At 37.2% G+C, this 72,089-nt stretch overlaps 1 long non-coding RNA gene across 9 annotated transcripts; it reads right to left on the reverse strand.

Annotated features, from left to right (window-relative positions):
* Positions 1-5,539: 5,539 nt before the first annotated feature.
* LOC118651323 lies at positions 5,540-37,550 on the reverse strand. 9 transcript variants are annotated; one of them, XR_004966192.1, is made up of 5 exons: positions 32,122-32,133; positions 27,347-27,348; positions 23,249-23,359; positions 11,358-11,360; positions 5,540-5,553 (listed from the first exon to the last, which is right to left on the reverse strand). It is a non-coding gene; the product is annotated as an uncharacterized LOC118651323 (long non-coding RNA). The 9 variants fall into 9 exon arrangements; XR_004966188.1 differs by lacking the exon at positions 11,358-11,360 and adding an exon at positions 19,299-19,303 and having other exon boundaries at positions 5,541-5,553; XR_004966191.1 differs by lacking the exon at positions 11,358-11,360 and adding an exon at positions 7,577-7,580 and having other exon boundaries at positions 5,543-5,555.
* Positions 37,551-72,089: the final 34,539 nt, after the last annotated feature.

Below are 72,089 nucleotides of genomic sequence, written 5' to 3' on the forward strand. Positions count from 1 at the left end.
CAGAAATAAAAAAATTTAAAATAATAATTTTTAACTTTTCTTGTTTTCCGTAATATTTCTGTCATTGTTATAAGTGTCATGCAAATCAACCACATTGACATGGGAGAATAGGTAGTGTCATATGTACCGAACAGAAATTAATAACTATTATAGATCACAGGCATTAGGATGATATTTCCTATCTAGGTGAATTCAAGACTTCACAGTTATGATACTACAGAGCTTGGTGTCTAAATCACTGATATCAAATTGATACTTTTGGGAAAGTAAGTCTTTCAGGTTGTTAAAGCATAATTTAGCAAGTTGCTGCTCTTCTAAAGCAACAATGTGTACATTAACTAATAGAGTTCATTAGATGTTAATGTAATCACAAAACAGGGAGCCAATCTTTAGTAATATTATTAGTAATAAATATGGATAACTTGAAACCTCTCTATCTTTGTATTTTCCTCTTGCTCTTATTTTGAGTCAGTCTCTCTCTCACTTTCAGCTTGTGGTTCAGCTTTTCATAGTAAATGTTACTGCTCATATCTCTACATCATTGACATTCTATGCTTTGTAGGGTAGAAAGTTTCACTTAAAACCCTGCCTGGAGGAAACCAGCCCTCACAACTGATCACCACTAGCACCCTGAGTGGGCCTTCTCTATACTTTACACAAAGGATGGGTTCAGACAATGATTTTTTGGATACAAAGATTAACAAACACTTCAAAATTTATGTATAACAATATCTTTTTTTTAAAATATATTTTATTGATTTTTTACAGAGAGGAAGGGAGAGAGATAGAGAGTTAGAAACATCGATGAGCGAGAAACATCGATCAGCTGCCTCCTGCACATCTCCTACTGGGGATGTGCCCGCAGCCAAGGTACATGCCCTTGACCGGAATCGAACCTGGGACCCTTCAGTCCGCAGGCCGACGCTCCATCCACTGAGCCAAACCGGTTTCGGCGTATAACAATATCTTATATCAGAATGTAAAGCACAGTGGCAGGCTTTAACAACAACTTTATAAAAGTGACTGAATATATTTAGAGAGTTTTTAATTATATTCATATTCACTATACCTGAATTTCAAAACTGTCCTGGGATTAGGAAAAGGACTGAAAGACAGAAAAAACACACCTGTATTTTGGTTATTATGGAAATCTATTAAATACTGAAGTGCATTTTATATGAAAAGATATAAATAAATGTTACATATTTATTAACATTGAAGATAAATATGTTATTTCTTTAATATTTTCCTCAACAGGCAAATAAATTGATGACTATTATAAATATCAAATAAATAGTGATTATTCACAGGATTTACATTACATTGTATGAGTAGATGATAAAACCTACTGAAGCATGGTGAACAAGAGGGATATTCATTTTACAGAAATGGAGGAGAAGGAAAGGGGAAAGGGAGTTATTCTCACACTGGAAGATCAGTTTGGGTGCTGTTTATTTTGATGAGGACCTAAACGTAGGCAAACAGCTAGTGAGAAAGAGAGACAGATGTAAGAGATGAAAAAAAGGGGGGAAATAAACCAACATAGGAACAGTTTGGACTATATAATAGAGTAAGAATTTTAGGGTGATTCTCAGGTTTTTAGCTTTGATAACTGGAATTACTGGGGAAACAGGTTAGATTACATATTTCCAGGTAATGTGGAAAGGTTGGAATGTTTAGATCCCTCTTCACTAGCAAAAGTTTATGTCTTGCAGTAATTAGTACTTTGTGAGGCTAAAAAAAAAAACAACCAAAGAGCAACAACAAAATTCTAAAAACCTGTTTTAATGTATGAACAGGCTTGAATGAGGATATCAACTGTCAGTAAATAAGAAGTTGATTAGGTTGTGAACATATTGGCCAATCTACTAATTTGCTGATCATCATCAGTCATTAGCTGGTTGCCAGACAACTGCATGTTCCAACTGGGAAGATTCTCTCATGCTAAGCAAGGATTAGATTATTTGACATCTTTAGGGAGCTTCTTATATTATCAAAGATCCTAGTAAAGACTGCAATAATTTTACATGAGGTTATTTAAAAAAACTAAATTAGATTGGTTGATTACTTTTTAAATTGCCATGATATTCTTGGATTTAAAGGACAGTATACTCCAATTTGTTGTATGGTTGGATATAAATAATTGTTAATTTTTTACATGGATAATTGTAAGATTTTTTATGAATGAGAGATGAGAAGAAGCATTTTATAACTTTTAGAAGGAAATAAGATAATAAGCTTTAGGACTTCAGTTTAAGAAACTATTCTGTATTTGAAATCTCAAAATATATACCATGAAGGAAATTATTAATACATTTACTAAATTAAAATTAAGCCTTGTTTTTCATGAAAAGAGTTCATAAAGACAATTAAATGATGAGGTTGGATCTGGGAGAAACTACTAGCAATTAATATAACCATAAAATCACTAGTATGTATGCCATAAATGTTTCCCCAAATCAAATCAACAAGATAAACACCCCCATTGAAAGTGGAAAAAGACATTTGGACAAATTGGCAGTGGGCATTTCATGAAAGTGGAAATAAGAATAACCAATCATGCCCTAGCCAGTTTGGCTCAGTGGATAGAAGGTCAACCCTCAAACTGAAGGGTCCCAGGTTCAATTCTGGTCAAGGGCACATACCTCGGTTGCAGGCTCTATCGCTCTGGTTGGTGTGTGTGAGGCAACCAATCCCAATCAATGTGTCTCTCTCACATTGATGCTTCTCTTTCTCTGTCTCTTCCTCTCCCTCCCATTGTCTCTAAAAATCAATGGAAATATATTCTCAGGTGAGGATTAATGAAAACAAACAAGTAAAAAAAAGACTAACCAATCATCAAGTGAAAACATCAGTATTAGAGAAATGTCAATTAAGACCACAGCAATATTTCTGAAAGACTGACAAATATTTAGAAACCTGCTGATTTTGTTGTTAGTAAGAATATGGAGCAATGATAACTTTTAAGTAGTGGTGGTAGAAATGAATAATAGTATTGACAAAACTAGTTACAGAACTATTTCTGTAATCCAGGTCAGACATATTGAATTAGACAAATAAGAGGTACAGATTCAACAAATAGTTGAGTCAAAAATGTGAATTTAATAATTTCTAGTTTTAAAATTCTATTATAGTTATGATCAATCAATAATCAATCTTAATTTTCTGTTTCTGTTATTTAAAATAAATAATCTTTATTTTTTTAATTACTTAGGTAGTTGAGTTGTCTATAAGAAGAATCTTTATTTCTTAAATGTCAAATGCTTGGTCCTTGAAAACAAGGCTCAAAACTTAGAATTGGATTCTGTCCAACTCTTTAGTCTACATGAGGAATAGAGACTTTGGGTGGTCTCACTGCATACCTTGTAATTAAAACACAAGTCTACGTGGTATTTAAAGCAGGCGTGAGCTCAAATTGTTAATTGCACTATAATTCATGCTCTTGCACCTGAGGAGGATTCATTTGCATGCACATTTTCAAACATATTACGAAAGAATTACCAACATATGCTGTATATTCTATGCCATTAAGTCACAGAACAGACAACCGCAATTCACCAATATAAGTGCGGTGCAGGTGTTAAGTGGCATCACAGATGTGATATGACTGAGGAAATACTGTAAGTCAGTGTAGCAGGTAGAGTTATTTCCTAGAAAGTTTCTTCCAAACTGTTTCAAAGCATAAGATCATGCAATTGAAGATATAATAAAGATTGCATTAAAGGGAGAGAAATTAAAAGATAGTCCTAGAACAGGAAATCCAACTCCATAAGGTTGGAAGTTACAATTTTCTTTTGAGGTCTTGAACTGTACCTTGAACTTTGATAAAAGTTTGATAAACCTGTTTATCACCAGGAAAGCAATCATTTCTCTAGGAGATCTTGATATTAGATGTTTAGATGTTTATACCTATCTGTTACATCAAAGCTCTCCTGTAGTAAAAGGTAATCAACACAGAAAATTATTACATGGAAAATGTTCAATTCACTGTAGTTATTTTTAATACAGTCTTTAAAGTAGGTTGAAATGTAGTGAAACTAGACTTGTGAAAAAGTTAAAAATTTAAATGCTTGTGAGTTCTTTAAGATGTGTAAACTTAAAAAAAATAAGATATACTTTCAACATAAGATTTTGCCCTTTTAAAATTTCAACAAGTATTAGCCTATTAAGACCACAAACTCTTTGTTTGGAAATTTTAGGGCAGACTCCTGTGGTGTTAATCTCTGTGATGTTACTTCAGGAATTACTTTGGGAAAGAAAAACAGATATTGTGTACTAAACCCAGAGTTGATTTGATAAAAAAACTTTGAAATTTGCTAAAGAAGACAGTTTGTTGACCAGGGTCAACAGCAAACTGAATTATGAAATAACTAAAAATGTAAGTAAATGTAAGTAGATAATAAAAATATAAAAAAGAAGTCACCACTAATATGAAATAAGCTACGTTAAGTAAATTTTATGCTAAAGTTTTCATGATCTTACTATCAAATCCGTGATGGTTAATTTTATGTGTCAGTTTGTTTGGGTCATAATGCCAAATATTTGGTCAGATATTATTCTGTGTGTGGGCGTTTTCTCAATGAGATTAACATTTAAATCAGTGAGCTTTGAATACAGCATATTACTTTCCATAATGTGGGTGGGCCTCATCCAATCAACTGATGGCTTCAATAGAACTAAACTAACTTTCCCTGAGCAAGAGAGAATGCCACAAACAGATGGCCTTCATATTTGAACTGCAGTTTTGGCACTACCTTGGGTTTCTAGCCTGTTGGCTGACACTACACATTTTCACTTGCCAGCTTCAATACTCCATAATTGCATTAGTATATATATATATATATATATATATATATATATATATATATATATATATACACACACACACACACACACACACACACGCGCAGGGTGTAGCAAAAATAGGTTTATAGTTGTAGGAGAAACACAGAATTTATTTTTATTGTATTATTTTCCACATGAAAAATTATAAAACTACCTTTGGATATATATCCTATTTGTTCTGTTTCTTTGGAAAGCACTGACTAATAGGCAATGCCTATCTGAAGTAATCCATCTGATATAACATGGGTATTATGACCTCCTGCAAGGTAAATGTTGATTTTATTATTGGTAAGAATATGGAGCAATGGTCATTTTTAAATACTGGTGTTATACATAAGAATAGAATGAATTGGTGCTGAGGGTATGAAAGATTTCAATACACTGTAATGATCCAGTGCTCTCATCTCCACTAAAAGCCAAGTCACGATTTCCAATTGTAAAGTGATCTTAGGCATCCCTAGGTCTATCTTGCATCAAAGTCACATGTCTATTTCTAGAGTTAAGATTAATTAGTGTTGCCCTAGCTGGTTTGGCTCAGTGGATAGCATGTCAGCCTATGGACCAAAGGGTCCCAGGTTCGATTCCGGTCAAGGGCACATGTCAGGGGTTGTGGGCTCAATCCTCAGTAGGGGGCGTGCAGGAGGCAGCCAATCAGTGATTCTCTCTCATCATTGATGTTTCTGTCTCTCTCTTTCCCTCTCTCTTCCGCTCTGAAATCAATAAAAAATATATTTAAAAAAAGATTAAGTAGTGAGATATTGATGTAGAATGGAAATGCCTTTAATGCTTACTAAGCATTTGAAGCTGTCAATAGGTTTTTAAAAAGTGACTAGAGCCAGAGCCTACCAGCAATAAGTAAGTATTTTATAGATTGGGACAGATAGAAAAAAGGCTCACAGGTGTATAACTAGACCTATTTAGCCAACAGACTTTGTCAAAGATAGTCAAAGCCCAAAACCACTAAAACGCTGTGGAAAAAATACCTAAGACCACAAAACCAAAAATAATAATAATAATATTGCAATTATTTAACCATTTGTATATAGTAAACATGCTGCCACATTGAGCAGTAGGAAAATTTGGTTTTTGATTTCTGTAGGAGACATGAACCACACACAGGTTCAAATGATGAAATAACCTGGTTTCTTTGTATCTTTTGGCTCAATTCTCTGTTTCTAAGACAGGCATTTTTTCTTATTGCTGTAATGATATTGGAATAAATTCACCTTGCATTCTTCCACTTTAAATGTCATAAGAGAAAAACAGGGATGTTTTTCTAGACATATTTTGTTTCTTATTGGTTTTGAAAGTATGCTGCATAATCACTGTCACTTCAATGAATGACTCCATGATGACCTCATTGGCTGGAGCCTGGGAACCTTTCTCTCTCAGCCAGGAGTGGAGGTCATTCTGAAACACAAGGACTAAGAAATGAAGAAGGATGCTTCCCCAACAGAATCCAGGGTAGGTTTATCTGAAGAAGGATAAAGAGATATTGAATTATCACAATTACCCAATATTGTAGCCAAGTTGAAAATAATTTAATATATCCTTGATGATTCAGAGAGCATTTTTAGCTGGAATAATGCCTTAATATCATTTTGAAAAACACTGTGTAGTAAAGTATGGCTGATGGCTGTAGAAATATGCTATTACCAAAAAACAAACAAACAAAAAAACCCAAACAAACAAAAAAATGTGTGCTGTAAAAGGGATTAATTATGCAACCGTAGCAGCAATTTAGGTAAAGTCACTTAAATGTACAAAGGAACTAGCATATATGTGCTTATAAAGGACATACACATATCTCTAAATTTAGGATAAAATCTTGAGTAAGGCAAGGGTATTTCATTTCAATAAACATTTATGGAAACCTGACATAGTGTAATCACTGTGTTAGGTGTGAGATGTTCAATTGCCATCTCTAAGAATTGGCATTCTAGGTGGGAGGATGAAATGTTACCCCCCAAAATATAAAGGGGGTAACATACGTAGAAGATGATATCTGTATAGTGGTATAGACAGCAGTGAAGTAGGATTTGGATTATGAAAAAATCATCTTCTGTTGAGATGCTCAACTTACATGAAAAGGTGATATTTCAACATTTACAGGTAAAGATTTATAACAAAGGGGAATTCATATTCAAGGTAATCTTAGACAAGGTAGGTGAATGTCAATTATGCAAAGACTATCAATTTATTTTTAATTTTATGTGAACGAATGGGTTCAGTTTTCAGGAAACATTTGAAACTTGATTATATTTTAAAGCAACAACTACAGTTTTCATCATTTTTTTCTCATTGTTCAAAATAATTTTAAAGTATGTTTTCATTAATGATGAAAATATAAGAAGATTTTAGAACAAATTTAACTTTTGCAACTATCATGAGGAAAGTACATTTAGTTCTCTAACACCTTTTATGATCATCTCTTCTGTCTTAATTAAATCTCTTCAATTTTCTCTTTAATAAGTGCACAATTAAAATTGAAAATTTTATATAATAAAAGGGTAATATGCAAATAGACTGAACGACAGGACCACCTGACCACCCGCACCTATCCCCTGGCCGGCCCTGCCCTAACCCCACCCCAGCCAGCCTGCCCCCGATGGCCCCCATCAGGGTGAGCCTGCTGGACTCCACCAGTGTACTAATTCATGCACCAGGTCTCTAGTTTAGAATAAAATTGGAAGGAATATAAATTAATCTATTTACTCTTTCCTTTGTTCACCTTCCTTTATTCTTATAATTTCTTTAGTCAAACATTTTAAAAATGAAATTATAAGGACATTTTATTAATTCAACTAGTAAAATATATAAAACTGAAAGGAAAATAGCTAAAATAATTTGACCTATTGCTCTTACCCTTGTCACTACTTTATATGAAACACAATGAAAATCACTTTATAAATTTGAGTATATCAAACAATTAATAGGAGATGTGTGATAGCAAGTCCTTAATATTTTCACATTGTATAATTCTTTCTCACATTAAATTAGAGTTAATATATAATGGGCAAATAGAATATGGCAGAAGTAATGCTGTATACATTTTTAGACTAGGTTATAAAAGATACAGCAACTTCTGCCTTGCTCTCTCTTACTCTGGTTTAAATTAATTTCTATGCAATGAGAATATTGAAGCAGCCCTGTGGAGAGATGGCAAGGTGCTAGGATCTCTTGCCAATAGCCAGCAAGAAACTCAGGCTTCACATGACACCATTTCAGTGAACCATCAATTGAGCAGATCCATCAACCCCAGTCAAACCTTCAGATGACTAAAGCCCCAGTCAATACATTGACTAGAATCTTATGTGAAACCCTAGGCCTGAACCACCCAGCTAAGCCATGTTCAGATTCCTGACATTTAGAATGTATGTGAAATAATAAATATTTGTGGGTTTAGTTGCTAAATTATTTTACTCAGAATAGATAACTAATAAACTAATATAATTGTAAAATAAGTAACAATGATACTTATACTTAGAGTCAGAGAATAGACATAAGTAGACTCCTAGGATCCTAACAGCAATAGCAAGCATTTAACAAATATCCATTCTGTGTCAAATTATACTATAGGTGCTTTGGTGGCTACAAGAGCAATATGAGATTTGGTTCTGACTTCAGATTGAGACGGGAGGATGGTTACATCAGAAACAACTGATTTTGACTTGGAGAGGCAGATTCTTGAAGCAGATAACGTTTTACAGAAGAAAGTACAGCTTGATGGGGTGAGTCAGTGAAGGCTTTAATAAAACAGATTGAAGTTGAACTGGTTTTTGACAAATGTATAAGATTTGTATAGAAGGCAGAAAAAAGTGAAGGTATTTTTCTTTAGTAGAATTTTATACTCAGTTGTAATGGTGGAAACAATATGTAAACAAACATATAAATATTAGTTTTTCTGCAGTAGAGACCTGACTTGGGGAATAGCCATAAATACAAATTGATAGAGCAAAGCCCTCCAGAAAGGGTCTGCGTGCCAGGCAGAATATTCTGATTTTAATAGCATTCAGGGGACCTACAAATGATCTTAAACAGTGAATATGCCTTGACATTTCCTCTAGTATGGAATAAGGCTTACTATTGAGAGAACATATTCTATCATTGTGCAACCATAATTCTTAGCAAGTTGCTACTTTCCTTAAGCTGAAATTTATCTTCCTTTCATTTTCACACTTTCTCTTACTTATGTAGCAAATGAGAATTATCTGGGGATCAGAGAACTTTTGTGTTGAAAAGAAATCTTAAATCTGATCTGCTCCCATCACCCAGTTGATTCTTATAAATTCACATAACACATGGCCATACATCCAACATTTCAATAGCTCCTGTGAAATGGTTTGAAACAATTTTTGCAAAAGGCAGATGTGACAATTAAAAAGCTTGCATAAAACTATGCTTATCTATAAGCAAAGACCCCGGATTTAGACCTTTGAGTCACACAGTCAATAAGTCTAATTCCACTGCTAAGGACACCTTCTAGGTAAAGATGGCATCCTCTCCTTGAAACAGAGGATGGGGAGTTTCAGTTCTTTCTGTTTTCCCTGTATATTATGGCTTGGAGTCCTTTGACTCCTATGCCCTATCCCCTCTGAATGTCTCATGGTGCATTCTAACAGTGTGATTCTGAGTGAGGTTAAAACTCCAGCATGGTCATTAGGAGAGTATAAGGCACTATTATTGTATTTTTTATTGTTTGGAATTTATATTTATTTTATTTCTCCTTAAAATTCTTTAAGCTGTTTGGGTAACACTGCCATAGTTGAGTTTATTGTTTGCAAGATTCTCCAGATCTTTTTTAAATGTGCTGTATCCATGCCGTATCTCATCTTCTCTATTTGTATGCTGTAAGACCTAATATGTCATTCCACTATATTTCAGGTTGCAATGACACATCCTGGCATCTTACATTTTAGGATCTGAATTTAACTTCCTGTGTTGAGCTGGTAGAAAATGTAAGCATTATTACTCTATCTCTTTTGTTATTCCAATAGAAAAAATTGAAGCTTCAGAAAAAAATGTAATTAACTAAGCTAATATAGTCAGTGTTTCACAGAGCTAGAAGAGTAACTCCAGCCTCATATTATTTCTTTATAATCATTTTTACTCTCTCCATTTAATGGGCATTGTATATATGAGAAATATGTGGTTTTCCCCTTATCAAACCAGTATCCCATGGTCTAGATTTTGTCATCCCTTCCCCTTTACTCTATCACTGCTTTTTAAAAAAAAAATATATATATATATATGTATATATATTATTGATTTTTTACAGAGAGGAAGGAAGAGGGATAGAGAGTTAGAAACATCAATGAGAGAGAAACATCGATTAGCTGCCTCCTGCACACCCCCCACTGGGGATGTGCCCGCAACCAAGGCACATGCCCCTGACCGGAATCGAACCTGGGACCCTTCAGTCTGCAGGCCAACGCTCTATCCACTGAGCCAAACCGATCAGGGTTATCACTGCTTTTAGTTCAGTTGTGAATTTATTAATTTAATCTCTTCTATAAACTAGTCACTGCAGCATTGGATGGTGGATACTCAAGGTTTAGAAAAGACAAAAGCAGGTGCTTTTTTTTCAGCAGAAAATTGGCCACTTTAGCTCCTGTTGTTGCTTATCTTAGAACAACAACCCTCCTTCTACATCGCACCCTTGATTCTTCATCTGTTATATTTCTTTTTTTTTTTGTTAGAGTAAATTATTGAAATTTCTTTAGAGATTCTTGCATATTTTACCTTCTAGAGTAACTTTAAAATGAGCTTATGAATTCCCATAAAATTCTGTTGGAATTTTTTTTTAATTTTTTTTTTATTTTATTGCTTAAAGTATTACAAAGGGTATTACATATGTGTCCATTTTATCCCCCCGCCCTAGACAGTCCCCTAGCCTCCCCTATCCCCCAGTGTCTTATGTCCATTGGTTATGCTTACATGAATGCATACAAGTCCTTTAGTTGATCTCTTACCCCCCTACCTCCTGCCCCCCAACCCTCCCCGGCCTTCCCGCTGCAGTTTGACAATCTGTTTGAAGCAGCTCTGCCTCTGTATCTATTATTGTTCAAAAGTTTATAATGGTCTCTATTATCCATGAATGAGTGAGATCATGTGGTATTTTTCCTTCATTGGCTGGCTTATTTCACTTAGCATAATGCTCTCCAGTTCCATCCATGCCGTTGCAAATGGTAAGAGTTCCTTCCTTTTTAGAGCAGCATAGTATTCCATCGTGTAGATGTACCACAGTTTTCTAATCCATTCATCTACTGATGGGCACTTAGGCTGTTTCCAGATCTTAGCTATGGTGAATTGTGCTGCTATGAACATAGGGGTGCATATATCCTTTCTGATTGGTGTTTCTGGTTTCTTGGGATATATTCCTAGAAGTGGGATCACAGGGTCAAATGGGAGTTCCATTTTCAGTTTTTTAAGGAAACTCCATACTGTCTTCCATAGTGGCTGCACCAGTCTGCATTCCCACCAGCAGTGCACAAGTGTTCCTTTTTCTCCACATCCTCTCCAGCACTTGTCGTTTGTTGATTTGTTGATGATAGCCAGTCTGACAGGTGTGAGATGGTACCTCATTGTTGTTTTGATTTGCATCTCTCGGATGATTAGTGACTTTGAGCATGTTTTCATATGTCTCTTGGCTTTCTGAATGTCCTCTTTTGAAAGGTGTCTATTTAGGTCCTTTGCCCATTTTTTGATTGGATTGTTTATCTTCCTTTTGTTAAGTTGTATGAGTTCCCTATAAATTTTGGAGATTAGGCCCTTATCAGATATGACATTGGCAAATATGTTTTCCCACACAGTGGGTTTTCTTGTTGTTTTGTTGATGGTTTCTTTTGCTGTGCAGAAGCTTTTTATTTTGATGTAGTCCCATTTGCTCATTTTCTCTTTAGTTTCAAGTGCCCTAGGAGCTGTATCAGTGAAGAAATTGCTTCGGCATATGTCTGAGATTTTGTTGCCTTTGGATTCTTCTAGAATTTTTATGGTTTCCTGTCGTACGTTTAAGTCCTTTATCCATTTTGAGTTTATTTTTGTGTATGGTGCAAGTTGCTGGTCTAGTTTCATTTTCTTGCATATATCTGTCCAATTTTCCCAACACCATTTATTGAAGAGACTATCTTGGCTCCATTGTATGTTCTTGCCTCCTTTGTCAAATATTAATTGAGCATATTGGTTCGGGCCGATTTCTGGGCTCTCTATTCTATTCCATTGATCTATATGCCTATTCTTGTGCCGGTACCAGGCAGTTTTGAGAACAGTGGCTTTGTAATACAACTTGATATCTGGTATTGAGATCCCACCTACTTTGGTCTTTTTCAGGATTGCTGCAGCTATTCGGGGTCTTTTTTTATTCCAGATGAATTTTTGGAGAGTTCGTTCTAGATCTCTGAAGTATGCCGTTGGTATTTTAATGGGAAGTGCGTAGAATTCATAGATTGCTTTGGGTAGTATGGACATTTTAATGATGTTGATTCTACCAATCCATGAACACGGTATGTTCTTCCATCTGTTTATGTCTTCCTCTATCTCTTTTTTCAATGTCCTGTAGTTTTCTGAGTAGAGGTCTTTTACCTCTTTAGTTAAGTTTATTCCTAGGTAGCTTAATTTTTTTGGTGCGATGGTAAACGGGGTTGTTTTTATAATCTCTCTTTCTGAAAGTTCACTATTGGTGTATAGAAATGCCTCAGATTTCTTGGGGTTAATTTTGTATCCTGCTACATTTCCAAATTCATGTATTAAGTCCAGTAGCTTTTTGATGGAGTCTCTAGGGTTTTGTATGTATAATATCATGTCGTCTGCAAATAAGGACAGTTTTACTTCCTCTTTTCCAATTTGGATGCCTTTTATTTCTCCTTCTTGCCGAATTGCAATGGCTAACACTTCCAGTACTATGTTGAACAGGAGTGGTGAGAGGGGGCATCCCTGTCTTGTTCCTGTTCTTAGGGGAAATGGTGTTAGTTTTTGTCCATTGAGTATGATGTTGGCTGTGGGCCTGTCATATATGGCTTTTATTATGTTGAGTTATGATCCTTCTACTCCCACCTTGCTGAGAGTTTTTATCAAAAATGGGTGTTGAATTTTGTCAAATGCTTTTTCTGCATCAATTGATATGACCATGTGGTTTTTTTCTTTCAATTTGTTTATGTGATGTATCACGTTTATTGATTTGCGGATATTGTACCATCCTTGCATCCCTGGGATAAATCCTACTTGGTCATGGTGTATGATCTTTCTGATGTACTGCTGGATCCGATTTGCTAAGATTTTGTTGAGGATTTTGGCATCTATGTTCATGAGGGATATTGGCCTATAATTCTCTTTCATTGTGTTGTCTTTACCTGGTTTTGGTATTAGGGTGATGCTGGCTTCATAGAATGAGCTTGGAAGTGTTCCTTCCTCTTGAATTTTTTGTAGTAGTCTGAGGAGGATTGGTTTTAGTTCTTCCTTGAATGTTTGGTAAAACTCCCCTGTGAAGCTGTCTGGTCCTGGGCTTTTGTTTGCTGGAAGCTTTTTGATGACTGCTTTAATTTCTTCCATAGTTATTGGCCTGTTGAGATTTTTAGATTCTTCCTGATTGAGTTTTGGAATGTTGTATTTTTCTAGGAATTTGTCCATTTCCTCCAGGTTGTCTAGTTTGTTGGAGTAGAGCTGTCCATAGTATTTTTTAACAATCATTTGTATTTCTGTGGGGTCTGTTGTTATTTCGCCTCTATCGTTTCTGATTTTGTTTATTTGGGTCCTCTCTCTTTGCTTCTTGGTGAGTCTGGCTAGAGGTTTGTCAATCTTGTTTATCCTTTCAAAGAACCAGCTCTTGGTTTCATTGATTTTCTGTATTGTTTTTTTGGTCTCTATGTCATTTATTTCTGCTCTAATCTTTATTATCTCCTTCCTTCTGCTCACTCTGGGGTTTTCTTGTTGCTCTCTTTCTAATTCTTTGAGTTGTAGAGTTAGCTGATTTACTACCATTTTTTCTTGTTTTTTGAGATAGGCCTGTAGAGCTATAAACTTCCCTCTCAGGACTGCTTTCATTGTGTCCCATAGGTTTTGGATTGTTGTGTTTTCATTGTCATTAGTTTCCAGGATGTTTTGAATTTCTTCTTTGATTTCATTGATAACCCAATCAATATTTAATAGCATGCTATTCAGCTTCCAGGTGTTTGAGTATTTTGGGTTGTTTTTATTGTAGTTTATTTCTAATATTATGCCATCGTGATCTGCGAAGACGCTTTTTATGATTTCAATCTTCTTGAATTTTGGGATACTTTGCTTGTGACCCAATATATGGCCTATTTTTGAATATGTGTCATGAGCACTTGAGTAGAATGTATATTCCGTGGCACTGGGGTGAAGTGTTCTGAAGATGTCTGTTAAGTCCATCTGATCTAGTGAGTCATTTAGGATTGCTGTATCTTTGCTGATTGTTTGTCTAGAGGACTTATCCAGTGCTGTCAGTGATGTATTAAAGTCCCCTACTATGATTTTATTGTTGTTGATCTCTCCATTGATATCTTCAAGGAGTTTTTTTATGAATTTGGGTGCTCCTGCATTGGGTGCATATATGTTTACCAGGGTTATATCTTCTTGTTGTATTGATCCCTTTAGTATTATGAAGTGGCCTTCCTTATCTCTTGTTATGGCCTTCACTTTGAGGTCTATTTTGTCCGATATAAGTATTGCTACCCCAGCTTTCTTTTCCTTTCCATTTGCCTGAAAGATATTTTTCCATCCTTTCACTTTCAGTCTGTGTGAGTCCCTTCTAATGAGGTGGGTTTCTTGTAGACAGCAGATGTATGGGTCATGTTTTTTTATCCATTCAGCCACTCGATGTCTTTTGTTTGGAGCATTTAGTCCGTTTACGTTTAAAGTTATTATTGAAAGGTACTTGTTTGTAGCCATTTCTTTTTTTGTGTGGCTGTTTTCTTTCTGAGCTTTTAATTATTTTTATACCAGTCCCTTTAGCATTCCTTGCATTGCTGGCTTGGTGGTGATAAACTCCCTTAGCCTTTTTTTGTCTGTGAAGCTTCTTATTTCCCCTTCAAGTTTGAATGATAGCCTTGCTGGATAGAGTATTCTTGGATTCAGTCCTTTGCTTTGCATCACTTTGTAAATTTCTGTCCATTCTTTTCTGGCCTGATGTGTTTCTGTTGAGAAATCTTTTGACAATCTAATGGGAGATCCCTTGTATGTAACTTTCCATCTCTCTCTTGCAGCCTGTAAGATTCTCTCTTTGTCCTAAACATTTGCCATGGTAATTATGATTTGTCTTGGTGTGGGTCTTTTCGGGTTCACCTTGTTTGGGACTCTCTGGGCTTGTGTGACTTTTTTCTTCCCCACCTCAGGGAAGTTTTCTGACATTATTTCTTCTAATAGGTTTTCTAAACCTTGTTCATCCTTCTGTTGTTCTGGTACCCCTATTATTCGTATGTTGTTTCTTTTCATGTTGTTCCAAAGCTCCCTTAGGCTCTCCTCCTGTCTTTTAATTTTTTTCTCCATTTGCAGTACATTTTGGGTGTGTTTTGCTTCCTTGTCTTCTAATTCACTAATTCGGTCCTCTGCTTCTCCTAGTCTACTGTTGATACTTTCAATGGAGTTTTTCATTGCAGCTATATCACTCTTCATTTCTTCTTGGGTCTTACTTAAGTTGTTGATTTTTTCATCTATTTCTTCTAGCTTCTTCCATATGTTATCGATTTTTTCATCTGTTTCTTCTTGCTTCTTGCAGAGGTTGTCGATTTTTTCTTCCATCCGGTTTATGCACTCTAGGACCCTTATTCTGAATTCTTTTTCTGTCATGTTGCATGCCTCTGTATTACTTAGCTGCTTTTCTGGAGAGTCCTCCTTCTCTTTCCTTTGGGGGTTTCTTTGTCTACCCATGTTTGATCTCACTGACATATCTAAACGTTGAGTCGTTCAGTGGTTGCTCCCTTGGTGGTAGTGACTCCTTGGTCTGTGGTTGCTCTTCGGGCGGTTGCGGTAGCAGCTGCTCTTCAGTTGGCAGGAGCTCCTCTGGTGGGTGCTGTTCACAGCTGTGGTGGCTCTTCTGGCTGGTGGGATGAGGTTTCACGTACAGCTGCTGTTCCTCAGCAGAGGGTGTGGTGCTCAGGAGGTTGCTGTTGCTTGGATCTGCTGCGTTGATTTAAAGGCACAAAATACAACACAACAAGGCACCACGTACCAGGCAGTACACACAAATATATTCACGATATTAATAACCCCAAATAAATGTGACCACCCGAATTAAGAGAATTAGGGGATAAGGAGGAAGGAAGGGAAAAAGATGAAAGAGAAAAAAGAAAAGAAAAGTAGGGACCAAAAAAAGGAGTAAAAAAATGAAATTGGGAAAAAGGAGGGGGGAAAATAAAAGTGAGAAAAGAAAAGAAAAGAAAAAAAAAGAAAAAGAAAAAAGAAAAAAAAACAAAAAAGAGCGAAAAGAGAGAATGAAGTGGAAGAGGGGAAGAGACTTTTTATATGAGGAGAATACTCCTATAGAACAGCCATTAACCCCAACAAATTCCAGCAACAGCTCCCTGGAGATGAATGCAAACTAGAAACAACCAATAATATAACGATGAAAATAGAATGAAGAACACTAATCCCAAAATAAAATAAAGAGAAAATAAAATGGCACTTTAAAAAATGGTAAAATGGTAGCAGTAATAATACTGGTTAAAAATAAGAATGTAGTAATTAAAAGAGTAAAATCATGTGATGGAAAAAGAAGAAAAAAAAGAAAAGAAAAAAAAGAAGAAGAAGAAAAAAAATTGGTTTCTTAGTTAAAAGGTGAAAAAAGAAAAAAAAAAATTGCAGTAGTGAAGGTCCTTCGGTTCTTCTATTCTTCAGTGTGGCTCGCCTTAGACCTGCCAGGTATTCAGGAGAGTGTTGGGTTTCCCTGCGATACACTGTTCCTCTGTGTTGTAAACCACAGTCCTTATTTTAAAGCAGGCCGCATTTGTTCCCCAGACTGCCTTATTTTGTGTTTAGCAAAGAGTCAGTTTGTGGGTCAGCCTCTGGGTGGCAGTGTTCTGGGGTTGGCCTCTGAGGCTGTAGGGCCTCTCTGTCCAGTGGAAGTTCACCGCCCAGAGCTGGCTGCGTAATAGTTAGTTACCGGCGCTGTGTTGTTGCTGGGATTGAAAATCCCTCTATAGGCCAGACCCTGTTAACTCCCAGAAACTGATCAGGTTATTTTAATCCTTGATCTCCTACAGGGTGGAATCTGGGTGTGGCTGTGCTCCTTGCCTGGGGGCTGGGGGGAGGAGTCTCACTCTCCGGAGAGAATGGCTGCCTCAGCCCTGGGCTCAGGGGTGTCTCAGCACTCAACTCGCTGCCACCTCTCCCGGCCCCCCCTCTCTTCTCAGTCTCTCCCCAGATTCCTCTCCTCCGCACACTCTCCCTCTCTTCAGCACAGGTGAGTGTCTGTATCCAAAATGTCCCATGAACAGGGTTCAGTGAAAACAAACAAACAAACGCCGGCCGCGGAAATGGGGAAGGCTTGGTTTCTGTAAGTTTCTTCTCTTACCAGGACTGCATGGTCTGGTCAGCTCTTCAGGCTGCCCCCTTTAGGCTCAGTCCTCTGTGATCACAGAACCCAGCTCTCAATTCCCCTGGCGGCGCCAGGAATCCCGCGGTTCTCCTTTTCCCCCTCAGGGGCTGTGCCTGTCCCAAGGGACTCGGCTGTCTGCCACGCGGTCTCCCTCCGACTCTCTGGGCTCAGAGGTCTGGCAAACTTTCCTGCCCAAATCCCTGGTTTTTTTTTTTTACCTTTCCAGGGGAGTTCTGCTCTTCCCAGCTGCAAACCGTCTCACCAGCTGAGCAATTTCGCCAATTCGGTGTGGGTGCTATTAGTTTCAGCTGCTCACTCCATTTGCTCCGGGACACAACCTGGGACATGTCTGCCTATATCGCCGCCATCTTCCCTTCTCCATCTGTTATATTTCACACTGCTTCTTCAGATTAGTTATTGACCAGGGGCACTGTTTACATTTTATCCAATACTCATTTATTAAAAAATTACTCTGACTATACTGGTAATTGCTATTTTATATATTTAATACTTTCAGAAGTAATCAAAGTAGACTGTCTTTCAGAGAACTTGTGATTTCATTGAAGAACAAGCCATTCATATATTAAGTAGTATTTATTTTGGTGCCAAATTCATACTAGCTCATATAGATAATATATTTAACATTTTTAGTAGGAGAGAAACTATGATGGACAGAGTTATCTTAAGGATATTTTGAAGGAGTAGAGGATTTGAACTGATCTGGAAATATAAGGTAAAATAGACGAAAAGCATTGAGCAGCAACCTAGGCATGGGGAATGTTATTATTTATTTGCTTCTTGATTTGGTCATGTGCTATTATAGATCATATAGATATTAAACATTAGGTCCTGCGGTGTCTATGAAATGCACTGCTCAGATCTCTTGTTATAGAAAACATAGCTGACTCTGACCCTAGCTGCTGGGTTTACCATTACATTTGCTTCTAATCCACACCTCCCACCATTACTGTGTACACTGAGCTTATAATGCAGGCCCACTGCTGGGACATAAGAGGCTATTTTAAATGACTATGTTGGCCAAGGACTCCCTATCAGTCTGGCTGGATCTTTCGTGCCACTATACTGCCATCTATGACTCTTCTTCTCCCATTCTTCTTTCTTCTATTCTCCTTTACAGAAATCAGACCTGCACTGCAGCCCAAAAGCTCTTCATATCCTCTCTGGTTCACTCCTTATCCTTCATAGGCATTCTTCAGAATAAAGCCTTTGCACTTCTATTTTGGCATGTGCTTTTTGGATTATCCAAATTAAAGTATGCCATATCCTCAAGAATCCCAAGGTCTTGTGGTTATTTTTGTATGCAAACAAATAACTGGAATATACTAAAGTGATTTCATTGGTGGAGGTGTTCATTCATTTAACAAATATTACATTAAGTAAGGGTCCACTGTGGGTCAAGCACAAGTCTAGGTACTGAGGGTATAGCAATAAACTAAAATTCCTAGCATCAGGAAACTTACCTCAAAGTGGAGACAAAAAAAAATAAACAAATAAATAATGTGTAGGATGAGGATAGATTCTAAGAATTCACATCTGATGACTGAGGGAGCAGTTATGCCCATATATGAAAGAAGAGGTTTCCAAGCAAAAATAGTAACAATGGCAAGGCTTTGAGAAGTTTGTGTGACGTGATTGACAAACAGCAAGAAAAACAGTGATAATGGAATGAAAGAGTGTGAGGAAGAAGGAGTATGTGAAAAGTAGAGGTTAACATCAGAAAACTAGTGTGGATAGACATGTGTAGGATCCATTGGTCATAGATAGGACTTTGGATTTTATTCTAAGTAAACTAAAATTCATTGGTAGGTCTGAGCAGAAAAGAACATGATCTGAATTATATATATCCTATCTAATAAAAGAGAAACATGGTAATTAGCCACACATCTGCTACCCTTCCCATTGGCTAACCAGGGCGATATGCAAATTAACTGCCGGCCAAGATGGCGGCCGGCAGCCAGGCAGCTTGAAGCGAACAGGAGGCTTGCTTGCTTCAGTGACGGAGGCTTGCAACGTTCTCTGCCTGCCTTGCTGGAGGCTTGCAGTGTTCCCTGCCTGCCTTGCCGGCCTCTGAGCTTGCAGTTTAAGAAATATTGTTACAAATATAGATGCTAAACAAAACCCCAGAAACCTGCTTTCAGCCAGCTGGGCTTCAGCCAGCAGGACCGCAACATTGTTTCAATTATAGAACAAACGCAGATCCCTGCTTTCAGCCAGCTGGGATCTCAGAGCTGGAATGAGCAGGACCGCAACAGTGTTACAATTATAGAACACAAACAAACCAGATACCTGCTTTCAGCAGCTGAGGCCTCAGAGCTGGAGCCAAGCCTCAGAGCTAAAGCTGGCCTAGAATAAAAAAAAAGAAAGAAAGGACAGGTTGGGAGCTTCAGTCACCTGCCAGCCTGAAAACAGCCCTCAGCCCCTCACCCAGACTGGCCAGGCACCCCAGTGGGGACCCCCACCCTGAAGGGTGTGTGACCAGCTGCAAACAACCATCATCCCCTCAACCAGGCTGGCCAGGCACCCCAGTGGGGACCCCCACCCTGATTCAGGACACCCTTCAGGGCAAACCAGCTGACCCCCACACATGCACCAGGCCTCTATCCTATATAGTAAAAGGGTAATATGCCTCCCAGCACCGGAATCAGCAGAGCAGCGAGGCCTACCAGCACCGGGATCAGCAGAGCTGCAAGGCCTCCTGGCACTGGGATCAGCGTGACGGGGGGAGCTCCCCAACCCCCTGATGAGCCCTGCACTGTGCATGACAGAGGGGAGTCTTCAACCCCCTGATTGGCCCTGCTCTGTGCATGACGGGGTACGGAGCCCCAACCGTTCTGATGGGCCCTGCTCTGTGCATGACACGGGGCGGTGCCCCAACTCCCCAATCGGCCCTGCTCTGAGCCCGACCAGGGGCTGCACCTAGGGATTGGGCCTACCTTCTGCCACTCGGTCTTTAAGCCAGCAGGTCGTTATCTCCCGAGGTGTCCCAGACTGCGAGAGGGCACAGGCCGGGCTGAGGGACCCCCTCTCCCCCCCCCCCCAGTGCACAAATTTTGTGCACCAGGCCTCTAGTATATATATATTTTAAATATATTTTTATTGATTTCAGAGAGGAAGGGAGAGGGAGAGAGAGATAGAAACATCAATGATGACCAAGAATCATTGATTGCCTGCCTCCTGCACGCCCCACACTAGGGATTGAGCCCACAACCCTAACATGTGTCCTGACAGGGAATTCAACCATGACCTCCTGGTTCATAGGTCGACACTCAACCACTGAGCCAAGCTGGCTGGGATGAATTATATTTTAAAAGAATTCCTGACAACTGAGTCAGGTCGAAGCCAAAAGGAAGAGAATTATGTAAAATAACCATGACAGTGTTCCAGAGAGTTGTGCTGATGTATGGGTAACAGGAAACGGTTAAATTCTGGGTGTATTAGAAAAATAGAGCACATAGGACTTGAGGAATTCAATGTGGAAATTGAGAAAAAGAGAGGACTTACGAATGATTTCAAGTATTTTGGTCTGAGTGACTGGTAAAAAGAATTGTTATTACCTGAGACAGTTAAAACAGGAAAAGAAAAAGGCTGGTGGAAGAAATCGAGAATTTGGTTCTAGACTTGTGAAGTTTCAGATGCTAATTAGTTACCCAGAGGGACAAGGAAATGATGGTGTTGGCTGTGAATACTCCTAAGGTGTTAAAATGTGCATATATTTTCCCAGTGACTCCTGGTCCTTATCCCTATTTGATCACTGCTGTCCCTTTTGGATTTACTTATTGTTCGATTGCTTCCCACCATTTTCTCTCTGTCCACTCATGTGTCTACTTCCTCCTGACTGATACTTTCATCTCCATCTCTTTAGTTTGTTCTACAATGGCAGACTTAGAGAAGGCTGACATTTAAATAGGCTCAAGGTCCCAACCATGAATTAATTTAAAACAATTGAAAACATTTACTCTCATGTCTCAAAAGCATTGAAAGGGATCTGTTCATATCCTACGGCAATGTCACTCAGAAACTTCACTGCCCAATTCTCTAGTAACACCAGCCTGAGAATCATCACAAACCAAACCCCAAACCTCTGCCTCCCGACCCAACCTTGAGGAGTTATTATTTCCTCTCCTCCCCATCTGTCAGAAAAGTTTGTGATTTTTTTCAACATAGTCTTTTTAGTTAAATTCCCTTACAAATTGTGTAATACTTACCAAAAAGTAGTGGCTCTGTAAATTCTTTCCTCAGTGAGTAGTAAGAGGGAAAGGGGTGATGTGTTTATGAAAAGGCTTTGGGGTAGGAGAAAGAGAGAAAAAAAATAGGTCAGGTCTTGCTATATATGTGATAATGAAAATAAACTGTTTTCAATGCAGCACTGCTGACTAGTCACGTGTGTGATCAGGCAAGTCAACTGGTCCAAGTCCCACATTTTATGTTGCAGGGTCAGAGGCACTGACTGATTTAACCTGTTTATACTCAGACTTTAACAATAACTACCTGAAGGTAGTATTGTGATGATTTTTTAGTGAACATCTTATTTATTATACAAAGATTATCTGTAATGTATATAATGTTTCTAAAAATGTGGAAGCAATTGTATGTACAACATTTTTATTCTCAATCTCTTTTCTATCTCATTTCTTCATTTGAATATACTTCTGTTGACTGAAGTGCGTAATATTAGCCAGATCAAACTTATTCTACTTCTTTTCTGATAGTGTGTTGTATTAGAATGGAGGGAAAATTGCTACATGATGCAGTCCATACAAAATCAATGAGTTACATCCATAGTAACTATTACCCACCTCAAATATGAGCTTTTTGTGTCAAAAAATGTATTTTTCAAGCTTTCAGTGCACTATCATTGAATTAGAGTAGGATGTAATGCTGTATGATATCTTAAAACATAATCTTTTATTTTTATTGAAATCTAAGTTTGTTTTATAATCAGAAAGTCCTGCTCTTCTGGTCTGTCACATGTGTACTACTATTTTAAGGAAATGTATGAGCTTTTGTCACTACAACATAAAGTGTTTTACCCTATTCTTTACAACAAACAGAACTTTTTGTCAGTTATCTTCATTTTCACCATAAGATTGATAAGGGCGTTTCTAATTCATTGGGCACAGCATTTCACTACATAAAATCTGCAGTTTAATATAAGTATTAGGTATAGGTTCCATTATATTTTTGCAGAGTTGTAAATGTCTGAAGCATTTGTTAAATTTTATAGCTGATCTTATTCAAAGTAGTCCCTTTGGTTGGGGATTTTGTATCTAGATATTACCACCATTCATATCCAATTTCACACAGACATGCATATTAGTTTCTAGGCAAAGACAGAACAGGCCCCATTTTTCCATCCCTTTTTAAAATGATATAACTAACTTTGCAATTATTTTAACTACTATTTTTGTAGATGGAGGTGTTTATATAAATGTGAATTATAAATTTCATATTTCCTTAGATGATTCAGAAATTATCACAGATAAAACATAGACCCACAGGTTATAGTCACATATATATGCTCATGTATATTTCATTTTAGTAAAATTATATACTCTACTAATCTCACGTCCCTTTACAATACCAAGCATGCTGTTCTCCAGAAACTTGGAGAGAATTGGATCATTTCCTTACTTCCTGCTATAGATGAAGTCCATAATTAACAGATAACCATGTTCATTCTCTAATCTTTCCTCAATGCACTTGACTGCTTTTTTTTTTTGTCATGAAAACTTTTAAGATATACTCTCATAGCAACTTTCAAATATCCAATACAGTATTATTGATCAGCACGGGAGCTTTGACCTGCTCTGTCTCTGACCTGGGCCGGTTCACCCCTCCTTAGGCAACCTGGTGGCCCCCCGCTCCCGGGAGGTCACCATATTGATGCCAAACTTAGTGCGGACACCCGATCGGCATAGTGCACTACAGCCCAGAACTCCTGGGCTCAAGCGATCCTCCAGCCTCAGCCTCCCAAGTAGCTGGGACTACAGGAGCACGCCACCATGCCCGGCAATACAGTATTATTAATTATAATCACCATGTTGTACATTATATACTTATGACTTATCCCATATAATAAAAAGCTAATATGCAAATAGACCGAACGGTGGAACATCTGGACCAACTGGTTGCTATGATGTGCCCGCCCCTCCCACCCCTGAGGGCTTCTCCACCTCCCCCTGCTCCTGAGGGGCAATTGGGGGAGCAGCCGCCACTTGCACTCGCTGCTGGCACCGTCAGTGCGTGTGAGTAGCAGTGGGAGCAGGGCTGCCAGCAGACAGGGACCTGGGGCCAGGCAGGGGCCCAGAGGATGGGCCGAGACCTGCCCCTGTGCCTACCGCAACCTCGCAGCCCACAGTTCCTTTCAAGGTGCATGAATTCATGCACTGGGGCACTAGTTTATTTTATAACTGAATGCCTATACCCTTTGACTGCCTTTACCCATTGAGTTATTTTGTATGTTGCTCACCCCATATTACCACATTGAAAAAGAGGTTAGAGCTAATTCTAATATTAACCTGTTTATTTTTCTGTTTTTGGATAATCAGTAATCACTATCTATTAATATACCTCCATGAATAATACAATATTGAATACTAAGAAATTATAAAATTAAATTTAGTTTCCCAGTAATGATAAAACAATAAATATGTCCATAATTTTATATCATTTCCATTTTTTATTTTACTTAAACTCTAAAACAACCTTGTGAACTAAAGGATTATAAAATTTAATATTCTTAATATTTAATTTGATTTATGTTTTCAAATTGCCTTTTTAGCAGCTTTTCTAAGACTTGTACTTAAGCATATGATGGAGTAGCTTGTGGGAGAACAACACTGAATAAAAGACATTTGGAGAACAGTTGAAGCAACTAGGATTTTAGGGGCTAGTATTACAGAATGGGGGTAAGAGCGAATCCATAGTTGAGGTCAGTTAACTGTTTGAGCCACTGTTCCCTGAGAATGTTTGACATCACTAGGTTAGGGCATGGGCCTAAGAACCAAGATCTTTCCTTGGCAGAAGGCCACCACTAGTAGATAAAAAATCCAGGTTCATGTGGCTGAAAAATCAGAACTGCAAGCTTGAGATGAAAACATCCTGGTGATAAGGGAATGTTGAAAAACTGAACCTCATGAATTCTGCTATATACTTAAGACATTTGCCAAATTTAGAAGATATTTGAGTTGAGTCCTAAAATGCTTCTTGGAAGACACAATTTATGGCAGTCTCTCCATGCTAAGAAATCAAGAGTTAGAATTTGGGGACTTACAGGGAAAGATGCCATCATGAACACACCAGGCTTTAGGTTCTCAAATGAAAAAATGAAAAGCTATGTTCTGGGAGTAAGGCAAACATAGCCCCTTCTCAAATATGTCCCTTATTCAAGTAAAGTGATAAATCCAACTTAATTAGCCTTGCAAAAGAAAGGATAAGTGTTCATTGGAGGAAGGTTGCTTCACCTTTTTTATACAAAATTTTCTGCATTAAATAAAACATATATAGTCAATTCATGAGACTGGGCAATAAGACCAAAAGCTAAAGGAAAAACACATACAACATAGCTGAAACAGATATTATGGTGAACAAGCAAGACCTCTCAAAGGACTATAATAATATGTTAAAAGTGAAGATTAAGAACATAGACAAAAAGATAAAGGTATTCATCAGAGATTTAGCATATAATATAAAAAATGAAATGGAACTTAATAAGTGAAAATAATAATCGACAATTAATAAATGGGAGCCTGGGCCTGGTGGCTCAGTTGTTTGGAGCGTCTTCCTGTAAATCAAAAGGTTGCGGGTTTGATTGCCAGTCAGGACGCATATGGGAGGCAACAGATTTATATTTTTCTCTTCTCTCTCTCTCTCTCTCTCTCTTTCCTTCCTTTCTAAATTCTATTTAAAAAAAATCCTTGGGTAAGGATTTTAAAAATAAACAAATAAATTGGATTAAACAAAGATTAGATAGGACAGGATTAATGAACTGGAAATAGGGTAATAGAAAACATAAACTGAAATGCATAGCAAAAATAAAAAAAAAATACAAAACATTATAAAAGGCACATAAAGCAAATGAAAATATCTAACATAATAATAATTGGAGTCATAGGAGATAAGAAAGAAAGTAGGAAAGAAGCAATATTTAATATAATAATGACTGGAATTTCAAAATTGGGAAAGACATTAACCCCTAGATCGAGGAAGTTCTAAGAACCCTAATAATAATTATAAAAACAACAGATTAGCATATCCAAGTTAAATTTGAAAATGAAAGACTTAGAGAAAAATCCTAAAAGGAAAATTATACGTAATATTTGCAAATGAGCAGCAAGAAGTCAGCAAGCAAACATAATAAGGGCTAGGACACAGTGGAGTGATATACTTAAATAGCTAGTCAAAAATAGAAGCCAAACTAGAATTATATATCCAATGGGGGTAAAAATCCTTCAAGGATGAAGGTAAAAATAAGGAGGTTTAGTCCTAGCCGTTTTTACTCAGTTGATATAGTGTCAACCTGCGGACTGAAGGGTTCTGGGTTCGATACCGGTCAAGGGCATGTGCCCAGGTTGTGGGCTCGGTTCCCAAAAGGGGGTGTGCAGGAGGCAACAGATCAATGATTCTCTCTCATCATTGATGTTTCTGTCTCTTTCTCCCTCTCCCTTCCTCTCTGAAATCAATTAAAATATTTTCAAAAAATAAGGAGGTATATATAGCATAAAAACAGAGTTCATCACTAGGGAACGTGATAAAATATCATGCTTATTTTACAATATTGAAAAATTGGGTTAAAAAAATGAAGAAAACTACCACCAGCAGGTTACAGTTGGAACACTATAACCTACCAATTTCCCCCTTAAAAGAGAATTAGTTTTTAGCCATTCAGCAATAAGTAACATTATTTTTATATATGTGTGTGCATATGTGTGTGTAAAGGTTTATGTGTCTGTTCCTGCTTATGATTTTTAGCATATTTGAAAGATAATATAATCTATTCATTCTTTTACCTTTGGTATTTCCAATATTTGTCTCCCTTCTCTATTTATGGAATTTATATTCAGTTTCCAATGGCAAGCTCAAAGATTATGTTTCTTACTAAATTTTATTCAATAAAAGAGATCAACCATAATTTCAGTTACCACATCTTTTCTAATAACTACCAAATCTTATTTCAACTACAGACTCATTTTCAGTTGCCTTCTGAAGATTTCTACTGAATGTCTGGAACATTAGAAATTTTGGTGAGTGAACAGCAACTATTTTAACCTCCATAAACTCCAAACTACTAGTAAATACTATACTTCCAACCAAATTTTCCATAACCACCTTGGGTCATGGAAGTCAGTTCACCCAATTACAACCACAAGAAGTTTCAGTAACAGTTGATTCTTCCCTTTACTCACATTTTTTGAGGCATAGGATATTGTCAATCTCACTATTAAAATATCTCCTAAAATACTTGGCTTTGTCTATTGCTACTGCCTTAGTGCTTCCAATTACTGAATTAATTTATAGCATTTGTAAGTTGTTTGTACTATGTTCCCTTTGCCATCACTAATTTGATTTCAAATTTCTTGAGGATAGTGACTATGCTTTTTGTCTTTTCATCTGCTCTTTGCTTATAGTAAATATTTTTATTAACTTTATTAGTAGGATCATTGAGATAATGATTGAATTATAATGCTTAAATATACAGTATGACCTATATTATGTGTAAGATATAAATCACAAATATTATATTTTGAGCTAAAGATATTTACATGTAGTCCCATAGATATTACTGTCTGTCTTCAGTTGTTCCTGTATCTTAAACACATCTTCCACCCCTAGAAGACAAAAGTTGTAAACATTGCCTACAAATGTTTGACAGGAAATTGGCTTAGTTTTGTAAGCTATTTTCTTTTTCAAAAATGGTTCAGATAATATGACATCTTTTAACCTATTTTACACACATAAATCTTAGACTGCTTTATGTGACTTGAGCCATTTTCTTTTAACTCAGTTTTTTTAAAGAACATCCCATCCAAGATATTGATCTACATTAAGTTGCTAAGTCAATATTAAGATGAATAATTTTTGGTATTATTAAGCTTAAATGAATTATATTAGACCATTAGCAACAACAGGGTTAAATATAAATTACATAAGCAATGAGCTGGAGGAATATTTCTATCTCTTTTCTGTTTTCTATTTTATAAATACAACAGCTTAGCATATATATTGGATTTCCAAAGAATGGTGAACATTCTAAATACTTGCTCACTTTCAACTCAGGTTCTTAGAAGAATATTGTGAGTTTAAGTGCGTAACGTGGAGTGCATAACTCAAGTTAGCTTTAACAGAGGAAAGTGACAACATAGAGTCAACTTTATTGATGTGTACACTGTGTAGGAAATCACAGAGGAGATTTCATCTTTGAAGTTTGTTTTAAAAACCTACTGTGTTTACAGCTTGGATAATAGACTTGTCAGTTTATTAATGATGAGTGACCCATGTCACCACACATGGAAAAACAAAATTGACATATATGTTAGTGGTAAACAATCATGAAACAAAACAAATGTCAATACTTAAATTTTTAAGAGATAATTAAAGCTCTTGAGATACTAATTATGAAAAGTGAGCATGGCAAGGTGAATGTATGTTGACAGAAAATATTAATATTGATAAAGATATGTATAAAGTCTTTTTTGTACAATATATACGCCTGTCACTTTTTGGAGATCATATGTAGTTATGAACTGTGCATAAATGTGAGACTTGTCTACTCATCTTATTGCAAGCAACATATGGTTAATACTTTTAACTTAATCTTTAAGTATTTTTAATTTGAGTGCATCCTATTTAGGATTTTTTTAGATTAAAAACACACACACATAAAAACCTCATGGGATATTTTTTCTGTTTGGCTTCAACAAGGCATCAGAAAGGTGTTAATACCTGGAGAACATAAAGGAGAGAAAGTTAGCTAAAATAACTTAAAAGATTCCTTAATTTTTGCTTGTAAATTATCTGCTAATAAATAATAAGCTTCAGAATTGTAACGTTAGGAAATCATAGGAAAGATGGAAACTGCCAGAAATATCTAAGTAACTGGAATGAGCCACTTAGCAGCATGGATTACAAAAGTGACATTTAGGATGAATTTCTGAGGCATGACCTCAGCTAACCCTAGAGAAAAATATAAACATTATTTTGGTATCTACTCACATTCTGGCATTTCTATCTAAGAGTTCTTAACTGTAGATATTTTATCCGTATCCTATTATGCCATACTTATGATTTCCCATCTATTGCTGCTCAGATTTTAATTCAAATACAAGGTAACAACTTACAAACACATAGAATAAAAGTACAATAGTGAAATGACAGGAATTGAGGTTAACAATTAAAAAAACAAACAAAACAAAAAACATTGACAACCTAGGCAATTTGCACAGTCACTGTTGTAAGCAGAAGGTGTGCAACAGATATAGTCAAAAAAGTTATATATTTATGGTTGAAGAAAATCAAATGCATTTACTTGTTTTTCCTTCATGATTTATTCTTTCTGTTCCTTGGAATAAAAGGGTACATTCCACTGTATCCTGGTATCATCACTTTATCCCTACTGACTAGTAATGCAAGATAATTTTTTTAATATATCTTTATTGATTTCAGAGAGGAAGGATGAGGGAGAGAGAGATAGAAACATCAAAGATGAGAGAGAATCATTGATAGGCTGCCTCCTGCATGCCCCCTGCTGGGGATTGAGCCCACAACCCAGGCATATGCCCTTGACCAGAATAGAACCCACGACCCTTCAGTCCGCAGGCCGACATTCTATCCACTGAGCCAAGCCAGTTAGGGCAATGAAAGATAATTTTTACCTCATTTATTTTGCAGGATGAAATCAGAAGTGATTACATAAACAAACAAACAAAAACATAATTACATATAAATGGATGACTAGATAGACATACACACAGGCAGAAAGAGTAGTCAGTCATTTTTACATTTATTTATTCATCTGACTATTCTATGTCTGTCTGTCTGTCTCTCTGAAATACACACACACACACACACACACACACACCTCATATGTATACATAGAAGAAATAAATATTGAAGACCAGAAGTTCATTGCAATGGCAAGACAACATGTGCAACTTTTTAAGACATATATATTCCCTCTCAGGACTCACCCCATAAAAAAAAAAAATCAGTATTTTGGGGATCTGGGACAGGTCTTGATTATCTTTGATTATCTAGGACTAGAGGTCCAGTGCACAAATTCATGCACTGGAGTCCTTTGGCCTGGCCTGCGGGATCAAGCTAAAACCGGCTCTCTGACATCCGCCAAGGGGTCAGATTGCGAGAGGGTGGAGGCCAGGCCAAGGGACCCCACCAGTGCACAATCGGGGCCAGGGAAGGATGCAGGAGTTTGGCCATCCAGGGAGGGACTGCAGGAGAGCTCCAGGGCATGTCCAGCCCATCTTGCTCAGTCCCTATCGGCCAGACCTCAGCAGCAAGCTAACCTACCAGTCAGAGCATCTACTCCCTGGTGGTCAGTGCATATCATAGCAACTGATCAACCAGTCGACTGTCTGCCGCCTGGTGGTCAGTGCATGTCATAGCAAGTGGTTGACCGGCCTTAGCATATCATTAGCATATTATGCTTTGATTGGTTGAACGGATGACCAGACAACTGGACACTTAGCATATTAGGCTTTTATTATATAGGATTTCTTTTTTTACTAACTTTTATTTTATTAGTAATGGCACTGTACATGGTTTGAGTATAAACTACAATAAGATTATTTGCAGATAAATGAAGAAGCCTATACTTAACAAAAGTTTGACTATGAAATTCCTTTATAGGCATATACTCAGGTAAATTCTAATTGGTTAAATTGGGTAAAAACTTTGATTCATAAAGTTTTTTTTTAATCTGGGAAAGATGCAATACCTTTTTTTGTATGATATAGTTTTCCATTTTCACTTTTTTTCTAATGGAATACATATATAATTTGTTGGAGAGATTTGAATATGGCAGCATAGGTAAATGCCTGTACACTTTGTCTCTCACAACCACATCAAAATTACAACTAAAATACAGAAAAACCATTATCCAGAACCCCTGGAAAGCTGTCTGAATGAAAGTGCTACAACTAGAGAAGTAAAGAAGAAAGCACACTGAGACAGGTAGGAAGTGTGGAGGTGCAGAATGGGCTGGTCTGGCACCCACATGTGCTGCTTTTTTAATCGGGAGAGAGAACACCACTGTGGAGGCTGCCTGGAGGAGCAAGGGGGCCCAACCCCACACCAGAAGCCAATCCCAGGGTCTTAGAGCTGGGAAAATAAGTCCATAGAGGCAGTAAGAACTATGGGCTATAAAAACCAGTGCGGATTGGGGCTCAGTGACACAGAAACTGCTGGAGACCCAGGGGTTCCTCTTAAAAGGCTAGAACCATGAACTGAACTTTCAAAGTACTGCTTTCTCTGAGCTCCAGCACCAAGATGAGGGTCTAGGAAAAACAGACATATATGAGGAGGAACTGGATTGTCAGGCATTGGAGCAGGAACTCATAGGAGGCTTTCTCCCACATGGAGATGCTCACAAGGGATCATTGTTTTTATGCTGGGACCTCTCTGATCACAGGCCTGACTGGCAGCCATTTCTCTTTGCTCTGCCCTGGTGATTCCCTAATACCCCACCTCATTCAATTTACAACCCCACTCAAGCTGGGTGTAGTGGCTTTTGCATTTGAATGGCCTGTCCTTGCTTGGCTAAAATTTCTCAAACAAGCTGCAGCTGGATCAGGGAGCTCCAAACCTTTCAAAAAAAGGCCCAAGACCTGGCATCAGCACCAGCCTGTCTTGCTTCATAACTGGGCCTCATATGGGCACTTCGAAACCCGATACAAAGAGGAGGATTCTGCATATCTCTCTGTAGCTCCTGCTGGGTGGCCCCAGGCAGTGGCTGACTTTGCACCTCCCTAGAGACTCAAGAGCCAGTGTAGCCAGTGGTCACTGTCAGACCATACCAAATTACAACTCTACACACCCATAAGCAACACACTCAAGGGGCAGACTCAGTGAGCACCAAAGCCACACTGAAGCAAGTCCTGCTCCATAGGGGTGTCTCCTGCACAGTAGATCTCCCATTGTAGTCATAGCTGGTCCTCAAAGCCAATTGGTCTGGAGGTCAATTCCTCCCAGTGACACCAACAATAATAAAGTCTCAATTACAATAAGACTATGCTCACAGCCCACAAAGGATGCACCTAGAGCTCCCAGCTCAGGTGACTGGGGAGGCTGAGCCACTGGACCCTATAGAACACCTTCTACACAGGCCACTCTACCCACTAAGTAGACATAGCAGCTCTACCCAAACATAGAAACAAACACAGGGAAGCAGCAAAATGTGGAGATTAAAACAAACAAACAAACAAATAAACAACAAAAAAACAAACAAACAAAAAAAAACATGTCACAAATGAAAGAAATGGAAGAAAACAAACTACTGGTTATAGAGTTCAAAACAATGGTTATAAGTTTACTCAAGAATCTGCTAGAAACCTCCAAAAATTGGAAAAGAACCAGTTAGAAATTGACCATACACTGACTGAAAAAAGAATAATTTCAGGGATTCAACAGTAGAGTAGAGGATTCAGATAATCAAATCAATGATTTGAAATATGAAGAAGCAAAAAACACCCAACCAGAAGAGCAATAAGAAAAAAGAATCCAAAAATATGAAGATAGTGTAAGGAGCCTCTGGGACAACTTCAAGTGTACCAACATTCACATTATGGGGGTACCAGAAGAAGGGAGAGAGCAAGAAATTGTTTGAAGAAATAGTAACAGAAAACTTCTATCTGGTGAAAGAAATAGACTTACAAGTCTAAGAAGCATAGAGTCCCAAATAAGAGGAACCCAAAGAGGATCACACCAAGACACATCATAATCAAAATGCCAAGGGCTAAAGACAAAGAGAATCTTAAAAGCAGTAAGAGAAAAGCAGTAGTTACCTACAAAGAAGTACCCATTCGACTGTCAGCTGATTTCTCAACAGTAACTATGCAGGCCAGAAGGAAGTGGCAAGAAATATTCAAAGTGATGAACAGCAAGTACCTACAACCAAGATTACTCTACCCAGCAAAGCTATCATTCAGAATTGAAGGTCAGATAAAGAGCTTCACAGATAAGAAAAAGCTAAAGGAGCTCAGCACCACCAAACCAGTATTATATGAAATGATGAAGGGTATTCATTCTTTAAGAAGAGGAAGAGAAGAAAAAGAAAAAGATCAAAAATATGAATGACAAGATGGCAGCAAACGCATACCTATCAACAATTGAATCTAAAAATCAAAATAAATGAATAAGAACTCTAATGAACAGAATAAACTGGTGAATAAAATAGAATCAGAGGCATGGAAGTGGAACAGACTGACGATTCTCAGAGGGTAGGGGATGGGGGGGGGCTGGCAGAGATTAAAAAAAAAGATCTTATATGCATATATGCATTACCGATGGACACAGACAATAGAGTGGCAAAGGCCTGGGGAGGGTGGAGGAGGGCAATGGGAGTTAAAAAAGAGGGACATCTGTAATAATCTCAACAATAAAGATTTTTAAAAAAGACAAAGATCAGTATTGTGACAGCAAAGCAAGGGATGTGGCAGAAGAGAAACCTTGGATGCCAAAGAGGCAGAGCTATGACTTTAACTGCTAGACTCTTTGCCACAAAAGGTAAATGGCCATGTTCCCCTTGGCATGCATTTAAGTTATACCTTTAAAACTTCTCAAAATCTTTTCTACCCACTGGCTCAGTCATCTCCCTGCTTGGAACTTGTCCTTAGGAAATAAATAAAAGAAACATATGAAAATTATTAATTTGTCAATTGTGTCACTTCTCTGCTCAAAACTTTGCAACAACTGCACATTCTCTAAGTAAAAGCCTAAGTTAGTTTGTTGGCCAATGATACCTGACTTCCTTTTCTAAGAACCCCATGCCCTATGCTCATGATATTATCCCCACTTGCTCCTGTTCATTGAACTTGCCAAATATGTTTCTGCCTTAGGGTCCTTACTCTAGTTTTTTTTGTTTTGTTTTTTTCTGATTGTTTTGCCCCAGACATTTGCTTAACTAGAACCTCACTCCTAAGTATTGCTCAATTTCATTGTCTCATTGGGTTTATCCATCAACCTATATAACATTTTAACCTGCCCACACACTTCTGGCACTCCCCGAACCTTATATAGTCTGCTTTCTTTTTTCTTTAATCCATCAACTTCTTATATCCTGTGTGATTTACCTATTCAGCAATTTTATATTCATTGTCTATCTCTTACTAAAATGTAAAGCCCACTTAGTAAGGGATTTTAGTCAGATTTGTGCAAAAAGCCTAAAGTAGTGTATAGCACGGAGAATGAATTAATTTCTATTGTAAATTTTATTTAAAATAAATAGACCTCATTTATTTCAATACCTTATAGTACTTGCGAGAATATAAAATACATAGGTTAACATAAACTACTTTCTATTAAACACTTTTACCTGTTAACTCCTCAGAGCTCTATTTCACCATACTGCATTACACCATACCTATAATGTGATCATGAAGTTGACTGTGCTGGGCCATGCAGGCTCTACCAACCTTGGAATTATTGATCTTCATACCTTTCCTAAAAGTATCAATAAGCAATCGGCCAGTGTCTGTCTCTCTCATGATAGTTAATCATGAATCACCTTCAAAATGAGAACTTGATGAAGAATACTTCCAGGAGCAGCCAAATATCTTTTTTAAAAAATCTAAAATTAAACAATGTTGAAATAAGGAAATTGTATAATTTTACTGCTAACTCTTTCCAAGTAATATGGAGACGAGAGAGAGAGAGAGAGAGAGAGAGAGAGAGAGAGAGAGAGAGAGAGAGAGAGAGAGAGAGAGAGAGACCATGGTATGTGAAAAGAATAAATAATTATTGCTTTATTTGCCATGTGGCTCAGAATAATTAGGGTTACGAAAGAAAGCAAAAACCTACATACCATGATCCTTTAGCTACCCCTCTATCTGCAACCCTTCTAACATCAAGAATTGCATCTGTGAAAAGGAGAAGCTAGAACATGCCTTCCAGAAAGCAATTCAGGTATTAACTTACCACGTGGTTTAAACACATGTGACATGTAGAATAAGGCTGAGAAGAACATTGTGTGTAGGTGAGTGTCCTGCTAAACACATATATGGAAGCAGCAGAAGAAATTGAAGATCATGTGTAAGAGGGGAGATCAAAAAGCAAAAGAGAGAAGGACGAAGTACAGTCTTCTAGACTTGCTTCGCACTCTAAAAACTGATAACCTCGTGACTGTTTTTACCTATAGTCAGTTGCAAAATCTAGTTTGCATATTTCCGTGAACACCAAACCTAGCAAATGGTATTATTCCCCTACCATTTCCCCAGATGCAATCAATTAAGGCCTGATACAAGCTCCACACAGCATATAATGAATGAAAATCAAAATACATACATTACAGGAAATAAATCTCAAGAACATGTTATGAACAGGGGTTTCCCTACAAAGCTAATAGAATAGCCTCTGAACACATGGGTTAGGATAAACCAGAAGTAATTATAGAAAAACTGCAAAGAAACACTACTATTAAAATTTTAAAATTACATTAAAACTATAACGTAAAAAATATGCATACAGTGAATTATTGTGCATGAGGTCTTGGATTCTTTACAGTTAATTTTTATCAAGAGCTTAAGACCTTTTCTATAGTTTTGCTAAACCTACACAAGTGTACAAAGGACAACATTTAGCAAACTTCCATGGGAAAGAAGGATAGTAAACATGTTTTAAGTGAGCACATAAAGCAAGGTCTTTAGAGGATATGTGTTATCAGCAGTGCAAAATAGAAATTAATGTATTGCTCTTTATAGAAGTGAAAACCATTTACCACCCACCATGTCATTTTTGATACCGAATACACTTTGCCTTGTTCTTTTGACTCAAAAATAATTATCCCCAGTGTTTGTTACAGTAATAGAGATGAAAATAATTTGTTCTTATAGCATACTTCCCTCTTAAGAATTTAAGCACTTTAGAGCAAACTGTTCCACTCGTCTTCATAAGAACCCTGCCAAGTAGATAAATGGCCATAAAAGATGAATAAAGGAAAATAACCTGGAGACTTGGATCCTATTCATCTTCGTGTCTGAGCCAGAGAAATGGAGTCTGTATCACGACTATAGACAAAAATCTCCCAAATTCTAAATAGTTTTTTCCTTGATCTTTCAGGTAAATGGTGAACATTTGTATTGCTTCAAATTTTGGCCTGACTTAAATTGAGACATATTGCCAAATTTTCTATCTAATGGTATATTACTGAAAGAATAAAAATAACTTTTTTCAAAGGATTTTTGACACAGCTAGTAAAAGTGTCCATCCTTTAAAAATACAGGCTCATTTAATATGTATGTGTTTCTTAGTTATAGTAAGTTCCATGTGTTAATTGAGGCCAAGAATTAATAGATATATCAAGCTAATGATTTTTAGGAATATTCCATTTAAATATTTCCAAGGAACCCATATGTGTCATAAAATCCTTTATAGACAATGTCAAATTCTCTCTAGAATTAGCAAATGAAAGATGGTCAGGTTTTTTCCTTCTAAAAGAATAGTGAAGGATTAATTCCATTGACCCTAAAATGTGAGTTTGATTAATGTATTCTGAAGCATGAAAGCTAAGCTAAATTTTCTTGGGTTTGAAACAGTTAAGTTCAGTCACAATTTTCAAAACTTCTGGGAATATGTTCAAATATGAAGTAAATCTAAGATTTTGTTGAATCTGCTAAATCCTCTTAGTCTGTTTTAACCTGTGAGACATAGTAAGTCCTACTGTTTGCTACTTATAAATTAAAATAGAGAAATGATTCAGTCATCTAGCTGACTTATATTAAAGAATGTGAAAATAGGTGTTGAAATGTTTCGTTTTTGACATTTTACTCATTTTTGCAAAAACTAAAGTTATTTTCACACTGGCAAAATACAGTGTACTGTTTTTGCAAAATGCCACACACTGTTTTGCATATTTACACTGTTATAGCTCTCTTACAAAAGGACATTCATTATACCCATGCTGCCAACTCCATCAATTTCATTTGATGGTGAAAACAAACCTAGGGCTTATTGTGATGATATAGAATTGGGTACAACACATTCTAAATTGCCAAAGAAAAAGCAGTTGGAAAATATAGTAACACAAAAAGGACTACTTTCATTCTTTTTTTTTTTTTGTACAATTGATCGACTCTTTATTAACTACCCTTAAATTTTTATATCTTAACTTATTTGCCCTGTGCCCCTTCTTTATTTTCTATTGTATTTCTTTGTTTTAAATATATTTTATTATTTTTTTTACAGAGAGGAAGGGAGAGGGATAGAGAGTTAGAAACATCTATCAGCTGCCTCCTGCACACCTCCTACTGGGTATGTGCCCGCAACCAAGGTACATGCCCTTGACCGAAATCAAACCTGTGACCCTTCAGTCCACAGGCTGACACTCTATCCACTGAGCCAAACCAGTCAGGGCAATTGTATTGTATTTCAATTTTATTGTAGACATTGGCAACCAATTTCCAATACCATGTGAAAGAGGTACATAGGCAGATAAAAAAAAAAAAATTATATATATATATATATATATATATATATATATATATATATATATATACACACTAGAGGCCTGGTGCATGAAATTTATGCATGGAGATGGAGGGGTCACTCAGCCTGGCCGGTGGCCTCTTGCGATCCAAAACGCTTCGGAGGATGTCCAACTGCTGGTTTAAGCCCAATCCCTACAGTCACACATCTAGCAATCAGACATCCCTCTTTCAATCTGGGATCCCTCTCACAATCCGGGACTGCTCACCCCTAACCGCTCACCTGCCTGCTCACCCCTAACCATTCGCCTTCCTGGCTGCCTGCTCACCCTAACCTCACACCTGCCTGCCTGCTCACCCCTAACTGCTCGCCTGCTTGCCTGCTCAGTGCATGTCATAGTGAATAGTCGTTCCTGTCATTTTGCCTTAATGCTCATTTAAGCATATATATATGAAAGACTAAGTGACCAAACGACTGAAAGACCAGTCAATGTGACACGCACTGACCACCAGGAGTCAGATGCTCAACACAGGAACTGCCCCCTGGTGGTCAGTGCGCTCCCATAGCAAACCTCCTGTAGCTGGCCAACCTCCTGTGGTCACTACCCCAGCCAGCCAACCTCCCACAGCCCCTCCCCCCGGCCAGCCAACCTCCCATGGCCCCAATCGGCCCCAATCACCGGCCAGGATTAGGGACCCCACCCATGCACGAATTCATGTACTGAACCTCTAGTACATTTATGTATATACTAGAGGCCCAGTGCACAAAAATTTGTGTAATTGGGGGGGTCCTTCAGCCAGGCCTGTGCACTCTCGCAGTCTGGGACTCCTCGGGGGATGACCACCTGCTGACTTAGGCCCACTTCACGGGGGATTGAGCCTAAGCTGGCAGTCAGACATCCCTCTGGCAGGCCGGGAGCCCTCGAGGAATGCCCACTTGCCAGCGTGGGGCAGGCCTAAGCTCCAGTCGGACAACCTTAGTTCTGCTGAGGAGGCAGGAGAGGCTCCCACCACCACCGCTGTACTGGCAGCAATCAGCCTGGCTTGTGGCTGAGCAGAGCTCCTCCCATGTGAGAGCACCCTGACCACCAGAGGACAGCTCCTACATTGAGCGTCTGCCCCCTGGTGGTCAGTATGTGTCATAGTGACAAGTCATTCCCAGTCTTTCTGCTGTTAGGGTCAGTTTGCATATTACCCTTTTACTATATAGGATAGAGACCTGGTGCTCGGGTGAGGGCCGGCTGATTTGCCCTGAAGGGTGTCCCGGATCAGGGTGGGGGTCCCGCTTGGGTTCCTTGGCCAGCCTGGATTAGGGGATGATGGCTGTTTGCAGCTGGTCATACCCCCTTCAGGGTGGGGGTCCCCACTGGGGTGCCCGGCCAGTCTGGGTGAGGGGCTGAGGGCCGTTTTCAGGCTGGCAGGTGACTGAAGCTCCCAACCTCTCCTTTTTTTCTTTTTCTTTTATTCTGGGATTTATTTACCTTCTATGGCTGTCACTGGAACTAGAGCCGGCTTTAGCTCTGAGGCTCAGATCAAGCTCTGAGACCTCGGCTGCTGAAAGCAGGTATCTCAGTTTGTTTGGCTTCTATAATTGAAACACTGTTGCAGCTCCAGCTCTGAGGCCCGGCTGGCTGAAAGCAGGTTTCTGGGGTTTGTTTAGTTTCTATAATTGCAACATTGTTTCTTAGAGTGCAGCTCAGGGGCCGACAGCGGCAGGCGGGGAACCTTGGCTTCCTCCATCACTGGAGCAAGCAAGCCTCCTGTTCTCTTCAGCTGCCTGGCTGCCAGCCGCCATCTTGGTTGGCAGTTAATTTGCATATCGCCCTGATTAGCCGATGGGATGCGTGTCAGAGGCACGGTTAATTACCATGTTTGTCTATTATTAGATAGGATATATAGATATTCGTATATATGTACTTGCATCTACACTAATAAAAGAAAAAGATGCTAATTGACCATACCTTCGCTACGCCCACCAGTCGATCAGAGTGAAAATATTCAAATTAACCAAACCAAGATGGTGGTTAATTTGCATATATCGGCTGGGAGCGAAGACTGAAGACAACGTGGGAGCGAAGTGCTGCAGAAGGGAGCAAAGTAGAGGTGGCAGAGACAGGAACGGATCCAAGGTGGAGGAGCCAGGAGGCGGATAGAAACCATCCAGGTGGTGGAACGGGAGGGGGAACCCAGCTGGGCGGCAGAACGGGAGGGGAAACAAACCAGCAGTGTGGTGGAGCGGGAGCGAAACCTGCCTCAGTGGGCTTCGCTCTCTTCTCTGCTTCACTCCAGCTGCAGGAAGCCCTATTCTTGCAGGAATCTTCCTGCAACAGGCCTCTAGTATATATATATATATATATATATATATATAGAGAGAGAGAGAGAGAGAGAGAGAGAGAGAGAGAGAGAGAGAAAGGCAGAGTCAGATAAATGAAGGATGAATACAAATATGTGGTGGTGGGGCGTGGGAAGTAAGGGAGAGAGAGAATTGAGGGAGGTAGGGAGAAAAGGAAATAGCATGAAATTCAATCTGAGGAACAAAAGTAGAAAAAGGTATTGTTCTCTTATTTTATAATTAGGACAGTGAAACTCAATCGGATTAGCACAATGCTCCACATCACACACTGGATATGGTGGAGTCAGGTCTGTGTGCAGATTTGGAGAGCATGATGAACAGATTAATGTCTAAATCAGGGGTGGGCAAACTTTTTGACTGAAGGGCCACAATGGGCTCTTAAACTGGACCGGAGGGCCAGAACAAAAGCATGGATGGAGTGTTTGTGTGAACTAATATAAATTCAAAGTAAACATCATTACATAAAAGGGTACAGTTTTTTTTTTTTAGTTTTATTCATTTCAAACGGGCCGGATCCAGCCCGCGGGCCGTAGTTTGCCCACGGCTGGTCTAGATTGTTGTCTACATGGAATATGAATAGAGACCACTTAGCATGTAAGGACTGTAGATCAAACATTTGTTTCCCATACATTTGTAAGTCGTGGAAAAATAAAACAATATCAGGAAAGAGGAATCTCCAAATGAATGTAATGAACACAATAAGAAGCACCATGTACCTTTCAAATTTGAACATTGGTAGTCTATTTTTATTAAAAAAAAAGTTATATTACATCTAATTTATTTATTACATGTTGTTTCATTTAAGATGTAAATTTTTTCATCTGCTACCCAATCAAATTAACTAGAAAGAAAGTAAGCCTTTTCAGCAGTGTTTTTCTCTTCCAGCACCTGTAAAACCCTGTTTTAGACTTTTATAATCCCTTCTCCTCCTGTTGAGTCTAATTCATTGAGAACTCTTGCTGTGATCACACACACTGTGAGTCTCTCCACTGTCAAACACACAGTGTCCATTTCATTGCATGAGAAAGGGTTACAGACAGTCATAAGTGGGGAGAGCTTCAGACTATCACATAAGGCATAGGATTCCAGATTCCTGGATGAGATCATCAACTGTATAAAATGTGATGGATATTCCTATTCTTCCCCATAAAATAACAAACCTACCCAAGTAACAGTGCCACCCGCATATAGGTTTGCAAATACTGAAAATTGATGTAATTGACCTCATGTCATAGAAAGTCCAAAGAAAACTACTTTTCAGGTGACAACATAGTTTTTATGTCCTTAAGCATTTATTTCTAATTTCAATTATTATAAAGTAGCAAAATGTTTTTCTCTATTTGCAAATCTTAAAAATTATGTCAATATTTTTACTTTATATATTACAGTTGTGAGCTAGATACAATTTTTAGATTTTGAGATGATGTTTTTGATGATAACAGCTTAATGTTAATGGGATTTATGTAGACAGAAATAAGTTCTTATTTACTGTAGACAGAAATAAGTTCATATTTCATAAACAAATGTAAGGTGTCAATAATAGGTAAATTTATATGAGTTTATCTTTTCTATAGTCACTCTTTTTAGATGATAAACATATTTCCCTGTTACCAACAATTCATAAAAATGTTTGTACCGCAAAGATAAAATTAGGCAACAGTCTAGGGCAGTGGTTGGCAAACTGTGGCTCGCGAGCCACATGCGGCTCTTTGGCCCCTGGAGTGTGGCTCTTCCACAAAATACCGACTTCTGAACATGGGCCACGAAGTTTCAATCGCACTGTACGTGCGTGCCGGCACGTGGTATTTTGTGGAAGAGCCACACTCAAGGGGCCAAAGAGCCGCATGTGGCTCGCACGCCACAGTTTGCCGACCACTGGCTAGGGTGATGGATCCTGTGAGCTAACCATTAAGAAAAATAGACATTAGTTTATTATAAATGACTTCTGTATTACTTAATATGCAGCATGAAGATGTAAAAGCTTATCAATAAAAGCAGGTTAGTTTCCATTTAAAAAGTAAATTATAATCTTAACTCTTTAAAAAAATGTTTTTTTTAGTTCCAAAGATTGAAGATCTAATAGGAGTTTGTGCTTAAAAATATGAAAAAGAAGCACAATAAAAATATATAAAAATGAAAGGACTGCCGCAAAGTCAAAGGCTTTGGGAAGTCTGGTGTGTGTTTACAGACAAAGCTTTATGGCAAGTGAGAGGAACACTAACTGGTAAATATGGTGTTCTTTGCAGAAGGCCTTATTGTCACTGAACAGCTGAACGGCAAATGCAAAAGGTTTATGTGCTCATCACATCGTGGCACTGATGAAAATCAACACTTCAAAGAGCCAGAACCATTGTTCTCTGAAGTTACCCTGCTCAGACCATCATTCAAGCAAGAGAAATGAAACAGATTAAGGGATTCAGCGATTTCCAACATCAGTCAATTCCAAAGATGGTGTCTGCTCTCACAAAGACCCGGGCGTCCTCTGAGCCAGAGCATCGCCTGTGCTCGCAGCGCCACAATGCTGCCCTGGGCTGTGGCTCCGAGATAAGAATTCTGGTGAATAAGAACAGTACTAGGACAGGCACAAATGAGATTACAGCACAGAGGCCCAGGTTGTGCCAAAACTCAGGCTGACGTTTTTGTCTTCGGCTGTCACAGACGGGATGGCTTAACACATGCACACCACATCGCCTTTTGAAAAGGGAAAATTGTGAAAAGGGAAAAATGGTTTTCGAGGACAAAATGTTTTAAAACGACAGAGAATTTGGACTTCGAGTAAAAAACCGGAGGACTAAACCTATTACAAAACTGGCACATCGCGGTTCAGGATCTTGGCAAGACGTAGGTATAACAGATTTCATGTAGGGGACAGGATCCAAAAACTACTCCTCCCTAATTGTGAACTGAATTCTCTCCTCTTTGGGGGGAAAAAAAATCGAATAAGAAATAAAAATAACTTTATTTTTTGTATTATATGGAAATCTGAAAGGAGTCAGCTCAGCAGGATAAATTACCAACTGGAAAATTTGGAAGGAAAGGCAGGTCTGGGATTTCAGGCTCCACGCTGGGGGACACTGAATTTGTCACAGAGGTTAGCTGTGTCTGGAAAGGGGAGCCAGCCCTCCTGTATAAGAGTGCCCCCTGGTGGGTGGTTGGCCAGAGAACACTGGCAGTGTCTGCTGTGGCAGCTGCTCATTTAAACTTCTAAGTGGAAAGCAAGTCATATCTGAGAGGAGAGACAGGGAGAAGGGGGGAAACAAGAGGGATACTTTGCAAGGAGGGAAGTTAGGGGTGGGAATGTTCTTTAATTCTTTTGTTAAGGTAAAAAAAAATAAAGATGATTACAGAGAATAATGGGATGACACTGTGACTAAATTTTATCCCAAGACATTACATCACAAGTAATGCCAATATGTTTGTAACCGTGACTCTTTTTTTGGCATTAATTGAGCCTCTGAATTTTTGGAGTGCAAGCGAAACATTACGTCCAGGTGATTCAGAGGGAGAGTATGTATTTTTATTAAAAAAAAAAAAGATGGTAATATGATTTCATTTCTCTCAATGATGCAAATAAGATCTGAAAACTTCCTCACCCTTCTCCATAATCAAGGCTAGGAGGGTGCTGAAAATTAACAGAATTCTGAGATGAGTACAACTATCATGAAAAAAACCTGTGTCTGAAGCTGTACCGGATGCAAAAAGGTGACCGAGAAGGAAAACAAAAATTTCAGGGTGTGAGCTTACTGACGCCCTCTGCAAGCTGGTCCTGTGGTTTTCGTTTTTAGCAGTTATGTAATTTTAATGATAATAATCGTGTCAAAAGAAATGTATGTAGCGCTGTGCTGAGCTGGAGTATTAGCAAACGCCAGCAGAGTGTGAGTCAGATTTGTTGTAATCTTTGCAGCGAGGATACACTGGGGTTCTGAAAGGTTAATGAACCACTTGTGGTAGACCTTTCCTTCACATTTTAACTCTGTTTTATTCCTGATAGAACCATTAACTTCTACACTAACCTTTCTACTTGTTACTATTACACACATTCTCCCCACTAAAGCTCTCTATTGATTTTTGCCAGTGAGGTTTTATAAAATGTAGCTTTAAACACATGGTTTCTGCGATTGTGTTAGCATCAGCCACTGTGTGTAAAGACAAAGATTAATTCTCCAGTTTAAATTTTTTTTTATATTGTCATTCAAGTACTCTTTTGCAATGATTGTTTTTTTAGGAGGACACTTCTCTAAAGCTTTCACGTTGTGCTTTTTAAATTGTTTGGTAAATACAATTCTCTTGAATTTCTTAGTTTTAAATAATAGGCTTAGCCTAAATATGCTAGAAAGTATATGACTTTATTTTTTTGTTGTTGTTAAATATGAGTTTCCCATCATTTTCAGTTATTAGACATGTGTGTATGTTGGAATGGGAGACTAAGAGCAAGAGAGGAAAACGGTGTATATAGACATACAATAGTTGTATCATGTGAATCTTTATTTAGAAGCCTACCTAAGTTGGTAAAATGACCACATGGGATTCTTAAACAAAAATATTTAAGACTGAATATGGCTGTCAAAATTTTGTCAAAAATACAAATTGAGTATGCTTTAAGTAAGAATACTCTGAACCTTGCCATTTTAGTCTGAATTTCCTACTATGCTTTGAAGATTTTAAGTTGGTTTTATTATTTTTTTCTAATTTTTGAATATCACTTTCTAAAATCAATATCCTTCTTTAAAAATCCATTCAGGCTATTATTTGTTTAGTGCAAAGATACTATTTTCTAATTTAGAAGAGTAGTGACATATCAAAATAATAAGTAAGAAGAAACATATAGTTGACCCTTGACCAATGTGGTTTGAACTACTAGTATACGGGTCCACCTCTACTGGATTTTTTTTCCCCAATAAATACCTGTACAGTTTTCTATCTGTGGTTGGGAATCCATGTATGCAGAGAGCTGACTGTATACATTGATCTTTGCCTTTTTTATTTTTTATTTTTTAATCCTCACCCGAGGATATTTTCCCATTGATTTTTTTTAAAGAAAACTTTTTATTTTTTATTTATTCATTTATTTATTTATTTTTATTGCTTCAAGTATTACAAAGGGTATTACATATGTGTCCTTTTTTTCCCCCCACCCTTGACAGTCCCCTAGCCTCCCCTATCCCCCAGTGTCTTATGTCCATTGGTTATTCTTATATGCATGCATACAAGTCCTTTGGTTGATCTCTTACCCCCCTCCCTCCTAGAGAGTGGAAGAGAGAGGGAAAGAGAGAGAAATATTGATGTGAGAGAAACACATTGGTTGGTTGCCTACTACACCAGAGCCCAGGCTTGGGCCGGAGAGGGGTCTTCAACTGAGGTATGTGCCCTTGACCTGAATAGAACCCAAGACCCTTCGGTCTACAGGCCGATGCTCTATCCACTGAGCCAAACTGCCTACGGCGCCATTTTATTCTGAGATTTGAGCATCTGTGGATTTTTCTCACACCCTAAAATAAATTCTAGTATCAATAGAAATTAGGTAGCGTGTTAAAAAGGAACATAATTTGCCGGGAGCCGGTCCATGCTTGATGTTTCAAGGGACCTGGCTTATATGGCATACTGTTCTTAATATGTTTGCTCACCTTCTTGGCACTATGTGTTTTAACCAAGGTCTCTGAGAAAGGTTGTTTCCCCAGGTAGGGATTTTCCCCTGGAGTTAGGGAGGGAATAAAACCTCTTAACTAGTGCCAGGTGGGTAATTAATCACTTTAACTACGAACAATCATGCTTAAGCTACATAATCTTTACTCCCTGGAATGGAGATAAGAAACGCCCTAACCTTTGTAATAGAGATTGATAGGATTGAATCAACTGGTATAAATACAGATGTAAGAAGACAGAATGAAGAGAGACAGAACCTAGGCACAGAACCTACACAGAACGTTCTCTAGAGACAGAAGAACTTCGCTGGAGAGAACATGGCAAAAGATCCTGGACAGAAACTGGCCTCAGAACCTAGAGACAGAACCTAGCGAGAGAACATGGCAAAAGATCCTGGACTGAACCTGACTACAGAAATTGGTAAGAGAAACTGACTAGAACCTGGTAACTGAACCTGGCTGGAGAACCTAGCGAGGGAACTTGGCTACAGAACCTGGCTGGAGAACCTGGAGAACCTGGCAAGACAACATGGACACAGAACCTGGCTGGAGATCCAGACCAGAACTTGGCTGAAGATCCTGGCTAGAGATCCTGGATAGGCTGCTGATCAACTGAACACTGTCTCCATGTCCTTCCTTCTTCGCCGACTCCGTCTACACCTTTGGGAACCCCTGGACCTGCTGGGGCAGGACCCCAGCAATAACCCTTTTACTTAATTTTCATTACAATCTATGTCTATGATCAAAATCTGAGAATATTTGCTAAAAGATCATTCATAGTTATTCATAGTAGAATGGAGGACAAGAAAGATGGTAGGAATGAATAAAATGGTTAAGGTGATTCCTATGGTTGTGCACAAATTAATTACAAGTTTTACTAAAGTTTATTGTAGATCAAATAAACTTGAAAATATTCAGCAAAACAATTTGGAAAATTGCCCAGGACATATGTTATAATGACCCCAAAGAAATATTCTGTTCTTTGATAAGTAATAAACCACTGTAACTAAGTTCTTAAACATTACCCATAAAAAAATAATTTATCATAGCAATCTCATAGTTTAGTCCAGGCATTCAGATCTTATTTAAATAAAATTTGAGTGGTGAGTAACAGGAAGTGTGAGTCAATCAAAATCTAGTTTTGATCACTTCATGGATAAGTACTATTCAAACTATAATCTAAAATATTCATATAAACATTTATTCAGGATCACTATGTGCCAGGTGTACTGTATTAGGTATTGATGATATACACAATTTCTGTCTTAAAAACATTGACAATGTTGAGAAAAAATGTTATACAAAAAAAACCTACACAAAAACCTAGCAGAAAACAGGCAGTATACGTGAAATTACTTAAAAATATAGTACAAAGTATCATTGAATTTCCATTTTTATGTAGGAAGTGATGGCAATAAGGTGTAGGAAATGAAATTTAATTTTAGTATGGTATACAGTTTAGAAATTTGATGTTTGTAGAATAATAAGAAAAAGTTACAAAACATATATGAGACCTTTAGAATAATGGAGAATTATATCATTGTCCAAATCAATAAGGAATATGAAAAATAAAAGCAACAGAATATAACCTAAATAGAATTTTCTGAACTCATATATCTTCAAAGTTTCCCCATGAGGTGCTAGCAGTTTGAAAGTACTTTTAGTGGAGTTAAAGTATATTAACTTTTCATAAAGAATCACCTATATGCTAGTAATCGCCAGTGAGAGATATTATACAATCCTTGCCATCTTGAATATATTTTAAGTAAAATATCTTGAAGAAATACTTATTGCCATTTTATGAAACTATTCTACTTGGGTCTGTATAGGAAAATTATCAAATGTTTAACATAACTCTGACCCCAAATTCCCATGACTGAAAGCCATAGTCTTTTCCAGGAAGAATTGTGCTTACTGGTGGTTCTCATTCATACAATTGTTCAATTTCTCTCTTCATTGCACTCAGATGGATAGTCAAAAATATTTACCTTTGATAGGAGTGTCTTCAATAAGATGCCACAATGGAGGTATTGGGTGGAAATATTTTGTTGGTAATACTGGTACCAAATAAATACGCACTTGAGGAAAAGCAAGCCCAAGCTACTTTTGCCACAGAAGAGAAATTGCAACCGAGATACATGTGATAGAAAGAGACAACATTATTTTAAAATGATTTTGATGGGTATCCACTTTAAATTTAGGAATAGATAAATTAGTAAATCAAGTTGAGTCTTTTAAATGCTTTTATATCAAATATTGAGGGTTTTTTTTCCCTATTCAGATTTCTTTTTCACTGAACATGAATTTGAATACCTTCAGTAATTTCAATCATATTTCCCCTCTTTTCTCAATTATTTTCTTAAACATGATTTACATGCTTTTGAAATTTCAGCTGCATTTTGTTCACCCACACATTGCACTAAAATTTAACTTTGAAAAAAATTACCTCCACATAAATATCATTGCTATAAAACAGGTGAGGGAAAGAGTGGTTAGTTATATTAAGCATTGTGGAAAGTCACTTGCTGTTTTAGAGGAATACACACATACATATGTGCACGCACACACGCATTCACACAGAGTTTTTCTATTATATTGGGAAGCTCGCAGGAAGATTACAAAATAACCTTAAATTGGTAAATGAGTCAAGTGGGCGGCATTATCAGCTAGTGCACATTGTCAAATTGCAATGCATTGGACTTTTACAACTGCACTTTAATTCTGCTTAAAGGAACTGTATTTTTTCTCCCGATTTGTAAACCCACAGTCTCCTTGAAAAATAAAACTCTGCTCTTGACATTTGCAGATTCCCTTTATCCCATTTCCATTAAAGACAAGTCTGACTTTGGGAGCACTAAGAATTTCAGAGAATTGAATTCCAGAGAGAAACTCCTCCTGGAATAAAGCCTGCCTATCCAGGAACACGGAGGACAGCTTTTTCTCACCCCCGCTAATGAAGAGCTAGACTAATGTCCCCTCTCGGGGGCTGCAGCAATACTCTCGTGGAACATTCATTTGCAGAAGCTGCTGAGGTAACTCCGAAGGCCCCCTTTCCCATAGCAAGTTGTCTACAAAGACAGTAAATTTAAGGGGTCATGATTATGGTGTCTCCCAAGGCACTGAGTAAAATGTTGTAAGTTCTCACACCCCATTTCAAACTCTCCTATGGATTGTTGATGGCAAGATGTGCATGTCTTGAAGAGGTCACCTCCAAGAAGTTTCTACAAAGCAGCTAATACACAGACTAGATAACTGTGGAAATAAAGGCACTTCTCTGAGACTCTCCTTTCTGGTACAATTAAAGTAGATAGTGTCAACTGTTTATTTCAATAAAATTAAGGGTGTAGGACCTCATGTTAAAGGTAAAGGCTAATAAATGAAACTACTAGTATAACCACTTTAAGGAAAATGAATGTAGGTTTTTCAAATAGACAATTTAGAATAGGGCCTTTCCTAATGGAAGAAGGAAGGGAGGAGGAAAGGAAGGAAGGAATAATAAATAAAACAGTAAACAGAAGTTTATATTACAGCTAATATGGCAAGAAAGAATGAAAACGTTTTGTGTCTGTATGCATTAGGGTGTGTGTGTTGTTGTTTTTTGTTATTTGATAGCGCTCTTGAATTTTTTTCTAATAACTGTATAATGGAACTAAAATATAAAGCAAGATCCCGTATAGGAGAGTAAGTTGAAGCAATCTCTATTGTTGGCTGCGAAGGGTTTCTTGTGTTGTGTTGTATTGTGTTGTCTGTTTGTTTGTTTGTTTTTCTCCCTACTGAGGACTCTGTCATCAACAGGAGGTCAATTTATGGTCTCCTTAAAATGAATAAATTCAAGAGTTTTTCTATCTTTTCTGTTATGTTTTTCTGAAAACCTGCCTCCGAATAGTGAGAACAAAACTTAATAAATGGACTTCAAGGATGATTTTTCTCTAAAAAGGATGTTTTATGCCAGAAGTGGATCTCTCACTGATACTCATTTTCTAGGGACCGGTTTGTGCCTCTGTGTAACACTAGCTCTTTTAATAGCCACAGGAAGGATTATTTAAAAATTGACTTTGAATGTGATTCATTTGCTACCAAGTGGTCTCTCACCTCTGCCTTCTCTTCCACTCACATCCACACTTTCCTTTCTAGTCCTTTGTTAGAAAATGAACTGCCCAGCAAAAGCATGTGAGGATACGGATTTCTTAATACCGCCATGCACACCGCGGCGTTCCCAGCACTGGGCCATTACTGCATCGCTGCTGTCCTGTGCTGGATGAGACAGGTGGCTACGAGGGGCCCCAGGGAAGGGCGCCCAGAGACACTTCCCTGGAAAGCAGAAAGCAATAGCCTTCATCATGTCTAGTGAAGGCTCCCTGCACTCAACTCCCAGAGATCGGCTGGTGGCTGGACATGGCGCTAACTTCTGTGACACTGAACACAAACTCAGCTCAGATAAAACTGCAAGAAAAACGTTTTCCTTATCTATCCGCTCAAAGTTACATTAGTGATAGTGTAAGACAAATATGTTACAGAGCTCATTGTAAGTACACATTTGAATTGGGCAAAATGTGTTTAGGTCTTGTTACTACTCCTCACCTCCTTTGTAAATAGCCAAGGCCCATTTACTCTTTCCTTCTCTCTAAAATTCTAGCATAAATACAAAGGAAGAAGTTTGTGCTATGACTTGAAGTACTTTTAAATCAGTGTTGAGATTCTTTCAGCTTCTCTGCGAGTTATAAATTAAAACGTCTTTGCTACTGGTAAAAGGAACTGCAAGCATCAATGAAGAGAGGAGGTGGAGTCTTTGGGATCACTACAATAGTTTACTCATAAATAAGAAACATTTTTCCCTCCACGTCTCCCATAGCAAGCCATTTACATAGAGAATACACTTGGCATTGTCACATTAAATATATTTATCCTACCCCAAAAGTTTCCCAAGGCTAATACTTAAAAAAGAAAAAAGATTGTATATATGATTGCTCAGATTTATAATAACAACATCCCTAATAATAAAAGTGTAATATGCTAATTTGACTGGACAGCTGAAAGTCCTTCTGGACGTCCTTCCTGACAAAGCCGCGGCGAGGGGGGGGGCCGAGGCAGAGGTGGTTAGGGGCGATCAGGCAGTCAGGCAGGTAAGTGGTTAGGGGCAATCAGGCAGGCCAACAGTTAGGAGTCGTGGTCCCAGATTGTGAGGGGGGTGTCCAACTCCCAGTGCAGGTCTGATCCCAGGCATCAGGCTTAAACTGGCAGTCAGACATCCCCCAAGGGGTCTCAGATTGTGAGAGAGTGCAAGCTGGGCTGAGGGACTCCCCACCCCCGCCCCCATGCATGAATTTCATGCACAGGACCTCTAGTATTTAATATTATTAGAAACTACAGAAATGTTTTCAATAATGGTAGACCTTGCGACACTCCACCTGCTGAGTATTAAAATGCTGCTTCCTCTATATCATTTGTAGATGATATAATTGCATTCATCCAAAGTCATAAATTTAAATAACACAATAAAAGTAAGAAACTAACAACTGAAATTAGCAAGGTCAAATGACACAAGGCCAGTATTACACAAATACATTTTATTCCTAAGCAAAATCTTTTTGGGGAAAAAAAAGTTAAAACCTTTACAAGAGTATCAGGAAGCATAAAACGCTAACTTAAAATACAAGCCAGATACATTTATAGAGAGAAAAATCACACGATATTGCTGATAGGGATATTAAAGAGCCTAAATAATTGAAGTTATATGGATTTTCATGCATGGAAAGATTCAAACTTTTTAACACATCAGTTCTCCCTCAGTTGATCTATGGATATAAACTTAACAAAGTTGTGCACTTTTGTGTAGAAATTAACAAACTGATTCTAATTTTATATGGCAGTGTGAATAATCTAGACTAGACAAACCAATCTTGAAATAGAATATTTGTGCCAGACTTACACTTTCTGATTTTCAAAGAATATAACGCTATGGTAATTAAGACACTGTGGTTTCATGATAATGTGTGTGTATATATATATATATATATTTGAATAGTTTCCAGATAGTCATACACAGATAAAGCCTATAATTTCAAATAAATAAGCCATTCAAATTCATCAGGCAAAGAAAAATCTGTTCAACAAATAGTGCTGAAAAATTATGAATGCCTTGTTGGAAAAAAAGTAAAATTTTTCTATTCATAAAAGTTAAATCAAAATGAATTCTAGTTCTGAATATAAGAACTAAAATAGCCCTAGACAAAACCATAAGCAAAACTCTACACAATTTTGGCCTAAAAAATATTTCTTAGATAACATGAAGTGTTACATAACATTTTCTAACCAAAAAGAAAAAAATGATTAATGGGACCTTTTAAAAATTAAGAACATGTTTACCACTCTGGCTGGTGTGGCTCAGTTGTTTGGGACATCGTTTCATACACTGAAAGGTAATGGTTTTGATTCCTGGTCAGTCACATACCCAGGTTGCAGTTCGACTCCTTATCCGGGCATGCAGGAGGCAACTGATTGATGATCACTCTCACATCAATTTCTCTCTCTCTCTCTCTCTCTCTCTCTCTCTCTCTCTCTCTCTCTCTCTCTCTTTCTCCCTCTTCTTTCCTCTCTTTCTAAAAATCAATAAAATCATGTACTTGGATGAGGATTAAGATAAAACAAAAACATGTTTATCAAAAGGCATTATAAAGAAAATAACACGGCAATGAATAGATTAAAGAAAATATTCTCAGTGCATATATTTGTCAAAGAACTTGCATTCATAATATCTAACTAACTACTATCACTAATAAGAAATCAAATATCTCCATATAAAATATTGGGTAAAATATTTGAATAAATGATTTATAAAATAAGATAAATGAATAGCCAATAAACATGTGAAAAATATCATCAGTGGTGAGGGAAATGTAAATTAAAATTATGGTACCATCTCACATATACTAGAAATGGCTAAGCTTTAAAAAAGACCGACTGTACCAATTGTTGGTGAGTATGTAGAGCAAATGACATTTTGATAGTCAGCAGATTGAGTGTAACTAGGTCCACCATTATTGAAAACATTTTTGTGGTTTTTTAATATTAAATATCTTGTTATACATCCAAACAATCATATATAATAAAAGCCTAATATGCCAAGTGTCTGGTCATCCAGTCTGCCATTCAACCAATCAAAGCCTAATATGCTAATGATATGCTAAGGCCGATCAACCACTCACTATGATGTGCACTGACCACCTGGGACAGATGCTCTGACTGGTAGGTTAGCTTGCTGCTGGAGTCTGGCTGATCGGGACTGAGCGAGATGGGCCAGACGCTCAATGCAGAAGCTGCCCCCTGGTGGTCAGTGAACTCCAAAGGGCGAGCTCCGCTCAGCCACAAGCCGGGCTGATGGCTGTGAGCCCAGTGGCAGTTGCAGGAGCCTCTCCCCCCTTCGCAGCAGTGCTAAGGATGTCCAACTGATGGCTTAGGCCCACTCCTCAAGCCATCAGTTGGACATCCACTGAGTACTCCTGGGCTGCCAGAAGGATGTCTGACTGCCAGCTTAGGCCCAATCTCCCAGAGAGCAGGCCTAAGCTGGCAGGTGGACATCCCCTGAGGGATCCCAGACTGTGAGAGGGCACAGGCCGGGCTGATGGACCCCCCCCCCCCCAACCAAGTGCATGAATTTTCGTGCACTGGGCCTCTAGTAAAACAATAAAAAGGAAGAACTCGCCGATACCGGTTTGGCTCAGTGGATAGAACATCGGCCTGCAGACTGAAAGGTCCCGGGTTCGATTCTGGTCAAGGGCATGTACCTTGGTTGTGGACATATCCCCAGTGGGAGATGTGCAGGAGGCAGCTGATCAATGTTTCTCTCTCATTGATGGTTCTGGCTCTCTATCTCTCTCCCTTCCTCTCTGTAAAAAAATCAATAAAATATATTTAACACATTGTTTGCGGGTAGTTTTATTACGCGCTAACAGGAGGTGCGGGCCATTTTTGCAGTTGAATAGATTGATTACCATTATACCTGGAAGTACATACATAATTCACCATTGTATGTGTTAGAGACCCAAATTTTGTCCTTTGGAATTCGTATATCTGCATGTTAGCATCCCTTTAGAGCAATAAAAAAGTATAAAAATAAACGTATTTATACGTTACCCGCATTCTACCGCTAGTCTATAAAAAACATATTAATACATGTCCCGCGCTCTACTACCAGTCAACATAAAACGTATGAATACGTTTCCCGCATACAATGTGTTAAAAAAAAAAAAAAAAAAAAAAAAAAGGGAAGAACTGAGGCCAGCTGGTATGGCTCAGTGGTTGAGTGTTGAATTATACACCATGAGGTCTCTGGTCTGATTCTGGGTCAGGGCACATGCACAAGATTGATGTTTCTTTCTCATTGATGTTTCTATCTCTCTCCCTTCCTCTCTCCAGAAACCAATAAAAGTATATTTTAATAAAAAAAAGAAACAACTGCCAAAACCGGTTTGGCTCAGTGGATGGAGCGTCGGCCTGCGGACTGAAGGGTCCCGGGTTCGATTCCGGTCAAGGGCATGTACCTGGGTTGCGGGCACGTCCCCAGTGGGGGATGTGCAGGAGGTGGCTGCTCGATGTTTCTCTCTCATCGATGTTTCTGACTCTCTATCTCTCTCTCTTCCTTTCTGTAAAAAAATCAATAAAATATTAAAAAAAAAAAAGAAACAACTGATACAAGCAAGAACATAGAGAATCTCAAAAACATATCTGCAAAATGGACATCTTAGTAAGTTTGCAAGTTAAATTAAGAAAATATTGATCATTCTCAGTTCAATATACACTACAGAGTGGATATGTATTACCATTTGAGCATGTCAGAATGGGGTACTGTCCTAAAATGATCCTTAACTGTTATTTGGTTCATCAATTCAGCATCAATTTTTCCAAAAATAACAGAAAGAAAAAATATATCAGAATCTGACAAAACATGTGAAAGAAAAGTTAAACTTTCTAGAATGGGGCTGAGTAGATGTAAAATGTATATAATTTGCTTTTGGACTTTAAATATTATCACACAAGTTTTATTTTTAAAAATAAAATGTAAACTTAATTTAATTCAGAAATTCAATTTTCTTCCAGTGTTGTTTTAATTATTATGAGGCTTATCTCAATCAGAGAATGTATATAGCTAAGAAACGGCTTGTTCTTAAAAAGCTCCGTGGCATAAAATTGCTCCACAACTTGTAAAATATTATCGTTTTTTTTCCTCCTTTTTTTTTTTTCAGTTTGGCTTGGGATTTTCTCGTCACTTTTGAATTATCTCTCTTGCTTCCCAAGATCTCCCAGCTTTTGACAATAAGAATGGGTTGTCCCCTGGGTAAAATTCAAAGAGAGCACATGACTTGACAATTTGAACTTACTCTGCCTTTCAACTTCTCCTTCCACCTTTCTCTTTTCAAAGAATCTCCAGGGACGCACAAATTTCACCTTCCCTATGTGAAGATGTGTTTGATGGAAAAAGAAAAAAACGTGTTTTTCACATATAGTTGGACATGTCCAAATTATACCAATGAAACTTGATGAGAAATGTAAAAAACAATGTTGAGATAAATCTTACTCTGTTTTATGTGGAAGAAAATTTATATGGCTACTATATCAAACTTCTCACTACTTCTTAATATCATTTTTGCAGCCTTAGAAATTAGTTGCTGCAGAAACTGAGAGATAACTCTGAGAGAAAATATTTCTCATCATCAACTTACTACTATTCATTTCCCTTTTCACTGGAAGCAAAACATAGTTCGGGTATCAAGCTCAATATTTTGTCCTAGCTCAAACTAAAAGTTGGAGAGTACTTATTGCATGAGGTAAACAATTGACTAATTCTCTAAGTTCTGGTTTTGGACTTGGACCTAATACACTAAAAAAAAAAAAAGAGTATAATGGAAGCATGTTTATATTACTTATCATTATAATCAATCTTCATCACCAGCTCAAAATTATTTGTTCTTACACTATCAGGTGCTATTTCCAGTGCTCTACACATGATTTTTCAAACATATTTTTATTAATATTAGAGAGGGAGGGAGAGAGAGATAGAAACATCAATGATGAGAGAGAATCATTGATTGGCTGCCTCCTGCATGCCCCCTACTTGGGATTGAGCCCACAACCTAGGCATGTGCCCTGGCCAGAAATAGAATCGTGACCTCCTGGTTCATAGGTCAACACTCAGCCACTGAACCACACTGGCTAGGCTCACTTAAACATTTTAGCACAGGCTACTATGTCTTCATCTACAGTAGCATCATTTGTCTTCTTCTGGCTTTACTTTATTATACAGTGTCTTTAAATCCATGGCTTACCTGCACGTTTAGTCATGATGCCTTTTTTTAATTTTAGCCCAGACAATATTTCCGAACTACAAATCTTCTATCAAACTATATAGCAAATATCTTCACCTGGGATATCATACTGTCCTCCCAACTAAAAATATTTCCCTTCTCCATATTTTTCTTGTTAACTTGGACAACATATATCAAGTCACTCAAACAAGAATTATATCCATCACCCTATATGCCTCTCTTGTAATTTTGACATTAATCATTTTTAAGTCCAATCAATTCAAATTAATATCATCTCTTTCACTTATCTTTGAGTTTCCATCCCTACTGCAAATGTTTTAAGCACATACTTATCCCTATACATCTTAAGAGCAACATTAACTATAGCTAAGTGGAAAAACACTAGATTCAAGTGTTCCAAAGCCTATTTTCATGCTGCCTAGATGTATGGCCTGGGAAAAGTTTCTTAGCCTCTATAAAAAGAGTATGGAAATTTTGTCAATATAATAAGGTGTGGGAAAAGCAAAAACAACATCAAGAAAATAAATGGATAGTAAACAGGAAACATCAAATGACATATTAAATGAGAGATCTGAGAGTAAACATGAAACATCAAATGAAAAGTCCAAATATATGAGTAAATAAAGCAAGCATGGAATATTAAATTTAGTTTTCAGTGATAAATTATGAGACTGAATTTAAAAATATTCTTATGTAAAAAAGACATGCCTAAAACAGAATGCAATGTAAAGGCATGTGAGAAATATACCATGAAATATCAATGATAGAAATGCCTATATATCAACATGAATACCATAATACAATCTTAAATCATAAGTGGAATTTAAAGTATTGGATCTCTTTCCTTTCTGTATCAATCAGTAATTTCTCTGGGGATTTATAGATAACCCAATTGAAAATATCTTATCTGAAGCAAAGAAAGCATTCATGTCTATAACTGGAAAGTTCAGTCATGGATTTGGCTTAGAGGTGGCTATATTCAGAGGCTTAAATGGTGGGTCATTCTTTCCATCTTTTGGCTCCATTTTTCTCTTCATGTTGCTTTAATTCAGCAGATAGATTATCTCCACATGGCAGAAAAGATATCCACTGTCAGTCCTATTTACAACCTGCCAGCTTACCAATTCTAGCAGGTAAAGAGGGAAAGAGACTTTTCTCTGCCTGAGCCCGCATAACAACCCTGGAACACACTCTGTTTGGACTTGCCAGGGGTATGTCTATGGATTATTCCTGACTGGGACACATGCCTAACTGTTTGACCATAAGTGAGATGAGGCAATGTGATTCACAGAACCACCTGAATCGTGTGGATTTGGCAATATGAAGCAGCACTTCAAAAGTAACGAGTAGTGAGCAAGGAAAAAAATGTACACATTATTCCTCTTTTTATTGGCTATTGGTCATAACAACGCAATAAGTGCCACGATCAGTTTGTGTGCCTGTGAAAAAGATCCAAAGTCAATTTTAAAATAGATCATAGGCCTGGGAGACAAAAATAATACTTTATGGCTTATGTAGGAGTATTAAGACAATTCACTGTGACTTATTTAGATATAAAATGTTAATTTATTTAGATTATCATCTATAAAACCTTTTTTTAGGATCTTATGAAAACAGTAGGCAGCTATCCTCCAGCTTATGGCTACTTTCTCCTTAAATTAATAACTAAAATATATCAATTTTGGAAATTACAAAAAGGTGTAAATTGATTGAATTTTAACTTATGCTTTCTGGCTACAGGTGTTCAGCAATATCAAACTGTAAATCTTAGCACAGTATAATAAAAATGTTTAATTTTTTAAGTCACTTGGTGTAGCTTTGTGCTTTGCTTTCTTTTAGATGTTTTTCCCACACTGCAGTGTGTCAGGCAAATAAAATAAAATGATTTTGTTTCATTCAGTGACCGGATTTCAAGGAATTTACTAATACATTGTATTGACTCAGGTAAATCTTTAGGTAAAGGTCACAAACCTCTGTAACTGAGCATAACAGAAGGAGCTAATGTATACCTATAGAATACCATAAAAGATAGTACTATTAAGGAAATAAAAGTCAGCAACAAGATAAAATTGAAGGTGTATAGCATGGAGAATGAAAGTATACACCAGTTAGCTGTCCTAAATGAATAAAGCTTTTCTGAAAAAAAAAAAAAAAAAAGAAGTGTATTAAATTCAATTACAAAAAGAAAAGTGGAAAATTCACCAATATGTGAAGATTAAACAACCTGCTATTAAATAGCCAATGGATCAAAGAAAGCAAATAATATCTTCAGACTAATTTAAATGGGAATATAACAACCAAACCTTATGGGATGCAGCAAAAGCAGTTTTAAGGGTGAAATTTATAGCAATAAATGCCTACATTAAGGAAAAAAGGGATATTTCAAATAAACAATCTAACTATACACCTAAAGAAAACAGAAAAAATAAATAAAAATAAAAGAACAAACTAAGCCCAAAGTTGGTAGAAGTACGGCAATAGCAAAAATCACAGTGAAAGTAAATGAAGTGGAGATGAAAAAAATTGGAAAAAATATCAATGAATGTAGAGCTTTTTTAAAAAAAAGCTGAACAAAATAGACAAACCTCAAGCTAGACTTACCAGGAAAAAAGAGAGAGGACTATTTAATAAATGGAAGAAGAGACGTTTCAACTGATAGCACAGAAATAAAAAAAATTATAAGAGACTACTAAGAACAATTATATGCCAACAAATTAGACCATCTAGAATAAATGGATAAATTCCTAGAAACATACCATCAGCTAAGACTTAATCATAAGAAGTAGAAAATCTGAAAAACCAATTAGTACTAGAAAATTGAATCAATAATCAAAAACCTCTCAACAAAGGAAAGCTGGGAACCAGATGACTTCCCTCATGAAGTCTAACAGACACTTAAAAAATTAATTCTTCAAAAATTATGAGAAGAAGAGGAAATATTTCCAAACTTATTTTATGAGGTCAACATTACCCTGGCACCAAGACCAAGCAAGGACACTACAAGAAAAGAAAAGTACACGTCCAGCTGGTACTTCTACCAATGCTCAGTGGTAGAGCATTGACCTATGAACCAGGAGGAATTAAATCACAGTTCGATTCTTAGTCAAGGCACATGCCCAGGTTGCAGGCTCAATCTGGAGTGTGGGGTTTGCAGGAGGCAGCCCAACGATGATTGTCTCTCATCATTGATGTTTCTATCTCTCTCCCTTCCTCTCTGAAATCAATTTTAAAATATATTTTTTGAAAAGAAATAATTACAGGCCAATATCCATGATCAGCATAGGTGCAAAATCCTCGACAAAATATTAGCAAACAGAATCCAGTAGCACATCACAAATATCACACACCATGATCAACTGGGATTTATCTTACTGATGCCAGGATAGCTCAATATTTGCAAATCAATTTTTGTGATACACGACATTCACAAAATGAAGGATAAAAGTCATATGATCATTTAAATAGATGCAGAAAAACCATTTTACAAAATTGATAATAAAAACTCTCAACAAACTGGGCATAGAGAGAATATGCCTCAACAAAATAAAGGTGTTATTGTTATAAAAGCTTTTCCTCTAAGATCAGGAATAAGACAAGGGTACCCACTTTCACCACATTTATTCAACATAGTACTGTAAGTCTGTGAAAAGAAAAATTAGACACAAAATTTTAAAAAGACAGCCAAATTTTTAAAAAGGAAGTAAAATTGTCTATATTTGCAAGTGATAATATTATATATAGAAAACTCAAAGAGTCCACATATAAAAACTGTTAGAACTGATAAACAAATTTAGAAAAGTTACGGGATACAAACTCAATATATAAAAACCTTTTGCATTTCTCTACATTATTTCCAGAAATAAAAATTAAAAAAAAACACAATTTATTAGTCAACCAGAGTTAAGAACTGTAGTGTTAAGCAGAGTTTTATTACAAGATACTTTACAAATTGTAGTTGTCATAATTCATTATGATACAGACTTATGATGAAGTATGGATCATTCAGAGTTTATCAAATGTATTTTGCCAGCGAACCTTTATTTTTACATGATCTATTAACCAATGTTTCTTGACATAGGTTGAGATCTGCTGTCCTAGCCCCAAACTCTCATTTACTGAAGAGAAGATGAAAGGTCAAGGAACTTAAGTCATTGGCTTAAGTTATACATCTTAATAATAGCAATATCACATCCAAGACTTTGGTCTCCCTTCTTTGTCTGATGCTCTTTTTCCTTCTTTTAAATAAAATAACATTATTCTTTTTGACTCTCCATTCAAGTTTCACCTGTGTCTAGATTACTGAAATCAGAATCATTATGGTTCTATTGGGCACTTCTCCATTGCTATGGTGAATACAGACTTTACTTTGAATATGCTGTGACAAGGAATCATTTCTCTCTCTTCTTACCTTTCCCTTTAAACACCACTTCAGGTGCCTGAAAGTCAGCTTCCTAGTCAATGTTGAGCCTCTGACAGAATGACAGTCTTGAATTGGTTAATCAGAGAATGTAAATGATGTAAAGGCGACATTCATTACTATATTAGTGCTCTCATATGGAAGCTAAGAACCTCTACTCATGATTCTTGGAGAAGATATATAAGAACTAAGGCAATTTTATCATTATTTTAAAATAAAACATTGCAATGAATGCAAATAATGATACTACATGGCACAAATGTTCTCCCTATTGCTGCTTAAAGATAGCAATTCTCACCCTGGCCAGTGTGGCTCAGTTGGTTGGGCATTGTCCCCTGCACCAAAGTGTTTCTGGTTTGAATCCCAGTCAGGGCACATGCCCAGTTTGCTGGCTGGGTCTCCAGTAGGAGGTGTGACTGAGGCAGCCAATCAATGTTTCTCTCTCTCCCTCTCACTTCCTTTCTTTTAAAAATCAATAAAAAAATTTTTTTAAAGGAGATCAATTCTCATCTGAGGTGTGACAACATGGTGGTTTGTGTGATTCATTATGGGGTATGCAAAGTAAGTTCCCAATAATATTCACATTACCAAAGTTCACAAACAAATTACTTAAAATATAAATTTCATGTGATACAAGTTTATCACTAAATTAATTATTCTCCTCACTTGTACTCAATATGCTTTCTTGAATAAAAGAGAAAGGGGTGGATTGTGCAGGTCAATACGTGAGTTTGTTACACATTATTGTCATTCTCCGTAAGTATAGCCAATAAAAAGATGGAGACCAGCATAAAGGAGGTTAGAACAAGAAACTTTTGGGACACACACACTACAGTTAATCTATTTACTTGTGATATTTCACACACACACACACACACACACACACACACACACACACTCCAGCCCCCTCCCCACGGGCCCACATACACATCAACAAGCTAAAACTATAAATAGCCATCAAATTCTCCATATCTCTGAAATATTTTATTCTAGGTTTGAAATTCTACAAAAAAATATGTATCTTCCCTAAGGTATGGATTTTTGTAAATGCCAAATAAATCCATAAAGGAAATGAGATGACCAAAAAACAAGCCAGGATAAAAATCAATGCAATCTCTCTTCAGAGCAGAGCAGGCATAATATGGAGCCTAAGATATGTGTTCTATGGTATTTACAGGCACATTAGAAGGTCCCTTGATAACCTACAAATTTATTTTTCAGAGTACTTAAAACATCTGCTACTTCAGTAATAATGTGTTTCACTATATTTTCACTAACCAGCAAAGATTTTCAGAGCACCTCAAAAAGAGAAAAAGACTGAAAACCGATGTTCCCAATTCTCCTTTGGAACTAAGTTTGCTGTTATGTAAAAGGTTCTTTTTGCCAAACTAGGAAAAGTGTTTTCTTAATGCTAACATTAAATAACGGGAAATTAGCATATGATCCAGCCAGCCTGAAACCTCTCTCTTCACATGGTTTTACAAGGTGATAACTAAACCTAACACACCCCATAGATGAGGATTTGTTGATTTTCTAGAGAGCATCATCCTTGATGCTGTTGAGGCCAGAAGCATTGTCCCTGCAGCTCAAAATCCACCTATGCCTGCATAGATATCTATCTAAACCCGTCTGGTTGGGTAATACCATTTCTCTTGTGATGCGGTTCACCTTTTAACCATAACATGGATCCACTCCAACTTGGAATGCCTCCAGTGTTCAGATGGCTAAAGAGAAAAAAAAAAAAAACTGAAGGAGTTACTTGCACCCACAGGCTACACCTACACATTAAACTCACTGCACAGTCAGCTTGGGTGAAATTAGAGAGAAAACTGCCCAAGCATGTCAAATGTTTAAGCTTTAAGACCCTGGGTGGAATGAAACAAAAGAGGAAGGAATCCAGGGGAGCTTTAGCATAATCAAGCTGGCTCATGCCACTGAAGGCACAGCTGGGATTGAGAGCTCACTGCTGAGAGCAAACTTGTAATTGTATTCCAGTCCCACAGTCACCAGTGTGTGTGTGTGTGTGTGTGTGTGTGTGTGTGTGTGTGTGTGTGTGTGTGTGTTAAATTTCACTGCTAAGAAAGCAAAGAGAAAGAGCAAATAAACACTACTATGTTTCTTATTCCTTTTTAATAAATGTGTAATACGTTAAATATCTATTTACTCTCCACTCCTTCAACTTCTCTTTTGACATACATAAGGCTACTTGGTGGCCATCACATTAAGATTGTGTCCTCAATATGAAAGTCTACTAGAACATTACAAATGTGCACTGGATTGTGGGAATACTGTACTTGAACTTTCTCTTTTTTTATGCAACAGACACATTAAGAGTGAAAAATGTTGTTTATTTTTAGTGTCTTCCGTGCTGTGCAGAGGTACCATTCAGCTATCCAAACTATTAGGTTTAAGGCCAGGGATGAAGAAAGCAACACTCTGCTTTGTTTCCCTACACTTGCATGCTCCCATTTTAATGGCTTTTCAGTCCATTTCATTTGGTGATTTAGCCATTTTTTTCACTGACTGGCAGCAAAATAAGTCTCATGAGAGGAAATTTTGATGGTATTTTTTTGAAAATAAAAATCTATTCATAGACTCTAACACCCACTGACACATCACATGTCTACTTACTAGATACCTTTCATTCTATTGCAGATAAAAGAGTTAGATCTAGGTAGGCGGAGGGGACAAAAAATTACAGACTTTCATAAAAGAGCAAAAAAAAATCTAAACTTCTTTCCAAAATTAAAAAAATAAACACAAAACACGATAGGAGTCTATAGGAACAAAAAAGTTCAACATTAAATATTCTAGCAGAATATCACCATGCCATTTGGCCTACTTTAACCCAATTTATATCAAAAGAGTAAGTGCTTTTTAACACTGTGACAGATGGTTATCTAAACAACCAAAGTCAGTTATGTAATATATTATTTATAATAAAAAAGGCATGAGTAATGAATGCTTTTCTATGATATTTCAGTACTGTTCACAGACATTTCATACTCTCATAGACATACTCATTCTTTGAAACTTTGCCCAAAGTCTAAAATCTGATCACTAAAGGAATTAGTATAATTCTTAGTGTGCTTGGAGTTAGTCTTCTCACTTTCAATTACCAGAGCTAAACATGACACTATGGAAACTTTGGTACTAAAGAAGTAAATACGACGTAGTTTAAAATTTTGAATAATCATGCCACATCTCTAGAAGAGGATTTCATTTTAGAAGTTTTATTATTTCTATGCACACACGAGTTTGAAATCTGACTCTATGTGTTAAGTAGTTGGGAGGAGGTGGGCATACTATTTAAGTTTTCAATGCCCCAGTTTGGGGATTTGTAAATACTGCCTACTTCATGGAGTTGTGAATTTGAAAGAATACATGCCAACCATGAAAAGTACAGCTACTGACACACAGTGAGAACTTAATTAATGTAAGTATTTTTTATTGTTATCATGACACTATTATAATTATTCTGGTGTACTTAATTAGTTTATCCCCAGCTATACAATCTGTTTAACATGTATAAAATGCTTAGGACATGTTAGTACATAATATATAATGTTCTCATAGAGTAATACATGTAGCTTCTCAACTTTCTGTCCCTTTAAAAAGTAGAATTTCGGGAATTCTTCTTAGAAGGTTGTGCATTAGGCTAAATGAACTAACATTGGAGTTATTTCAAACCCTTATGCATATTTCAAGCCAATGAACCAGTTCGTTATTGTACTGCAGCCACATTTACTTTTTTTCTTCAAATGACTGATTTAATGTTTGAATTTTTGAAAATAAAAAAATAATTAGGGAAGATTTAGCTAAAATGAAAACATCTTTGTATGCGTTCAGATGCACAAACCCAAAGCAGTGCAGCCTAGAGATTAAGCAACTGATTTTGATGCTAACAGGCCTGGTTCGAATCACAACTCCATCACTTAGAAACTAGTGGTTTTGGAAAAAGATATTTTAACTGTTTTCTGTTCTGTAAAGCAGAGATAATACTGGCAACAATCTCATAGTGTTTCCAAGAGATTTGCCTACTATATCTTCAACAATAAAGATTTTAAAAAATAAAAAGAATTGCCTAACAGATCTTAGTTGATAATAATGTTCAATAAGTATGATTGGTTGCTCTTGCTATCATTTTGTGTGTGATACATCAATCTACCTAGTTAAATGAAAACAGAACAATGTCTAAACGTATTATTTGATGAATTTTTAGGGTTTATATTTAAAATTACATTTAAATTGACTAAAAACATTTCCAGTCTACACAGTCAGAAATATATGTGATTATGACCTATTTTTATCCTTTACTATACAACTGCTTTAACTTTTTCCTCGTAGATTTAACTATTACCTTTGGACAGTTCTTATTTTCTTGATTTAACAGTTAAGCATCAGTAAAACGTCTGATCAGGTCTTTACTTAAAAGCCATCTCTTCTATTATTATAAAAACTTTTCTACTTTTGTTATTTATATCATTGTCATTTATTAGCATATGGTGTAGATCTGCGTTTTGCTGTTTTGTCTTAAATTTCCTGTGTCTTCTCACAGAATATAAACTGTGTAATGAAAGGGATGGGTTTTGTTCACTGATATGTTCCCAAAACATATTGCCTGGCACTTAGCACATTAAATAATAATTTTGGAAGGAATAAATGAATGTATGAAATAATCATATACAATATACTTATAGTTATTATTAAAAAAAAGAAAAAACTCAAAAGAAGGAGTAAGATCCCTAGCCGGTTTGGCTTAGTGGATGGAGCACTAGCCTGTAGATGGGTTCACCAGTAAGTCAGGGCGAATCTCCAACTATGCACGGCATAGGGAAACGCATGGCGATGAGGTTATAACGCAAGGTAGCCACACAGTTTCTCCACCTTCTGTCTAATTTTATAACTGAGGAGTGCAATCCGGGAATAAGATTCTCTGAACTTTCTGGATTAAGGAAAAAAAGAGTTAAATTTAAAAATGTATTTTTAAATATTATACACTTATATTTGCAAGTACATAAGTACATATGCATAATTGTACTAAGAAAATTATATTATAAAATATAAGTACAATTTAAAATAAGATGTTTTAGATGACTTTCAAATCATCATCACACTTCGTAATATTGTTAGTTAATAACTCATAGTAAAATATACACTTAGAATAAGAGTCATAGTTAATCACAATGTATATAAATGCATTTGTTAAGTAGACTGTGGTACATATAAAAGAATTCATTCAAGAATTTTTGATCCTTAGTTCATCATTTTTTCTTATTTGTGTTTTTAATCTTTTATTTATTTTTTTTAAATATATTTTATTGATTTTTCACAGAGAAGAAGGGAGAGGGATAGAGAGCCAGAAACATCGACGAGAGAGATCAATCAGCTGCCTCCTGCACGCCCCCCAGTGGGGACGTGCCCGCAACCAAGGTATATGCCCCTGACCGGAATCGAACCTGGGACCCCTGATTCTGCAGGCCGACACTCTATCCACTGAGCCAAACCGGTCCAGCTGTTTTTAATCTTTTAATGTGGGTGATAGGACGCTCACACTCAGAACAGAGGGATGTCCGTTCTATGTTTTTATTGTTCTCTTGTGCTAAAATATTTAATACTGTCTTATTTTTGTGCTGTCTTGCTCAAGATTATCCCCAGGCATGTTTGCATTTTGTGATTTTTTTTTTTTTTTTTTTTACTTAAAACTATGTGTTATCACCCAGGAATTTAAATCAAGACAAAAAGTAAGAATCAGCCAAAATGTTAACATGGAAAGGAAGAATGAAGGTACCCCTGGTAACCTCTGCTCCCAAATGTATGGGGTGGCCACTCTTCCCTTAGAGGACTCTGCGTCTGACATTCTAGCAGATGAGGTTGCCAGAGCCAGTCCTTATGTCAAAAACTATGAACGCTAATTTTTTTTTTCTCATTAATTAATTACAAATAAATCTTAGCTAAGTCGAGGTTTTCAAGCTACGGGTGATATACTTCCCCTTGCAAGCTGTGTGTGTGGAGTAGCACAGGGAAGGTGAGGCCAGCGGGAGAGATCCACCCCCCTTCGGCCTTTCTTCCAGACGCTCTCCTCCCCTCCAACTCTTCATCTCCATTAGAACATATTCAAACATAATTAGTATAACATTAAAATGGAGGAAATGCTGTAATTGCCAGTTGTTCTGTAGCCATGGTTACATCAAAGATTTATAGCAAGGAACTCCAGGCTGGGCACGAACAAGCAGTTAACAGGAGCAGCGGTGAGAAAATGTTTGTGTGCATGTGCAGGTGTGCTGACGTGAATGTGTTTGCCATAAAAAAAAAAAAAAAAAAAAAAAAAAAAAAAGCAAGAAAAAGAAAGAGAATATTCAGTGACATTTAAGGTGCTAATATCTGGAAGTCAACCTTTAATTTGACAGCTTTTAGTGCTAGTTAATTTCATTCATCCAGGCGAGGTGTAGGAAATTTGCAGCACCTTTAAATTATCACGTTTTTCCACGCTGCCTGGGGCCTATGTGGAATACCTGAACCATACATTTTTTTTTTCCCTTTTTTTTCAGGTCAGTTGAAGTAAAACTTTCATTCCCTTTCTCAGACAATTAATCTTTAGCTAATTGAAGCGGGGATGCTGCAGGATGGGTTTCACTGGGGCCTGTAAATCTCATTTAGCAAAGTGAATTCCAGGCACATGCTGCACCTAATGATGTGACAGGTGGACTGCACCGCAAGACAGCAGCCCCGAAAAGTTGATTCTCATTAGACCCGCAGAGTCCTGCAGTCAGTTTTCTGACGGCTGAAGAACACTAATCGCATCTGTTTGCTACTGGGGTGGGGTGTGGGGAGGCAGGGAAGTTGCAGGGTGGGGAGCGGGGTCGTGGATGGGGGGTGGGGGGAGTGGAAGGGGCCAAATTCCCTCCTATTCTTTCACGAGTTAATATCCTTGACTACTGCCCAAAAACCCAGCAGGTCTACCCCCCACCACGCGATCAGCCTCCGTTCTGCTGACTCCAACAGGGTGCACCCTTTTTCTAATTAACTAAAATGGCTACGGAAAGCAAAGGAGGCCTTGTGTTGGGTGAACCAATTATTTTGAAGGGTATTAAGTCATCAGATTTACTTTTATCTTGATTGCATTGTGGAAATCGTGCATAATTAATGGTGGGAGCTTATTAGGAAAATGATTAGGCAAATTACACAGGTGTCGGATGCATTTTTTATGATAAATTTGCTAGAACAATCCTGCAATTCCATCTGTTCAGCTCACATCAGAATGTCACTCTGAAGAAATTAATGGTGCAGAGTTATACAAAGTTACTAGAGGCTTTGGTTGCAGATTTAGGTAAGCTATGTGTAAATATATAAATATAAACATATAGTATTGTCCAGCAATTTGCTAATAAGTGTTTGACGTTACAGTTCAATAAATGTCTGAATTAATCTTGACAGTAAATGCTAGTCAGATGGACACAAAGAAGTGGAGCAAATGTAAACCTCTCATCAGTTTGATGGGAATGTAAATAAAAATAATACAAGCTGTAGTAACCCTTTGCTTTGCATGATGACTGCGGATGAGCTGCCAGCTCCCTAGTTGTATAAAATTCCTGTTTTGTCCCAAAATATCCAATCTTACCTGCAGCCATTTCCATGTTTAGTTTTTTTAGTTTTCAGTGGAATCACCTTAACAGTCACACTTTTTCAGAAGTCTGTGTACAGGGAGTATAACTTGTATTTACATATAAATCAATTTCTACCTGAAGAGCCAATTTGCTTCTTAGTTTTAAATATATTTTTATTGATTTAAGAGAGGGAGAGAGAGATGGAAGTATCATGATGAGAGAGAATCACTGACGGGCTGCCTTCTGCACGTCCCACACTGGGGATTGAGTATGAGCCCTGACCAGGAATTGAACCATGACCCCTCCTGGTTCATAGGTCAACACTCAATCACTGAGCCATGCTGGCCAGGACAATTTGCTTCTTGAATTCCAGAAGGAAGCTCTCATTTGTTAGCTGGGATCAAATCATGCTTATTTTCATTTATTTACTTATGATCAAGTAATGTCATATATTAGTTCCACTAAACTTCCTGATACCATGAACTGGTATAAATCTCTGATCTGAAATATGATGACTAGTAATATTTAAAGAGAGTATTAAGTATAAATAGAGGCAATATACTTCATAGTGTCTTTTAAAAAAAAAATTCAGACCTAGTTTTGTTACATTATAACAAAAGAGTAATTAATTCTTTTTTTTTATTGCTTAAAGTAATACAAAGGGTATTACATATGTGTCCATTTCCCCCCCGCCCAAATTCTTAATAATATTCAAATATATACATATCAAAGACATTGGAAAATGGTTCTAGCTTAAATTATTAGTAGTACTGATCTAAAATAGCTAATTACACTTGCTGTTATATAACATCGTGAAAAGAACTATTGTAATTTTGCCTTTGGTTTCTTCAAATTCCAAAGCAAGTCATAAAAATAAGGAATATAAATGAACAACAAATATACATGTTTGACATTCACCAAAGCAGCATTTTCGAGTCATAAAGAGAAGATCTAAAATGATTCAGACTAATAGAAAGACCAACTTCCATATTCCATATGTATTTTATTTAAACTGAATATTCTCAACTTCCCACTACACAGCTGTTTGATCTTCCTAAAAAATGCTCAAACTCAACAAGATAAAAACTGAAGACATTATCACTACTTTCAAAATAGTTCCCATAGTTACATGAAGACTTACTTAATAAATACCATCATATCCCATCTAATTAACTAGAGTTGATACTTGAAACCCATCTATTTTCTCAATCTTACTCCAATGTCCAATTTACTATAATTCCCTATTATTTCTACCTCTAGAATAATTTAACAATCCTCACTGATATGACCTCAGTTCAGAATCCATTGTTTCTCACTTACATTAATTTGATGTCCTCCAAACTTGCTTTTGTGCAATTAAGCATTCTATACTACTATTGAAATTATTTCCTAAAACTCTATTACAATATTTCTGCAGCACCAATAAAATAAAAATCTATCTTTCTTAGAGTAAAGGCCATTCATGAATTGATGTTTTCCCTATCTTTCTAGCCTTACCTTTTGCTATCCCCCTGAGTCATCTTGAACTACCTGTGATTCCTTGAGTACACCAGGCATTTCAATGTCTCTTTGCCTTTGCAAGTGCTATTACCTATGCAAGGAATGCTTTTCCTTAATGTTGTACTGCCTGATATGCCTCCCACTCATCAAGTCTACAACAACGTCACATCCTCTGTGAAACTTTCCTGAATCCAAAAAAATGCATTTTACCTTTTCCTCTGTGCTAATATAGTGCTTTGAGTTTAACGCAATATTACCATTTCCCTTACCATGTCTGCCTAAAGTCTACACTTGGATGTGAGTTCCTTGAATGAAAGGATTGAGTCTCACTCACCACTTTAAAGCTACTGCTCAATACATTTTGTGAAAGATAGAGAGCAGGTCCTGGGGAAACGTCCTGTCATTCAATGTTGTTTCATTGTGATGTTGATGAGATGCCTAGGAGCTTAATTCTTGTTTGTATCAGTGAGCCTATGGTAAAATTTGTTTTGTTAAATGTATTTCGCTTAAAGTTGCAGCAGCTATCCATGACATGAAGTGAGGACTTACTGTAGTACAAAATAGTTGTTGAGTAAATAAATGAATAAAAGTATCTGTGTAGCATCAATGGTTAAATAATAACAACCTAGACTGCTTTAGCCAGGAGAGATGTTGGTTCATGAGTAAATGAACTGTTGAATAATAAGGCAAGATAGTTTATACTAGTACTTACTTCAGAAGACAAAAACCAGGGCATTATAATCTTCTCTTACTTGCACCCCTCTTACACACACACACACACACACACACACACCACACACACACACACACACTCTCACTCACCACTGGAAGCACAAAGAAAAGGTAATCTCTGGGAGCACCAGCAGAGAGCCGTGTTCCATGTGCCTATGATCTTGCTACTCTAAATGTACACCAGAATCAGCAGCATTGGTATCTCCCTGTTATACATGCAGACTCTTGGGACCAACCCTAGATCTACTGAATCACAGTCTACATTTCAGCAACATTGATTGGTAGCACATAATGTGTGGGAAACAGAGCATTAGAAGACACCTCTTTCATGAACTCAGAGATTTGCATAGTAATAAACAATAATATTAAATTACTAATAGATACAATAGAGTTTATATAGGTAGTGAAAATTTTAAAACCAAATATTGATCCACAGCAAACAGATACTGAGAATGTCCTGTATTAACCATAGGACCTTTAGTATACAAGAGTGATCTCTCCCTCTCACATTCCTATAAATTGTGGATCAGCACTGAGGAAGGAAAATGTGAGTGTGCATTGCAGAACCAAGGAGGATGGAAAACAAGGACCTGGAGAGGATCGTATATACCCACTTGAGCAAAGCTTAGGCCAATTCCTTAAGGACAAATGTTAGAAGTTAATACCCTAATTGTGTGTGTGTGTGTGTGTGTGTGTGTGTGTGTGTGTGTGTGTGTGTTCAGGTGTGGGTATATTATAGTACAAACACACACACACACAACTAATAATGCTCAGTGAATTCTTTTATACGGTAAAAGTTTTGATCCATACTATGCGTTCAGACATTTCAAACAGTCCTTTCTTTAATTTTCTTCTAAAATGTTCAAATAAGAAATAACTCTTTCCAATATTTCTAGGAGTAACTGAACCAGATAGAACTAAAAGCTGAGGAGGACCCTTGAAAAATTATGGCCTGAATAAATTATATTTCAGTCTAGATTTGTTCCAGTTCCACAGCCTCATGCCAGGCCTACCAATCAAGGGGAAATGGAAGAATTGGCAAACATGTCAGTAACTCCAGCACCAAATGCAATATCTTCTCAATTAACCAGCTATAAAAGACAAACATTTTCTTTTCTTTTATCAGAATGGGTAGGACAGTGTGCCTGACTGGATTTAGCTGAAAAGTAATATTTCACTTCATTACGTTAATTAATTAAATGAGCATGAAAAGGTTGGAAAGGTAATTTTCCTGGCAAAAGGAAGAATTTTTTCTAACAAAATCATTTGCTTTATAACAAACAAAAAACATAACCAGAAGAGTTCAGTAGATATTAACATCTTAAAAGGTGTCCATTGCCGGCAGAGTTCATTCCAGAATATTAAGACTGAGTCCTGGATATCCCTTGAAAGATGATGGACAACACTCCCAGGAACTTCCCCTTTATTCACTCCCATATTATGAGATTCTAATTCTATTTAAGTTAGTTCTTAGTAACCTATACAGACACAAAACACAAAAATTGTATCGTCTAAGATGCTCTTAGATCCCTGAATACAAAAAAAAAAAAAAAAAAAAAAATAGAATAGCATTGAGAAATTGGTCATCTGAAATATTTAAAGAGAACCCACATAAAACAGATAATTTCATTTGATGGTTGGAAAGTTAATTCTGTGTAAGAAAACAAGATACTCTTAATTAACTCTAAGGATAAATGATGTCCTATACTCTTGAATGCATGGAACATAAGAGAAAAGGCCTTTTATAAGACCTTTTGCTGAGTCATAGGTGCTGCAAGTGTTTTGAGTGTGATCTCTCAGGGGTATCAGTTGTTATCTCCACAGTGAATTCAGCTATAATTCAATTCTTTATTGGATGTAAGACCTTGGAGAGGTTATTTTGCTTAGTCAGAGTTCCTTATCAATAAAATGGGGACATCTTGTATTAGAATTATCTTGAGCATAGAAAGAGATAACACAATGTAAAATCCATAACCCAATGCCACCACCATCACCACCAAAATGACTCAAAGATTATGGCAGGATTGAGGAGAAATTAACACACCAACCATACTTTATTATTTTACGTTCATCTTTACCATGCTCCAAAGTTTGATTCCCTGGAAAAAAATGAAGGTTAATTTTTCTCAATTTTTCTGTCTTCTGTTTATTTCTCTCTTGGTTTTCAGCATCAATACTCATAACACCAAGGGCTAAAACTGAATTGTCCCTCCCAGAGTTCTGAAAAGATAAATTACTTGTGGGATAATGTTAGCATTTGGTGCCTAGGTGATAAGGATCTGTGATTTTTATCTTTGTGGTAGAAAAGAACCAATGCTAGTCATAGAAACCAATGTTCATAGATAGCTCTTAGAGACTCGGACTAACTTGGAAGCAATAATAGAATGTTAACAACAAAAAGCATTAAATTTAGGAAGGAATAAAAGTGAAAGCAACAATTCAAGGAAGCTC

The sequence above is a fragment of the Myotis myotis genome, unplaced genomic scaffold (assembly GCF_014108235.1).
Source record: "Myotis myotis isolate mMyoMyo1 unplaced genomic scaffold, mMyoMyo1.p scaffold_m19_p_3, whole genome shotgun sequence".
NCBI lineage: Eukaryota > Metazoa > Chordata > Mammalia > Chiroptera > Vespertilionidae > Myotis > Myotis myotis.